At 38.4% G+C, this 71,009-nt stretch overlaps 6 protein-coding genes across 11 annotated transcripts in view; 3 read left to right on the forward strand and 3 right to left on the reverse strand.

Annotated features, from left to right (window-relative positions):
- Positions 1-1,655: 1,655 nt before the first annotated feature.
- On the forward strand, positions 1,656-1,955 carry LOC114262428 (small ribosomal subunit protein uS17c-like). Its single transcript, XM_028202782.2, has one exon. It carries the CDS (start codon positions 1,656-1,658, stop codon positions 1,953-1,955), a length of 300 nt encoding a protein of 99 aa, XP_028058583.2.
- A 17,650-nt stretch (positions 1,956-19,605) lies between these two features.
- Positions 19,606-28,928, forward strand: LOC114262406 (stomatal closure-related actin-binding protein 1). 2 transcript variants are annotated; one of them, XM_028202765.2, is made up of 13 exons: positions 19,606-19,851; positions 20,201-20,495; positions 20,826-20,954; positions 22,161-22,253; positions 23,436-23,576; positions 23,732-23,800; positions 23,987-24,070; positions 25,208-25,388; positions 26,521-26,637; positions 26,822-26,880; positions 27,618-27,752; positions 28,355-28,504; positions 28,617-28,928. In XM_028202765.2, exons 2-13 carry the CDS (start codon positions 20,214-20,216, stop codon positions 28,659-28,661), a joined length of 1,485 nt encoding a protein of 494 aa, XP_028058566.1. In that variant the 5' UTR covers positions 19,606-19,851; positions 20,201-20,213; the 3' UTR covers positions 28,662-28,928. The 2 variants fall into 2 exon arrangements, with proteins under 2 accessions (XP_028058566.1, XP_028058565.1); XM_028202764.2 differs by having other exon boundaries at positions 19,614-19,851; positions 20,196-20,495.
- Positions 28,929-34,024: 5,096 nt separating this feature from the next.
- On the forward strand, positions 34,025-39,784 carry LOC114262408 (transferases/nucleotidyltransferase). Of its 2 annotated transcripts, none has more exons than XR_014345623.1 (13): positions 34,025-34,311; positions 34,425-34,520; positions 34,645-34,722; positions 36,720-36,800; positions 36,875-37,094; positions 37,181-37,239; positions 37,875-37,924; positions 38,021-38,108; positions 38,208-38,468; positions 38,550-38,671; positions 38,864-38,968; positions 39,118-39,234; positions 39,323-39,784. XR_014345623.1 is itself a non-coding variant. In XM_028202767.2 (13 exons), the coding sequence occupies exons 1-13, from the start codon at positions 34,246-34,248 to the stop codon at positions 39,404-39,406; spliced, it is 1,398 nt and encodes a 465-aa protein (XP_028058568.2). In that variant the 5' UTR covers positions 34,025-34,245; the 3' UTR covers positions 39,407-39,784. The 2 variants fall into 2 exon arrangements, 1 of the variants encoding a protein (XP_028058568.2); XM_028202767.2 differs by having other exon boundaries at positions 38,579-38,671.
- Positions 39,785-40,364: 580 nt separating this feature from the next.
- CPNIFS (chloroplastic NIFS-like cysteine desulfurase) lies at positions 40,365-47,136 on the reverse strand. 2 transcript variants are annotated; one of them, XR_014345622.1, is made up of 11 exons: positions 46,733-47,132; positions 45,021-45,154; positions 44,750-44,909; positions 43,793-43,979; positions 43,341-43,486; positions 43,191-43,263; positions 42,939-43,002; positions 42,631-42,704; positions 41,612-41,711; positions 41,101-41,259; positions 40,365-40,758 (listed from the first exon to the last, which is right to left on the reverse strand). XR_014345622.1 is itself a non-coding variant. In XM_028202766.2 (10 exons), the coding sequence occupies exons 1-10, from the start codon at positions 47,021-47,023 to the stop codon at positions 40,588-40,590; spliced, it is 1,485 nt and encodes a 494-aa protein (XP_028058567.2). In that variant the 5' UTR covers positions 47,024-47,136; the 3' UTR covers positions 40,365-40,587. The 2 variants fall into 2 exon arrangements, 1 of the variants encoding a protein (XP_028058567.2); XM_028202766.2 differs by lacking the exon at positions 42,631-42,704 and having other exon boundaries at positions 46,733-47,136.
- Positions 47,137-61,257: 14,121 nt separating this feature from the next.
- LOC145803753 (uncharacterized) lies at positions 61,258-62,208 on the reverse strand. Its single transcript, XM_082897089.1, has 2 exons — positions 61,948-62,208; positions 61,258-61,794 (listed from the first exon to the last, which is right to left on the reverse strand). The coding sequence occupies exons 1-2, from the start codon at positions 62,206-62,208 to the stop codon at positions 61,258-61,260; spliced, it is 798 nt and encodes a 265-aa protein (XP_082753215.1).
- Positions 62,209-68,461: 6,253 nt separating this feature from the next.
- The window catches only part of DGS1 (dgd1 suppressor 1), a 16,207-nt gene continuing 13,659 nt past the window's right edge, over positions 68,462-71,009 (reverse strand). For all 3 annotated transcript variants that reach the window (XR_014345624.1, XM_082897503.1, XM_028202768.2), the window contains 2 exons: positions 70,885-70,985; positions 68,462-68,907 (listed from right to left, as the gene is read on the reverse strand). Coding sequence is in view for 2 of the 3 variants with exons in the window: in XM_082897503.1 (XP_082753629.1) it covers positions 68,790-68,907; positions 70,885-70,985 (219 nt within the window). In the remaining variant the exon portion in view is untranslated. The remainder of the gene's footprint in view (positions 68,908-70,884; positions 70,986-71,009) is intronic.

Raw genomic sequence — 71,009 nt, forward strand, 5'->3', positions numbered from 1 at the left:
CCATCCAAAATGCAAAAAATAATAATAATAACTAGTTATTTTTTCTTTAAAAAAAAAAAAAAAGATACGGGTTGCGAGTGAGTCGGGTTCGACCCGAACCCGATCTTTTGCCAATTTCTTGACCTGCACCCGCCCGCCCGCCTACCTACATCGAAACCGCCCAAAGCACTGCGGGTAGGGTAGGGTCGGGCGGTTTGTGCGGGCGAGTGGGTTTGTTGCCCAGCCCTAAATTGTCCGGTTCCGTTATAATTACTCTTATATCACAGTCATCACACGCAGGGTGTTTGGCTTTCTGACTATTTTCATCCCTTTTCTATTCAAACCACTTCAGTGCGGCTCCGTATCAGTAGTACTAATGATGCTCGATTCCTGAACTGAATTCTTAATACCGACGCTCTCCGACAACTTCCCCTTGTCCTCGGCCGTTCCGGCCCTTGTAGCAGTTCCTGCTTCTGGCTCTTCCAGCTTTGGTTGAAATCCCCCATCTACATCAGGTTCATCACTGAGCCACCCAAAGTTGTCTGTCGATCCGTTCAGATCGAACTAGTTAAGATGCACATCTCCCGAATCTTGCTCATCGAAGAACTGCAGATTGTTGATGTCTGCCTCCAGATCGGCTAGGTCATCTAATCCCTGGCTCGAGCCATCCTTCCGGACCACACTCACCTCCATCCCTGTTAGCAACTCCACCTCTGGTTTAGACTAATTGGTTGGCACTAGGGATGTTCAAGCAACCGAATCATCTGACTAATCCAACCCGAACCAACTGACCCGAATGCATGACGGACGGTTTCAAGCTTAGTTTCGGTCGAAGGCGGGCCTGGTTTCAAAATTAATTTTGATTTTCGATCGGATTTCGGTTCTACATAATAAAAAATAATTAAAACTGAACCGACCGTATATTATTAATAAATTAATGATACAGAATTCTGATGATGGTTCTATATGTATTTCTCTAATTGATTTGACAAATCACACACACAACTTCCAACACCCTTATCGAATCTCTCTCTATCTCAAAGAACTCAAAAGACAGACCATGATGATGATCTCACCAACCCCCTTTTCCCCTCTCTCTGTCTCTCTTTGTTTCACAGTGATAGATTTCAAACCATCATCTTGTATCTCAAAAAATCAAACGGCAGATGATGATGGTCTCTCTCACAATCACAAATTTCAAACCATATTGTATCTCAAAAAACTCAAACAGCAGGTGGATGATGATGAGCACCCACCTACCCTTTCCTCTCTCTCTCTCTATATATATCCCTCTCAAGCTCTCACTTTCTTCAGAAATATCCCAAGTTCTCTCTCTCTTTCACGAATTCTCTCCCTATTTCTCTTTGAAACCCTAATGCATCCATAGTTTCTCTAATGGTCTCACCCATAAATCTGAACTAAATCTTTAATTTCAAACCCTAAATACTTTATATGTTAAACATCAACTATGAAAACCCTCTTTGATTCAAGGCTATTGATGAACAAAACCATGTAACTTCGAAGTATTGAGGTTTCAAAGTTCTCTACTCAACGATCAACCAAACCCCAGGTACAATTTTATGAAAATTTTGTAATTTTTTTTGTTAATGGTTCATCACTGTTTTAATAATGTTTACTCAAACCTTCCCCTCACTTTCCTCCCCCCTATCCGAGCCATGAAAACGCATCAAGGCCGAGTCGTCTGCGCCACCAACGATAAGACCGTGGCGGTTGAGGTGGTACGACTCGCTTCGCACCCAAAGTACAAGCAACAGGTCAGGAAGAAGAAGAAGTTCCAAGCTCACGACCCAGACAACAAGTTCAAAGTGGGCGACTATGTCCAACTCGAGAAGGGTAGACCCATTAGCAAAACCAAGACTTTTATTGCTATTCCGATCACTGCGAGGAATGTGCCCAAGCCGAAGGAGGTCATGCCGCCGGAGCTTGGGCTTCCATTAGAGTCTCAGCAAACCTAAAAGTGAGCTTTGTTTTGTATGTCATTGGTCTTTGATTATCTAGGTCTGCTTCAATTTTCTGTTTTCTTCAATAATTTGTACTATTTTTGGATTGATTTTACATAGGTTATTATGCCAAACTATTTTTTTATTTTTGGATGAATGAAATATTTTAGTTTGGGCTGTTTATGCTTAGATTTATTTTACAAGTTATTTATATTTATTCATAATGGGCTGTTTGGACTGATTTTAAATAAATTATTAAGTTTTTTTTTTTAATGGGTTTATCTGTAGAAAGGGCTGTTTGGGTCATTTTCCAAAGCAAAACATAACTAAATTATAAAATTGGGTTGTTTGAATGTTAAATGGGTTAAAAATAATATTTATTCATAAAGGCCCAAAATTGAAGGCCCAACCCGCCCAACCAATCCAAACCCGACCGTTAAACCAAAAATCATCTACGGGCAGTTTCGCCAACAAATCCGGTCGGAATCGGTTGATTTTTCACCCACCCGCACTATTCTGGTTCAGTAGTGGATAGAGGTTCAACCCAACCCGAACCGACCCTTGTACACCCCTAGTTGGCACAATGTAACGGTATGGGCTGTATTCCTCATCGACCAAGTCCACGGAGCCCTCAGGCACTGAACTAACATGCGCATTCTTCCACAAGGCCACCCTGCCTTCATCTACCATGTTCACCACCATAGGTTTGGGTTGAGATGTGGGCGTGTTCATCATGCACCAATCTATGCTTTTCAAGATGAACAGCGTCGGCTTAGGTAGGTGAGAGGGGGTGATGTATATACTGGGGTCGTTGTGACATTGGATTTTTCAGGAGGCGCTATCACTTTATTGTCAATGAGATCTTGAATCTCATGACGCAATCTGAAGCACCAGTCGGTATAATGACCATGCTGTTGGTGAAAGGTGTAGTACTTAGCCTAGTTGTGTTTAGGAGTGAGAGGATCAGACAATAGGCATTGTTCTAACGGTTTCAGATGCCCTTTTATTATCAGGACCCTCAAGGCCACAGATAGAGACATGTAGAGTGGAGTGAAAACCTTCTAGCCTCGGGCCTGATGGATGGAAGTTTGGGGAGTTATATTGGCCGTGCCGGTGAAAGGGTTGGCAGTTTTCGATGTGGTGGTGACCATACCCACATCAGAAGGCCTTGCAACTGCACTACTACTTGTAGTTGCATTGGAACTGCGTGTGAAAGCCTTTTTAGGCTGCTCTTTCTCGTGATCTATCAAACCCTGTTTCATTGTATCCTCTATTTGCACCCCTATTTCATGGAGGTCGGCAAATGTAGACAAAGGTAAGACTATCATCTTCTGTAATAGTCTTGGTTGTAGGTTACGGACCACCATTCTGATCTGGTCCTTTTTAGCCAATAGGATGGTCATCATGGAGGCCTTGGCCCTCCACCGGGTTACAAAGTCCGAGAAGCCCTCATTCGGCTCCTGGCGAGTTGTTTCGAGATCACAAGTTGTGACCTCAATCTAAGTGTTGTAGGAGTACTGCGCTATGATGGCCTCAGCCATTTCCTCCCAATTCCTCTTTATAGAGTGTTCAAGTTTGGCATACCAAATGGACGCGATACCCAATAGGGTTCGGCCGAAGAGGGATAACTTCCGCAGTCTAAATAGGCACATTGGCCGTAGAATGTCTGAGAATAGTCGTAAGTGGAGCATGGGATCACCCGAGCCATCAAAGGGGTCTATGTGCAGCATTTTAAACCTATTTGGCAACGTCACTGCCGAATCTGTATAGCCGTCCTCAATATCCGGGATCGAATTCACACCTTGAGCTCGTTTGAAGAGCTTCTTGAGCTTACTTACTTTCAACGCAATAGGGTCAACCTCAAACTCAAACAGTGCCTTTGTTAAGTAAGCCAATGTTTTGGAAGTCTGGGATGGGATGGGGTCCGCCTGAATGCCCGCATTCTCCTGGACATTGATTATAACCCCGGGTGCCGGGACTCCTCCTAGGGGTGCTTGTGATGTTGTGGTCATTGCAGGTTGTGGTTGCCGTTGTTGAAGCCTTTCTATTACCTCCGCTTGGGGGCTACAACCTCGGCTTGGCGAGCTATGGTCTCAGCTTGTCGGGCAGCATCCAGCTGCATGTTCTCAATAGTCTGTTAGAGTTGGCAGAGCATTTCTTCCATGTTGACTAAGGGATACTGATCTATCGGAACTGGTGCGTACTCTATTTCCGAAGTATAAGTAGATAACTGGGCCTGACTGAGCACAGACGAAGTAGACAATGACTGCTGAATTGGTGACTGACGAACCAGTGAGTTATGCCTGACTCTCCTTCATCTTGTAACCGGGGGTAGTGAAACAAACACTGGTTGTCCTCTTATAAGAGCCCCAGATCAGTAAAGTCGCCTTACTCTGGTCCAGAGCGCTTGGGGGGTAACAATCTCGTCTAAAGCAATCGTGAAAGACTAGCTTGTAAAAAGAAAATAAAGCAAAAGAAACGAAAATCAGAAACCGCACAGCACCTCGGCTCAGACTAAAACAACACGCAGTTGCGATCATAAGCTGAACAACTGTACTCAAACACTAATTTCTGCCGCAAAACTGATACCCTCAAACTGATACCCAAACTTGCAACTGATACATACACTCCTGCAGAGTTTCACTCTAAAAGCACGTAACAATTAGGTAAGAGCCAAAACACCCCTACAATGGGGTAAGGTTATCCTATCCTAATTTCGTCAGGAACTAGGGATTCACTACGCAAACAAGCGGTTTCAAACAATTCCTGCATTCGAGTAAGCATCATGTCCTAGTTTGGAACAGTCTCTATGGCTTCCGATATGCAACTAGGTCGATTAGTCAAAAGGGTACCTCGGCAAGACCACTTAATATACCTCTCACTCCTAACACCAAGAAGTGAAATGAGGATCAAACAGTATAGCGATAGTCCAGATCCAAGGGTTGTGTTCCCATCATGGCAGAGCCCACAACCGACCAGCCTTTTGGCAAGCTTTTCCAAGCAAGCCTTCAGCAAACCGCTCAGGAATAGCAGATGGAAAACACTGTGACTTAGGTGCACCGATGCAAATGCAATGTAAAGAAATGCATAAGTGTAAATAAAATAACATATCATGAGTTCAAGTCAAGTTCTCTAAATCTCCAACAGAGCCGCCGGAAACTATGGACTCACCTTTTTCTGTACCCCGCCTTTCGGAAAGGGTTTGAAAAGAAAGCCCCACAGTTCGGACTCCCGCGGTTTTGAATCTAGTCTAACAAGTGCAATGTGAAACTGATAAACACCAAAGAGTCTAAATCCGGCAAACCTTTTTGAAAAATCGATTTTAAATCAAATAATGCCAAAATTGGACTGCTTTTTTAGATACAGAGTCGCCACCTAAATATTTTATTTTTGAGAAATTTAAGAAACCCTGACTCGTGCCAAAGGCTACGTATCCGTCATCACTAAAGTTGCCTTGGCTCGGGAACTTAGGTACGAGAGGGAAAGGTCTTGAAATGAGCACCCCCGCTTATCCGATCAAATATCGGCCTCTACTAATCATGATATGCATTTTTATAAACACTATGCGTTCTTATTCAGGTTATTAAACTAGCTTTACTATGTGACGCACACATGCAAGTATAGACTAGTCTGCTCAAATTGGAACAACTCAACTCATGTTTGTTTTCGAAAATGATTTGAATTTGCCACTCGCAAGTGGGCTTAAAGATGCGAATTTGCCACCAAACATAGTGGGCTTAAAACATGATTTTGCCACAACAAAGTGGGCTTAAAAACACACATTCGTTGAATTGTTTCAATTCAAACAACAAACCTTCATCCACAGGCATTCATGCAGTTTATCAAGTATGCTAAAGTGTAAAAGCTTACCTAGTACTCCGAGCTAAAACAGAAACTAGTTAAAAAAATGCATGATCCTAACTTTACAAGATGCCTAATGCAACACACGCAATAATGCAATTAATAGGCTCGGCTACTAATATGGCATAGGAATCAATTTGAACAACATGCTATTAAAACACGTATTCAAAAAAGTATTGAAATTGTAATGTGGTTTGAATGATGCGCCGAACCTTGGTGTATGCAATACGAGATGAATGGATGCAAGCATGCGGTATGCTAATCGAAACATGCCCCTAATCTAACTATCGAAAACGATTAAATAAAAGGGAGAAAGACGTGAGGTTAGAAGACATACACACACGCACGCACACTTATTACAGCATTACACCCTCGCGAAGGAGGGTCCGAATGAATAAACGCTAACTAACTAGCTAATCAAGCTAAGCTAAGCTAAATATTACAAAACTTGAAAAAATAGCTAAACTAATTAACTAATTTATTACAACACTATTCATTATACTAATGAAACAATTAAAACAATCAAACGCATTCGATGTGAACGCCAAGGAAGATGGATGGAGGTTGCATGCTCATCGCCTGAAAGCTGCTCTGTCTGCCCCAGACTACCTCTGTTTCACCTTCAACCACTGCCTCTATTTCTGTAAAATTGCACTACTGGCCACACGCCAATGACCAGTCGTGGATTACTGATGGCTGGCCGGGCCCACAGAGGGCCGGTCGTGCATTGATTTGGTACAAACTCTGTTTCTGTGCTCTGAGGTGAAATCAGTGCAGATAGAGCATTTTCAAGCTCTTCTTGTCCTTCCACCCTTCTCTGTCATAGGAGGGCCTCAAGAGAATAATGGAATCATTCCTAAAGACGTCAATGAGTAATTGATTGCTTGATGCTTTAGGACATGATTTTGGACAAAATCAATAAATGTAATACAAATGGACCACCCCTACCTTTTTGTCATGAAATGAACTCAAAGAATGGAAGTTAAGACACCTCAAGGACATAAAAAACACCGTGAATTGATGCATGATGGCATTTGACATGAGAAGCTTGGCATAACATCCGACCAAGTTCAAGCTTTTTAAGCCATTTTCTTTAAGTGTGTTGAATCATATTTTAAACCAATTTTATTAGGCCTTGTTATTCATTAGTCTATTTGTCCAAATATGATGTTAAGAGTCCTCTAAACAAGAAATAACGCCAAACGAGAGGTCTCTCTAAAACATGAGAGAAAAGCTCCACCGTTGACAATGAATCCCCTAAGAGATTAAGCCATTAAGTGTACGCCATTCTTACATGTTTCGAGCAACCTCGATTGGTTGAAATCATTCTCAAATACAAATGATAGATAGTTGATTGATTAGTTAGAATGAGACTCTTAACATGGAAATAAAGCAAAGCAAAGCTTAGAACAATACAATATAAGCCACGAATGCAATTTATGAGACAACACATGAACTAACCAAAGCATGGAACAATTTTAAAGGCCATGGCAACCCTAAAATAGCCCCTAAAAGGCTAAAAACAGTGCTGAAATTACACTACAAAAACAAAAAAAAAAAGAATAAGCAAAAAAAGAGAATTAAAGCTAGAAAGCAAGCCTAATGAGGGGGTGGCTAACCCCCACACTTTTAGACCTCAAAACCACATACTTTAGCCTTTCAAAACTCTAAAAAAAAATCAGTATGAATACCAAGGAAAGAGAGTAAAAAGGAGAAGAGTTTAGATTATAAAATAAAGGTGTAAAAAGAGCAAACTCAACTCCAACACCTCAAACAAACTCAGAAATAATCAAAACAGCAAGGATGATGGAGTAAAGAACAAAAAAATAAGAGCAAGGAAAGAGAAAGCAAGCTTATACCTTTCAAGAAGGTAGCTTGCTTTTAGAGTTTCAAACTCAAATTCAATGCACTCTCAAGCTTGAATTACACTTCCTCAAGATCAACCAAGGCTTTAGGATGATCAAACAAGGCTGTGTATGGTGTGTAGTAGTGGTGTAAGGAAACTAGGTTAGCTCAAAGGATGCCTTGCAATGGAAGAAGGAGGAGTCAAGACTCTCAAGGGTGTATATCTCTCTTCTAGATATTTGTTCAACCCTCAAAACAATCCCAGAGCTTTATAGAATTCGAGCTGAAAAGGTGACAAATATCTTCAAAAATGGACAACTGGCAGCCTCCCGCCCAGAACAGTGTTTATCGCCATCGAAGGCCGGCCGGCCATTCATAGCCACGACCGGCCATCACCAATGCACGGCTGGGCCTTGATGGCCTCCCCTGTTTTTTGGTTCAACCTCAGCTCATGAAGGGAAAAGGTTCAAAAATAAGGCTCACAAGTTTCCATAAGGTAAATGTTGAAGATATGAGGTTATTTCGGAAGCCTAATTGATTCCAAATCGCTGCGAATTCACAATTCAATTTTCATCATCGATTGCACCGAACCGAGCATCTGAGTCTCGCGGGCAGTCAAAAGTGAGGTGTCTACATAGGTAAACAAAGCAATAATAAACATAGGCCAATAATTCTTTTCACTATGTTTAGATCATTCAATCACGGCCATTCATTTCTATTTCATGTATTCATGGTCAAATTTAGTTTCCACAGTAACAGACATTAGTTTACACACTCACACATGTAGATGAGATGCCCCTAATGCTTACTAGGACACCCTATAGCTTATATGGACTCGTGTGTGCGTTATAATCATATGCTCTGATACCACTCTGTCACGATCCAAACCCGCCCCTATGTGTTTAATGCCATAATCGGCCAATAATCCTTGGATTACCAAAGGCCTCTAAACAGAATAATGTATAATTAGGGACTACGGAAGCAAATATAGAAACATACATAGTCCATTAAGCTGTGAAAACATATATGGGACATGAATTTTTTAAACTTTATACACATATACGTGACGTCATAATACAGTAGTCTTCGTCACATTCATTACAGATATAGCCAAAAGGAACTTAGCCCAATATACAGATAACAAAAAACTTGTTCTACACCCAAAGGAAGACAAGGTCTTAAACTCAAGCCATTTAAACTTGACTCGCTCATAAAAGGGAACCTCATCGGAGGCACAATGGCTGGCTGACAAAACTGATACGCCAGGACCTCAATTTTGAGTCTGGTCACGCACCTGGCCACCTACATACATAATATAAATAGTGAGCAGAAGCCTAGTGAATAATAACAAAGTAAAGGGTTTAAATGAATGATGTCCATCACAAACATAACTTCAAATCTCTTATTGAACAGAAGCATATCTATATTCGTATCAGAAACATAATCATAAATATATTCATATCATGAGTGGTGTATCCGTTAGCATCAAACATATCTCTTTGGTCAAGCTTATTAAGTTCCACATTGGAACCTCCGGTACCAGGTAACATATTTCATACATGAGCCACGGTATTGTTTCCCCCGAGCGAGGGCCTGTGTCATAGTATTATTTCCCCCGGGTGAGGGCCTTGGCCACGGTATTGTCTCCCCCGGACAAGGGCCTTATGACCATAAGCCACATTATTATGTCCTCTGGACGAGGGCCTCTGCTAAGGATACCACATAAACATTTCAAAGAAGTGGATCATCGTTCATGTAATCACATAATAGCTTTTTGTATCATTCAAAAACAGTTCATATCATATCATAATGTTTGGAAAGTATTTCATATCAAACATAACTTTACTAAGTTATTACTCACAGATAGCTTCACAGATAGCTTGGCAGCAAACCAATGGATCAACCGCTCACGACGCATGACCTACACCAATCATAATAGATACATATACTGAAACACACGCTTGGATTGTACATAACTCATTTCATTTTGTTCTTAGTGTGTTTCTAGCCTTCACTCTCATTATTGTGTTTTAATCTTGGCCTAGAAATGCCTAGGATGCAATAAGGATACCAAAATGCACCTAGAAACACTTAACCAAACTTGCTAAAAATAGGCATCCAGCTCGAACGCAACTTTCTTCGCTCGAACGAACATGTAAACATGTGAGGGGCCGCTCGAGCACAACTTCCTTCGCTCGAGCGGTCTGCAAACTTTGAAAAATTACTAGTTGTGTGATTTTCACACTTGACGGACGCTCGACGGTCACTCGAGCATGAGACTCAGGTCCTCGCTCGAGCGTAACTCTTGTTGCTCGAGCAGTCTGCAAAAACATGAAACTTCTGGGAGCTTGCATTTCACGCCGAGCAAACTTCTGGTCACTCAAGCAGAAATGCAAGATCACAGAGTGGTCGCTCGAGGGGAGAATCCGTCGTTCGAACGGAGAGCAGAATTCTGGAATTTTCAAATTGCTCTTCTCAGCTCAAAACTCAAATTCGAAGCTGTGAAACATGGTCTTTTGGGCCAAAAACTTGAGGAAACTATAGGAAATACTTGTAAATGGAGAAACCATGGTAAATTCAAAATCATTTCACAAAATCAAGGCCCAAAAGCTTGCCAATTGTCCAAAACAAAACCAAAATCTTTGAAAACATAACATCACATATCATGCATGTAAAGATGCAAGTTCCAAGCTTTCAAAACATAATCCATTGAGGTGTCTAACTCAAAAACATGTTGACTTCTTAGAAGAAGATCAAGATAAGGACATGCAAGAGTCTCAAAACAACCTCAAATTGTGCTCAAATGAACATGCATGCATGGTATGATCTATGTTCCTTCCTTCTAGCTCACTTCTCACAGTAAACCACTCAATTCTCTAGAATTCATAAATTCACCAACTCAAGAACAAGATCAAAGGCTTGAATTCTTACCTTAGCTTGTCAATGTGAGAACTAGAAGCTTGATTCTTATTGTTCTAAGTCTAGCCCCTTTAATTTCTAGCAAATTCTTTGGTTGAGCTCAATCTCTCCTATCTCTCCCTCTCTCATGTTGGTCTCTTGAAGGCTCAAAGATGATGAGAAAAAGGTGGCTTAAGTGGTGTGTATAGGCCTTATATAGGCTTAATTAGTAGCTTAATTAAATTAGTGCTTAAGCTAATCAATTGGACATTAATTAATCTAATTTAATCCCTCCGAATCGAATTTCAATTGAACCCCGCCATAATGTTCTAAAAATTTCAAATAACACATAAACCAAGTCAATTTCGTAATCGAATGCCGATAAGGCCTTCAATTCACAGGACAAAACAAAAATCCAAACAGATATTTCTACATAAGACAGATATGAGCACAAATAGTGCAACACATGCAATTTCCTCAGAATTTCACCTTAATTACTTATTAGGTATAATTAATCATGGTTAGCAAACTAATCACAAGTCGGGGTTGTTACATTTTTGGTACAAAAACATGAAAAGGCATTACATGACATGGAAACATAGGTAATTTGAGACCAATTGTCCAAAATCATGATCTAATTCTCAAATCATTTCACATTCTTCTTGGTATGGCCAAAGTTTATGCATTCAAACTTCATACAAACTTCATATCTTCATGAATCATGTATGCATGTTAATTATTGACTCAAATCCTACTTCAAATATCACAAATGATGCTCAAAATCATGAAGCTCAATAAAATTATGCATGCATGTGAATTTTGATACTCAATCCTTCATGATTGTGCACATTCATGGTAATTCTTTACATGCATGGAGATATTAACTTTAATTTCATCAAACACTACTCAAATTTGTTCTTGATCACCAACTCTCTTGGAATTCACATAATTACAAGTTTAAACCCATGAATTAAGGGTTGATAACTCACCTAAAGGCTCTAATTTTTCCAAATATAGTTAAGCCTTGAGTTAATTCTCCTCAATCCTCCAAGCTTGAGCTAAATCCTTCAAATTGTGGTGTCTCTCTCTCTCTACAATCGGCTCACTCTCTCTCTCCAGAGTGTAATCTCAGCCAAGTTGGAAGAAAATGAGCTCAAAGAATAAACTTAAGTGTATATAGGCCTATATATAGGGTTGCCTAATCAAATTGATTAAGGCTAAGTAATTGTGCTTTAATTCAATCATATTGAATCTAATTATTTTGATCCGAATCAATTTTTAATTAAATCTCACTATAGGCTCTAAAAATCATACTAATAGTAAAAATGCAGCCAATTTTAGTTTTTGTTGCCTCTACGGCCTTCAATTAAATTTTATAGCAGAAAATCAAATAGATTTTCCTACGGTAAACATATGCAAATTGAGAAACACATATAATCATATAATTAGCATTCAAAATCATATTAAGCTCATAATTATAAGCATAATTAAGATCAATTAACATAACATAGAGCAGGGTTATCACAATTTCTCTCTTCTCTTTATTGGTCCACGTGGGACGCTTGACCGAACTGTTACTTGTAAACTGCTAACTCTACTTTGGCCGCTTCAATCCTAACCGATTTATCATAGCCGACTAATCGTGATCCCACGCACCATCTCTGTCTCAACAACTGTAGCCCGAACCATTTACAATGCAACACTTGTATCTTTTAAAACTTTTGGGAAGTGTATCTAAATCCTTTATTTTAATTTGGGAATCTTTAGTATTGTTGTATTTTGGTTTTGGAGGAGTGAAAACCGATTTAAACTTATTGGGATTGTTCGTTCACGCTTGTTTATGTTAAAAAGTTGTTTGGAAACTTAAAAATCTTGTTTTGAGGTCGACACCGATCTTGGTGGTGTCGACACTTGCTTTTTGTTGTTGGCCTCAAGGGTCGACACCAGTCTGGGAAGGGTTGACCCTTGTCCTGCATTTGCTTGCTGAAATTTGGTGTCAACACCAGTCTGGGAAGGGTCGACACCTTGTCTGTTGCACACTTTGTTTTTCTACCTAAAGGATCGACACCTCTGTCTGAAGGGTTGACACCTGCGTATAAAATTTAGCTTTTTGGGTGGTTTGGGCCTTACTTTTTGGGAGTTTTTGACTTGTTCTTTTCATTTGATTTTGGGGCTATTTTTCTATTATTACCTTGCTACTATAAATAGGCTCCAAACACTTATTCATTTTATTTTTCCCCCTCTTTTCCTTCTCTACATCGTGACATCTCTCTTCTCTCTCTAAAACTTCACTTTTTCACCCAAGATCTTTAGATCTACTCACCTATAGTGATCTTTTCACCTTGGTCCTTTGAGAAAGATTGTAGATCTCGTCAAGGGCTTTCTTTTGATCCAAATAGTTCGTGGTTTCATCGCCGGTGATTTTTTGATTGTTTTCTCTTCGCTTCAAGAAGTTGGGATTTCTTTGCTCTTTTCCAATACCTCGTCTATAAATAGATATACGGTAGATTTTATTGCATAAAAATCATATTCATTATGGATTTTCTTGAAAACCATGAAAGGGGATCTAAGGTTTGATATTTGTGATTGGAGTTGTTAAGTTTTTTGTTGTTTGGGTTAATTGGGAAATGATTTATTATGTTTGTGAAGAGAGAAAGGAAAGCCCTAATTTAATATTATTGATTTAATGGATTTGAAATGGAGGAAATTGAATAATCTTTGTATTTTGCTAATATGGGTTGTATAATTGCGTTTATATCAAAAGAAAATAAAAAGAGAAGTAACCACGATATTGGTATTGTTTTAGACTAATCATGTGAAATTGAGTTGAGTTATGGTTTTTATACCAATGGAATTGGTTTTGTAGAATAAGAGAATGGATTTGGTTTTGGTTTTGGTTTTGTAAAATGACGAGAATGAATTTTTGAAAAATAGTTGGAGTTGTGTGGATTAGAAAATAAAGAAAAGTGGTCTTTTTGAAAGAAAATGAAATCATCACCCTTTGTAAATTGATAATGAACTTGAGGTCGGATTTTGGAACCTTTACATATTATCACTTTTATTGGACTGAAAGTCTTGCGAGAATTGGATTGTTGTCTTACGAGTATTTAATACATTTACTTAGAGGTTTTGTCCTTGGTCACCGGTGGAGGATGGCATTATGGTGTTGAATAATATCATGTATGTATTACACTTGTGTTATTATGCATTCTAGTATGTTGAGATGGTTGGGAATGTGCTTGTGCTTCGAATGAGAGGTACCATTACTTTCCAGCTAGTGCCTGAAGAATTGGCGGCGCTTAGAATGAGAGGTACTAGTACTTTACAACTAGCGCCTGGAGAACTTGGCAGAGGTACCATTACTTTCCAGCCAGTGTCTGGTAAATTGGCATTTCGTTATGGAAAGGTGTATCCTTGGCTTGGAATTTTGTTATGGAAAGATGTATCCTTGGTTTACCGTGCTTAGGGCAGGTAAAGCACAACTTATTTATTATTATTGTCTTAGTGTATCTGTGTATGCTATGGGTTATGATGGTTATGGTTTTGGAAGGCCGAGTTGCCTTATTCGTTGAGTAGATAATTGTTAGTTACTTTTTGTTTTCCTTTTGTACTAGAGGTATATGTGTACCGACATGAATATGTTGGAAGTGGACGTAAGTACTGTATTGAGATTGTGAATAATGTGAAGGACATCGGACACTTGTGAACATGTTTCAAAAAGGCAAACCAGGTGTAAGTCCGGAAGGTGAGAGAAAACATAATGGGCTTGTGAAATTGTTTTTTTTTTAGAAATTTGTTATTGTCATATGAATTTTGGGGGAAAAAATGTAATAAGAAGAAGGAAAAGTAAATTGCTTATGTTGTTGAACGAAATGAATGATTTGGAGAAAAGTTCCTATATGAGTATATTTCTGTATAAACTATCACATTATGTATATGATATGATTTAAAGCATTTATAATCATAACTATCTATATGTTGTTATTGTTTAGAATCATATTGGGATCCCTACTGGACTTTATGTTCATCCCACGTTGCTAATCTTTTTTCAGGTGAACGTCGAGAAGGGTTTCAAGATCGAGGATCTTCTTTATGTGTTGGCCACGGGGCCTTGTATTTGTAGGCGGAATGCCATTGATGTAAAAGGGTTAAACCCTTTCTTTTAATTTAAAAGATGTAAGCCTACGGGTAATTTATTTATTTTTATTTCATGTTGCATTCATTTCATATTCAAATAAGAGAACCTTTAATAATAGTACTCGTTATTGTATTAAATTTCTACGCATGACCTCTGAAATTGTGTTATAATGAAGGATTTGGTAATGGTATCCGTTGATATAAAAAGTGGGGCGTGACATACAGTTCGATCGTCGCATGGCTCAGCTAACTCGAGTCCAAATGTTAGGGCAGTTCGGCTTGCTGACATGAGCCAGCTTGGCATGGCGCAACATTCAATGTGGGTCCAGCTTGGCCCAGCACATCCCAGGCAACCTTAACCCAGCTTAGCACTATACTCGGTGCTGACCCAGTTCAGCCCAACGGTGTGCCCCAGGCTCTCCCTACACGGCCCAACACCATATTCCGTGTTGGTATAGCTTGGCCCATAACTCGGTACAAATCCCCCTCTCAATTTTTTATTCTCTTTGCAACTCTATTCAACAACTGTTGTCATGTCCTTCTTACTAGTTCTACTACCATGTTGTCACTATTTCTCACATTTGCCAACTCTTTCTTCCACAGTCTTTTATCATCGTATAACCATTGTCACATTTTTCATCACTTTTGTCACTAAATCCCTTAGGCCTTCCGGTTGTTTTTGATAAACTTATTTAGTGTGCAAGTGCATCCTATGTTCGATAAAAGTGTAATGTGTGTACAAGTGTAAGTCTAACCTTATAATAATTATTCTTGCAAATCTACACAAGCATCCCACTAAAATGAAAAAAAAAAAAAAAAAACTACTTTACAAAATTAGTGAAACGAAACAAACATTCTCCATGTAGTTTATCACACAAGATAAGTGAACAACTATTGATAAAATGTAATATTTTTGTTTAAAAAATAATGCATCTAAATTTTTTTTCACAAAGCATCTTAAATTTTAATTATATGGTATTTAAGTATAGATAGCAAGAGACGCACTAAAAAATAGTTTATATTAAGTTTCATTTGGGATGTGAGTTGATTTTTTGATTTTTTTATTATGGGGTTAAAAAGTCTCGTTTATGATAGATTTTTTTAATTTTTTGACTTTTGTGAAAGAAAAAATGAAAAATGGTGCTATTAGCATCCCATAAATTATTTTGGACTCTCCATTTCTTTGGACCACCACTTATAAATTTTGAAACCCTTAAAATTTCTTTTTCCCTCCCAAATAATACCAAAATTATCATTATGAAAATATTTCACCTATTGAATGCACACCCTCCCACACCCCAAAAAAATTTCAATTCCAAAAAAATCCTAACAAAGCCCACGAAGAAAAAAAAGAAGAGACAATGTGATTATTGTTTCTGCTGCCTCATCCACCATTTGTCACAGTTGGTATGCTCTCTCTTTCTCTCTTTATATATATATACACATAATTTTTTAGTTTTCTCATAATAATTTCTTTCTTTCAGGAAAAAATTATAATAATTGGTTTAGTTTTCTCAGTAAAATAGGTCCGAACCTATGAATAATGTTCGGTTACCTGTTTCCGAACAAATAATAAGTGTTCGGCTACCGATTCCCGAACAAATAAACAATATTCGAACCCGTGTTCTCAAATTTTGGTTTAGTCCCAAAAAAATAACAAATATATTTTATTATTTTTGTCATTTTTTTCAAAAAACTTACTCTTATAAGGCCAATCTCCTCTAAGTTAAGAACATCAAAACTATGAAGCTCCTCAAAGTTTTTATTGTTGTACTCCTCTCATCTTATGGAGATGTGATTGCCAGACAAACTGCCACTCATTGTCATTGTCGGAGAAGTGTAGGTAATCAAATGGTTGCCACCGTTACCATTGGATTATTTTCGCCAAAGGGTTTTCAAGATTTTGAGGGTGGGTAGGTTTTGAATGTGAGATTTGGAGAAGATGGATGGGTGGTGATAGGGATAGGTGCTCTCATAAATCCTAATTCAAGATGTAGTAGGTGTGTAGATTTAATTGTAAGATGGGGTGTCTAAAAATTAATGATGTCATATGTAGTAATTTTATTTGAAGTTGTTATTATAATAAAAAAAAACTAAAAATTGAGAAGTTCAAAATAATTTATGAGGTGCTAATAAAAATATTAAGAATGAAATGATTACAAATTAAATATAATATTTTATTTTATTTTATTAAAATAACTTATTTTATTTTATATGACTATTTTAACTTAAACTTGCTTGCCAATCCTAGCCTAATATTTTGCATTGTGCCTACGTAGCATAACAAAATGAAGCACGCATTGACCCCTCTCACAATTTTTTGAAAGGATTGTATCGAATTTGATTTTGCAATAATAAACATTAGGTGTGTTTGGTTTGTGTTTGTAGAGTAGTTTTTGAAATAAAAAGTACGAAAACTTGTTTGGTTTGTCTTTTTTCAGAAATGGTTTTGAAAAAAAAAATTTGGGAAGAGTTTTAAAAAAAGTGATTGATTTGATGTGTATGAGAGAGAAAGTGATTTTGAAAAGTAGGTAACCAAACAAAATTTTGAGATTTTTTTTGAAAAAAATTATTTAATTTAATTACTCTTGAAAATTTGTTAATAAAAAAAATTTCTTAAAAATTTTTCTAAAAAACAAACTAAATAAGGCCTTTATTATTGATGAAAAATAGTGGGGTGTCCGACCTTTTTCAAAAGTCAATTTTTTATTTTTTTAACCTTTTTTTTTAAATCACTTAATTTTTATTTTTTTTTTCAAAAAAAAATAAAGCTTTTAACCTATTTGCTGTAATTTACCATTTTGGACCAATAAGAAATTGTATATTGGGAACAAATTCATTTTTGAATTCAAATGGTTACCGTGGCATCCTATGAGGTGGATGCCCACCCTATTCGGATTTTATTCACAGACATTATTTGAGTGCATGAATAATTCAATCATTTTAATATAAAAGTTCATAATGTTTGACCAATTATGTTTTGTATATTTTTTAGAGGGTGTTTGGGTTTTTTATTTTTTTGTTATTTTTTGATTTTTTAGAGAAAGTGATGTATAACTTGTAATAACTGTTTAATTTTTTGGGTAAATTACAAACACACTTCTGAGATTTACTTAAATTACAAATTACCCTTTATGATTTTAAAAATTACATTATGCCCCCTAAGGTTTCTATTTTCATAACAAATAGATCCTTTTATTTATAGATCATCAAATTAATTAACAATTTTTAATAATGTTAAAATTTTATTTCAATTAATAATTCAAATAATTTTATTATTGTATAGGTGAACAGTTAGAAATTTCACTTTTTCAATTAATTCTGTTAAATAAAAAATTCTGACAAAAAGGTATTTGTAATTTTCCAAAGCACAAGGGATAATTCGTATTTTAAGCAAGTCTCAGGGAGTGTATTTGTAATTTACCCTAATTTTTTTATGAAATTTCCGAACACACTAAAAACGTATGAACAATTTTGTTTTTCCTTAGAATATCTCCAATGCTTACTTTAATTTTTTTTATCAAATTTGAGTAAAGATTTTATGAAAAGTTTCATTTGATACCACGCGTTCCAATGTTAATTTTTCAAGTTTCATCAAACAATCAGTTGACTAGGGGGACAATCGTCAGGACAACCGAGAGAACAATCAACAATGGGCAAAGCAATGGACAACTTTGTAAGTAACTAGTTGTTTGGGAGGACAATTGGTCGGTAGTTAGGTGTACGGTGAAACGCAGTGGCTCTTTTCAAAAATTTGATGAATGCTAAAGCCTTCCTCAATTTGATGAAACTTTGGTTTTCCCCTTATTTGATATAGGTTTGATGCCAAAATTAAAAGAGAAAAAGTAAGCGTAATTTATTAAGGGGTTGTTTGGAATATCCTAAATAAGTGCACTTTTTGTCTTTTTGGACTAAAAAATTGAGGAAGAAAATATAGATGTTTGGATTAACTTTTTGACTTTTTATTAAAAAATGTGTAATAAAAAATTGTAAAAATTGATTTGTAGAGAAAAATTAGGATTGGGAGTTGTGCAGCCGTAATTGTTGACTTTTGGTGAGTAGTGTTAACTTTTTGACTTTTTGAGTAACTTTTTGACTTTTTGACTTTTTTACAATATGTCAAACTTGACCTAAATTTAAATTTGATTCAAGATTTAAGTAAGCGTTGGATACACTCTTACCTATCATAATAACTCTTACCTTAGTTATTATTCACTATTTAATAATTTTCAATTATTATTATACAACATCATATTTTAACATTATTTTCAACAGTTAAATAATTTTATAAAATTTTAAGGAGGATTGAGGCCTTATTTGAGAATATTGATTTTAATTTTTTTTTTTAAAAAGGTCAAAAAAATCACAATAAATTAATAAATTATTATTTCTATTTTTCTATATATTTTTTTCATAAAAGATTAAAAAATTACTTAAAAAATTAACTTCCAAACACACCTGCATTTGCCTTCACCAGCCCGAGTCAAGTTCGACTCTTAAGGGGGCGCGAAAAATCCTGGCTTTGCCAGGGGCTCTCTTTGAGATCTTGCGTTGTACTCTGGTCGACATTTGTCCGTGGTTGGGGCGGTTGATGAGCTCTGCTAGTGCCTCAGTGGTGGGTCCCCCACTTGGTGGGGGTTAATTCCTGGCTGACAACCGACTATCCCAGGGTCAGGGCCTACAGAGGCTGTGATGACACCACAGAACTCCTTTTTTCTCGATAAAAAAAAAAAAAAAAAACACCCCTGAAAATAAGAGATGATGAATAAAGTTGTTAAAATTTATTGTTAAAAAAAAAAAAAGAATAAAGTTGTTAAAATTTAATATATTTTTTTTGTTTATATTATAAAATAATTAAATTTGATAATGACATTGCTAACAAACAAACACAGACTAGAGGCCTTAAAAAACAAATAAATAAATTAAAACAGAGTCAAAAAAAAGAAGAGGTTGTTGGTTGGCTTTTCTTTGCTTTCTTCACACTTTTCAAAAAGCAAGCAAACCCAACAACGACACTTCTCTCTCATCTCATCTTCTTCTCCTTTCCCTTTCCCCTCTATCTCTCTCTCACTCACTCAGCATGCCCACATCTGATTCAAGAATCTGAGACCAAAATCTCCATTGTTTATGTTGTTCTGTTTCCTCTACATTATTATTCACTACATGATCTGTGAGTCCAATCTTACCCTTTTTTTGTCTCTATTGTTGTTTTTATCTCTATCTTCTTTTCCTGTTTCTCTTATCATATACATTGTACATCTAGGGTTTCAGTTCTATTCTCCCTACATTCTATTTGAATGCACAACTATCTTGTTTATGGTCTCTCTTATGGTTCTCTATATGGGTCATCTATGATTATTAGTTTCAAAAAAGGTGGTTCAATTTTCAGATTAGTAGTAATTTGGGTTAAGAAGTCACTTTACTATACACATTTGGTAATTTATAGTTTTGTACTATATTTGTGATAGTTGTCTCATCAATGGTGGGTTAAATTTCTGATTTTGTTTGTGATAGAGTAGATAAATTGGTATTATGACAAGGGTAGGACGTGATTTCGGTGATTCAATGAAGAAGGAGGTTGTTCATCCGGTTTCGGCTGATGTGATCTTTGCTTCTAGCCGGTTTCCAAATTACAAAATCGGATTTAATCACCAGATTGTGGAGGTGAAAGAGGATGCCAAGGTACTAACCATGAAGGAGGTTGTTGCTAGAGAGACTGCTCAGTTGCTGGAACGGCAGAAACGCCTCTCAGTTCGCGACCTTGCCAGTAAATTTGAGAAGGGTTTGGCTGCTGCTGCTAAGTTGTCTGATGAGGTTTGGCTTTGTCAAGTTTGTGTATTTATTTTAAAGTTTTAACAGTTGGTTTTATCTATACATTTTCAGAAACCAATACATCAAATGGTTTGTTTACCTAGTCTGCAAAACGGGTTTGCCAATCGATTAGTGGTATTAGGCTCTGCTAAGCGATTGATTATGTAAAGGCAATAGGTTTATGTTCCTTACTAGTTTTCAGCCAACAATTAAAGCGGTTAACTTGATGCGGACCCAAACTTTTGTGATTGGTTAGACTTGAAAATATTTATTTTTAGTCGTAATGGAAGACAGTCTTTGTGATATTAAATGCTTCCCATTTGTGGAATACAGGCTAGACTCAGGGAGGCGGCGTCATTGGAGAAACATGTACTTCTAAAGAAGCTTAGAGATGCACTGGAAGCCTTAAAAGGCCGCGTGGCGGGTAAAAATAAGGATGATGTAGAGGAAGCCATTGCTATGGTTAGTTTTATCCTATTTTCCAATTATTTATTGCTTTGCCCCACAGAAAAGTTGGCCATTGAATGACTTCATACTCGTAAAACAAAAAATTCGTTCGTAACACTGCTGTTCCATTGGACTGTATAATTTATTTGAGAAGGGATTAAATATTACCCTTTAAGCTTACTAAAGCATTCAGTTATTCTGGAGCATTGCATGTTACTCAGTTTTGTGATTGACATACGTGCAAAGTACTTCTAGCACGCAATATGATTCTTTGAGATGAAAAGGATTTAATAAAACATTTCTATAATTATAGTACTGAGTGGAATGGGTGCAACACCTGATGCAATGGGAAGCTGATCTAACTATTTAAAAATGAGGGACATAGAAAAAGGGGTTGGTGAAGGCCTCTAACAAAGTCGCACAACTTAGAGGATGACTGGAGAAAATAACTCAAACAGACAATCAAAGAGTGCAAAATCTTCTCTTACACTGATGGAAAGGCCATCACAGTTTTAATATGACATTTTTGGTTTTGCCATTGGGGTAGGTATTGAATGGCACATAAAAATAGAAAGAATTTGATATGTTCTCGGGATAGACAGTTGGCCCCAATCAGGTTGAGATGGCTGAATTCAGACAGTTATTCCGATATCAAGATTCAACTACATTTAAAGCTGTTAAACTTAAGACATGAAAGGGTTAATAGTTTTTATAACTTTACCTGTTATCAAAGGGAACATATTCCTATTTCATTCATGACCACATAAATGATGTATTCACCTACCTTTTTAGGGGTTAGGGGTGCCAAGGTTGTTTCGGCAACCTCCACCTTTCTTCCAAATGGGGATAAATCAATTTACTGAACATGTCGTAATCTTTTATGATATATTTTACATGTCATTTAATAGATTAGCTATAAGCCTATGCCTTATGCATAATTAGATGGTTTGCTCAGGATATTTTGTTTTGTTCTTGTCTCTTTTGCTTTCTTTTGGGCATTTGTTTGTTTATCTATTTTTTTAGTATGTTTTGTTCAGTAAATGAGGAAAATATTGATTATTTTCCGTATGAATTGTTATATTTTACTTTATATCATATATTTTCCTTTAAAATTGCTGCGAGGGTAACGGTAGTTAAGGTTTGAGTTCATGATTGTCTTTAATGTTCCTTTGTTCTCTCCAATTGGGCAACTTGTGATTCTGGTTATATTATATCCTTCAGGTTGAAGCTTTAGCAGTTCAGTTGACTGAGAGGGAAGGAGAGCTAATTCAGGAAAAGGCAGAAGTGAAAAAGCTTGCTAATTTTCTAAAGCAGGTACAATGAAAAAGTTTGGTATTGTTTTGTGGTTGGGCATTTGATCTATAGAATCTATACTTTTGGTACATGGAGGCATCTGTGATCCAGTTGTAGAAGAAAGCATCTAAATTGTTCTAAAATACCTTTAGGGAAAGCATATGCTGATGTGTCTATGTATATACGGTATATGGAATTTTATCATTCCTTCTTAATAAAATCATGCCTTTGAAGGATAGACTTAGAAGAATATTCTTGCAATATACTAGTTATATTTTGCTTGCTTGTTTTGGTATGTATTTAGCAGTAGGAATAATTGGAAATACTTTAATATCTTTATAACTTGCTGTTTCATGTTCTTCATGGGCACTTCACATGTTTGAAATTGTCCATGTGCATTTTTATTTTCACATTAAATGTGGCTTTTAAAAGGAGAGATAAGATTCATAGATGAGGGTGGGGCTTGAAGTAGCCTGTCCAAGGGTAGAACCTTTTGTTGTATAGCCTCCTGCTTTCCATAGACAACCCTGGTTACTAGATGTGGTTCAACCACGTTTTGGGTACCCACAATACCACCCTTGTGGCCCCAAATTGAGAAGCACATACACATCTTAGATGGAGATATCACACATTGACCCTAATTGAACGTGTTTTGATATATCTTTGACATGTTCACAAGTTACAAGTAGAATTTATAACTATGGTCACATCAAAACTGCCAATTCTCCAAATTGTCACAGTAGTCACTTAAAATGAAGTAGGGTTGAATTGTTTTATTTTTTTGCCTCCAAGCCTTCCTTCTTGAAGCATGGTTAATGAAATGAATAATGTTCTTCATTTCGTGCATGCATTCTCCATATATATGAATGGTGCAACATTATTGGTGTCTTTTCCTTAGTACATCTATATCCTATCTTCTTCACTAAAACAAACATAAATTGCTTCACTCAAAATGTCTGAAGTCCATGTTAACCTTCATTCTATTTAGTATTTAAGATTCTACTTGATAGTTTCTTCCTTAATAGCTTTTAATTACTAATGATTACTTATTTTAAGTGGCTATTGTTTTTGGGCTCTTTCTGTTTATTGTTATTTTTCTCTCTCCTGCACACAACTCTTGTCATGCATCAAACACATCCTTTGTGTGTGTGTGTGTGTGTGTGTGTGTGTGTGTGTGTGTTTAATTTTAAAATACATATGTAGGCTTCAGAAGATGCTAAGAAACTTGTTGATGAAGAAAGAGCTTTTGCTCGGGCTGAAATTGAGAATGCCAGAGCAGCGGTTCAGAGAGTGGAAGAGGCTCTTCAGGAACAAGAACGGATTTCCCGAGCTTCAGGGAAACAGGTAATCCACTTTGTTAGAGAAGATAACTGCATGGACAACCAGTTATTTTTTATCCGAACTTTTCTTCTCATTTGGTGCTCTTGTCCCAGAAGCTACTTTGCATTATATCAATGTCTTTATTTCTTTAACACAGACGTTTTGTGCTAAATATTTAGGATTTGGAAGAATTAATGAGGGAGGTTCAAGAGGCTAGACGTATCAAAATGTTGCATCAGCCTAGCAAGGTATAAACATGAATATGTTATACTTTTTTTCTTTCCTTTTCTTTTCTTCATCTTCTTCTTTCTCTCTCTCCCGTTGATCAGTAAGCTTGTCTAGGTTCATATTTATCTATCCTTTATAATTCAAAATTTTGTTTTTATTTTTGAATAATGTTACTTTTTGTAAGTGAATTAAACATAAGTTTGTAGGTGATGGACATGGAGCATGAGCTTCGAGCATTGAGAGTTCAGCTTTCTGAGAAATCTAAACATTCTCTTCAGCTTCAGAAAGAGGTTTGTTTTGCTATTTTTTCGGTCTCTCTTTTGTCTACTTTTAATGACTTCTTTCTACGTAGGTATTGCTTATATTTTGGGATCCTGTAGGATGCTATTGACAAAAAATGGGAGGGTAAACCTTGAACCTTATCTATTTCTTCTTTTAAGCAGCGCAGACTGTGGAGTACTGGTTCACTCTGGAACCTGTTTACTCTGTGCAAAAATCTGATTTTTCAATTGTGTAAATTACAACTACACCACCTAAGGCTTATTTAAACTAGATTTGACTCCCTGCGGTTTTGGTGAATACATCCTGCCTTCTGAGGTTTCAAATCACATTATAATTCTTCCGTCTATTAGTCAATTGTGAGGTCAACTAATAGAATTAGAGACTATGTCATCAATTTTATTTTCCAAAATACTAATTTTACCCATAGATACTATCTTTCCCCTCCTCTTTTCTCTTCTCTCCCTCTCTTCATCATATGTTACCATGAATCTGCATACCATGCTAAGCATTTCTGATGGCTCATGCCTATATTTGACCCATATATTCCCCCGTTGATTTGAGAAAAAACGCTTTTAGGGTTTGTCTTCTAATAATACTTAATTACCCACAATACAACTCTCACAACCTATTTTAATGGGTCAAATATATTTCGGTTCCCCCATCCAAAAACAAAACAGAAAAAAAGATTTGAAAACATTTTTTAATGTTTGTAATTCATATTTTCTGCATTTTTTTTAGCCATATTGGATGATGTAGATACGTGGGGATTGTGAGTACTAAAGTAATGTTAAGCATATAAGCGTAAGGGTATCCTCACCTTTTGAGCTAGCTTTTGGGGTTGAGTTCTACCAAATATTGTGTAACATGGTATTAGAGATAGAGAACTCAAGTCTGGGTAGAGGGTGCATGCCCTTAACTTGCATGCCGCAGGTGCTATTGAGTGACCATGCTGGGCGTGAGGGAGGATGTGAAGTGAAGTCCCACATTGCTTGCCTAAGTACTAAATTAATGTTAAGCATAGAAGCGTGAGGGCTCCCTCACCTCTTGAACTAGCTGTTAGGGTTGAGTTCTACCCAATACTGTGTAACAAGGATATGGATGTTCTGTGATAAAAATCATGCACTATTTTTTGTGACTATTTTCAGCTGGCGATGAGTGAGAGGGTTGAGGAAAACATGATTCACTTATATGAATTAGATGGTCCTGAAACTTTGGGTTCATATTTGAGGATCCAAGCTTGCTCTGATAGTGCTCCAGAACTTCTGGGATGTTCAATTCAGTGGTATCGTTTAACAGCTGACAGAGGCAAAAAAGAGCTTATTTCAGGTATGCATGCAAAATGCGGTAACTCTTACATGTCACCATATTTTGGAAAACATTTAATTAGAAGAAGTTCTACTATTTGGATGTTTTGCATTTTGCCAACATAATTGATCTTTCCAAGAATATTGTGCCCTGTGATAATTAATTTTGTTTACTTGTATTATGTTCCCTTTCTGTAGATGAAGAAAGAGAACTATGGAGTTTAAATTATAAATTTTATTTCCAAATAAATATAAGTGGGCTTTTGGTTTCATTTATCTTACCAAGCTGTCTGTATGATTGTATTGTGTGTAATTTGTGGTACTCTATGCTGTTGGTGACAGAAAGGAGAGAATGCAATCTTTCTGTTAGGGGTATGCCTACTTCTTTGCAAAGATAATAACTTTAGAAAGCAAACATATTTCATTATTTTCAAACATTAGATGTTTTGGTTGGTGCAAATTTGAAATATGTTCTTTATAAGGCTAAAAAAAGATAGTCAAGGTTAGCAGCCTCTATCTAGTAAATATCTATGCAAATTAAGCATTTTGATCCAAGATAACTGAGGCCTTTCTACCAAACGCCATTAGAGGACTGAATTTCATGAATGGACTTGTGGAGTCCTATATGGAAGGTTGATGAGGAATGCAGTTGTGGAGGTGTAGGTAATATGATACAATTGCAGGCTAAAGTAGTCATTTTAGGGCTAATTTTGTCAACTCAAACTGCAGAATATATTTGATCCGTGGTTCTTACTGAACATAAATATTTGTTCACTGTGTTTGATATTTCTTTAAACTTGAAATATATCAATTTTGGCTGCTTTGAGTGGCTGAATTCACCTTGAAGTCATGATTTATTTATTTATTTATTTTTGAATTTTAAGTTTGGTGATGATGGTTTTAATATACTTAAGGTAATCCTATTATGTATAGATTTGACATTAAACACCTGTTCGTCAATGGAAGAATTTCAATGTTTATTGTTCCTTTACGCGAGACATCCCAAACTGAGAATACAAAATTTCTTTTCCTTTTGAATGTTTTGAGATGTTAGACAACAGACAGGAAAGTTACTGAACCTTTCTAACTTCATTATTCGTTTATATACCATACTTTAACCTTTAGTATTATTGATTTGACTTCCAATATGCCAGGAGCCACCAAATCAGTGTACGCTCCAGAGCCCTTTGATGTTGGTCGAATTTTGCAAGCTGAAATAATTCTAGATGGTCAGAAAATCACATTGACAACCGCTGGTCCCATTGATCCCGGTTTGGTCTTGATCCTGTATTCCCAACAGTATATATGTGAATTTAAATTATCAACTTGTGCCAGTTCTATGTATTACTTTTTTGAAAATTATTAATTAAAAAAATTCAGTCACTAGGTCATTGTGCAAATTATGTCTATGTTTGTAGACTTGGAATGACTGATGCAATGATCCATTGTAAACAGCTGCAGGATTGGGAAACTATGTGGAATCGTTGGTGCGAAGACATGACACTGAATTCAATGTATGTTGTCCTTGTATTAATTAAAAAATTTGCGTGTCTACATTTTGTGCATTCCACCAAGTCAAGCCTGCCTAACCATTCGAGTCTTCAAGAGCACCCGTTTTGACATTTTCAGGCATTAAGCTTTAACGACAAGAATATCTCCCCAAAGGAAGTCCCTCATACCAAATGCCAAATTTTGTGAAATGCTGATTCTCTTCTTCTTTTTTTTCCCTTAATTTTCTTTCTTATTTAATTTAATTATAAAAAATTAAAAAAAAATAAAAAATTATTAGCTTTTGTCTCTGGTATTATTTTGCTTGGCTGAATTTATCCCAAAGTCCAATGTTAATTTCAAAGTTCAAATTCTGTCTGTAGAAGATGAAATGTAATGGATCATGTAGGGCATATTAAACTAGTCCTCTTACATTTAATGCTATGTTTGGAACTTAGATTTGCGGAGGAAAAAGGAAATTAAAGGAGAAACATAGGAAAATACAATGAAATGAAAAAAGCTGATTTTTTCCCCCTGTTTTTGGTTGGGTTTGTAAATGAGAAGAAAATGGATTTGTATGTTAGAAAAAATCCATTTGTTTTGGTTAGTTACCCCTAAAAAAATGAAAATTTACAAGTAATTTCATTTCTCTTTTATTTTCCTTTACCTTGACAAATACAAGATCCAAACATAGCCTTAGTGTTAGCACGCTACGAGTTATATCATTGTTTGATTGTGGAATGGCTTTGGTGTTGCTTTCCAGGTAGTTATTGCCCAGATGAATGGTGTAGATCATCCGTCGAAGTCTATCCATGTACTTCATGTGGGAAAAATGAGGATGAAACTTTGTAAAGGCAATGCAACAGTGGCTAAAGAATACTATTCCACTTCAATGCAGGTATTATAGCATTGTGTTTTTAATTGAGTTTATTGGCAAAAGAAGGTTAAAAAAATAAAAAATAAAACACTGGTTTGGCTTCTGTCTTTAAGCCCTTTTTAGTTTGGTCATTCTGTTGGTTAGGCATTGAATCTGGAAAGATTCATTTTCCTAAATAGCATGGAAACAATACCAGATGCACATTCTCCTTTTTACCTTTCTGCTTGAGAGATCGTTATTCAATGAAAAAAATGCTCCTTGAGCACCAATCCTCTTGGGGATTATGTTCTTGGGACACTGGAACAGATTGAGACCTCCCCTTTACGTTATGTTTGGTTGAGTTTTCAGAATATGTTTTCTGAATTTTTTTTCAAAAACTAGTTTGGTGAGAAAATAAAAAAACACTTATTACTTTCATATAGCTTTCTCTTTTTTGGGGCTGAAATAATTTTTGAAAATTCTTTTTTTTTTTCTTGATATTTATTTTTGTGAAACTAGTTTTTACTTTCTCTAAAAATCGCAGAAAACAAGTTTTGAAAATGTTAATATTTTAAATGTCGTTGGGCCTTGATGAAAACAAACCATGTCTATATCATTTCTGAAATTGTTTATTCGACTGTTAGTTATGTGGAGTTAGAGGTGGCGGGAACGCTGCAGCTCAGGCGTTCTTTTGGCAAGCAAAAGCAGGGCTTTCCTTTGTGTTAGCATTTGAATCAGAGAGAGAAAGAAATGCAGCCCTTATGCTTGCCCGGAGATTTGCATTCGACTGTAATGTGAGTCCCAAATTTTCTGTACTCGTGATTTATTTGAAATATATTTTACGTATAATTACTCATTTATGCTTTCCCGAGAAGTTCTTAGTTGCGCAAATGCTTAAAATGACAGATCATGCTTGCCGGGCCAGATGACAGAGCTCCTCTGGGAACCTGACAGATCTATGTTCTACTGAAATGTAATTATATTGATTTTATAGTGTATCATCTATCTATAGTTTTGTAAAATGTGGCATTTGTGTGATTGTAATATGGGCTTCAATCACTTTTTGGATTTTTTGTTTTGTTTGTTTTTAATTTCTTTCCTCTCTTCTCCAACACAAAAGTTGGCATTCTTCTATTTGGCTATTATTTTGCTGATTGTAACAAGTTTTCACCCTTTATGTTTGAAGTATTTATTTATGTGCATTCATTGGTCTGCCAATCTGGAAAATTATGCCGAATTGATAGTTGCCTACAGCATTGTGTACCCAACAATCCCTCGCTCACGATGAGGCTCCTATAATTGAAACTCATGACAACGTGGCTTTGATACCCCACTTATTGCACTGAGCTCCATCATTTTTCTTAAAATCAATGGGTTCACTTGTATCTTTTTAGAACATTCAATGTCATGTCCGCATGATTGTAGGGAACGGCATTGTGTACCTAACAATTCCCTGTTAAGCAGAATGTGTAATTTCACTCCTCTTTTAGTTTTGTTTAATTGTCAAGTAGATCATTCATAAAGAATGGAAAATTATGAATTGAAATATTATTCGACGAGTTATTTTAGACGCAGAATTTGATCAAACTGTTTAAAAATTATGACATAAAAAACCACTTTCATCAAATTGTATTCAAATCCAGCAATCTGGGGATGGGGGGGATGGCTGTTGTGCTGAGATGCAATTTCGCAAATCGATATTGAGAAATAGCCCTAATTCCAACTGGTTATGGTGAACTTGATTTCATCTGGGTGATGGGTTGTTCAATTTTCTCCTTTCTAGTTTCAGAAGGGTTTTATGAGTTGACTGGATCGAAACTATTAGTGTAATTGCTGTCTGGATTTTAAAACCTGGTTATATGATACAGGGCTGGCTTTCCTTCGGTCTCAACTCGGATTGGAAGGTACTGTTGGGTCTATGGGGACTTATTACGGGATTCGTTTTGATAATCTGAATCGTTTAATATGTAGAACTTGTTAAGTACTATATGCCTGTAAATAATTCGAACCGTTGAATATGTAAAACTTGTTAACTACTATATGCTTATAAAAAATTACGTTGATTGTTACATGATTAAATCAATTTTGTATAAAAAAATGGAGAGTGAAAAAATAAACGGTTGGTAGAAAATTGATATGATGAGATAGGTATCGATATCCGATCAACGTGATTTTTTACAAGCATATAGTACACGACGAGTTCTACATATTAAACGATTTGGATTATCGAAACGGAACTCGTGATAGGTTTTCACAGACCCAACAACACCATTCAGTCTGATATGAGACTGGAGGGAATCCAGTGCCTATGATAAAATAATAAGATATTATAGGTATTTAAATCTTGTTCGCACGTTTTTTTAGTGAAAATTATACTAATTTCTCTTATGGGTTGAAATATATATAATAAATTAGTAAATTTAAAACAAATGGTATACGGAAACATACACAAGTAAAAATAAAATATTTATTTTAATGTAAAAAAGAGAGAATATTTCAAAGTGTTATAAAAAATTAAATCTTAATAAATTTATAGAGGTTATTGTATTTTTTGAAAAATTTTAGTGTAATTTAAACTCATTTTTATTTTTATAACTTGCCAATGGTTTATTATTATTCAGGGTAAATGCAAAAAAAAGATTACACAATAATAGTAAATTTTATGACTATTAATAATTAAAATAGTAATACTATGTGTGGGGATATATTTTTGAATACCAACACGTGGCAAAGTGACGCCAGCGTGTCAGCCAAGGTGCCACGTGTCCAGGTCATAACGCCGAGGTGATCTCAGTCAAGCCGAGGTTGTCTCTGAAGATATCGAAATCCGAGATAAGTGGATAAAGAACAAGAGTCCTAGAATGAGAGGGGACTTCAGTTTGGGTAAAGATAAGACTCTTAGAGAGTTTATCCTAATCATACTGGGAGTCCAAGGTTAGCAGTAATCCTAAGTCCATTAAAGCTAGGCTTCTATTGGGACTAGGATTGTGTTGGCTATAAAAGGGAGGCACCCCCATGAGTCTAAGGTATGCAATTTATATTCTGTCTAGTGAGATTAGCACTATTGATTATCTTTGAAAGATATACTGACTTGATCGTCGGAGTGCCCCCGGGTGGACGAACCACCACTGGAATCTTCTCTTTCTGTTACAGGTTAGTTAGGTGTCATCTATTCTGCCAGTATTCTCCAGCTGAATACTGAGTTGAGCAGTGTGATCGGAAAATCACTCACACAATTTGGCGCCGTCTGTGGGAAAGAAAGGAGAATAGATGGCCAACGACGGACAGAAAGAGAAGGTTAGGGACGACACCCCTACTGAGAATGGAAAACATATTGACCTTGATGTCGAAGAAGACAACTGCAACGAAAAGACTCGTAATAAGAATCACGGAGGAAAGGACGTCGGCCAGGAGGGCGGCATACCGAAGAAATCGGACCGGAGCGAGTATTATAACGAGTACGACCTCCAGCCACTGTTCTCACTACAAGATATGCCGATTCTAGCGGCTAAGAAAGACATCCAAAAAAAGGGGGCAGAAAATGATTCCTGCAGTCCCTCAGCATGGCGAGACCAAGGGACATTCTCACCGGCCTTCATGGGAGGTTGGCCATGGAGAATCCCAGAAGACAAGATCTCGGCCTAGATGATTAGGTTCGAGAAAAGAAGAGCTCAGTCTAAAGTGAGCAGATCCCATATTCTAGAAGGCAAGATCTCCGCCCAGATGAAGAGAAAAACACAACCTGAGTTAAAGACTTTTTTCCACAAAGGAGTAGGTGGAAACTATGTAGAGGACTGGAGAATGATGCTTGGGAGTTGGAATTTTCAAGCCGATGTCATGTTTAACACTTGTTGAAACTTGAAAAAAGTTTACAAGTTAAAATTAAACCGAGATTATGTTAACACTTGTTGAAATTCTGAGAGAATTTACAAGTTTAAGTTAAACTGAGATTATATTTAACACTTGTTGAAACTTGAGAATTTACAAGTTAAAGTTAAAGCGAGATTATGTTTAACACTTGTTGAACTTGAGAAAAGTTTACAAGTTGAAGTTAAACCAAGATTATGTTTAACACTTGTTGAAATTATGAGAGAATTTATAAGTTGAAGTTAAAACCGAGATTATGTTTAACACTTGTTGAAATTCTGAGAGAATTTACAAGTTGAAGTTAAATCGAGATTATGTTTAACACTTGTTGAAATTCTGAAAGAATTTATCAGTTGAAGTTAAACCGAGAAAGAAGATTGATTTAACACTTGTTGAAATTTTGAGAAAATTTACAAGTTGAAGTTAAATCCAAGGTTATAGCAGTATCTATACACGTGCCGAGGTGACTATGTTACCAAGACTTGAAAGATAATGGAAGATAGAAGTCTTAAGAAGTAAAAGCAACACTTGTGAAAATATTTGTTACAATGTTTTCAAGTGTTAAACCGAGACCGAGATAAACAAGGTTGGAAGTTTTGTCTAAGGTATGTTAACCTGGGAAGATTGCACAATTAAGGTGTATGTTGAAAACATACAAAATTGTATTCTAAGTATGGAATCATACAAGACATTAAGAAGAGGGCAAACATTCAAAACACTTGAAAGAAGAAGTTAAAAAAAATGCATTTAGATAAGGAAATAAGGCACTTCAGCCTGACATTGAAGAATAAATTGTTTGAGTAACAAAAAAGTACAAGGTACAAAGACAGTACATGTTCAGTACATGGTGAAATTCAAGATACAGGTTAAATGATCAAAAGACATGAACGAGTAAAGCAATGAAGCCAAAGTAAAGTTCGCCGGGATCAGACGGTGGCCGTAAGCAAGGAAGTGCAGTAGAAGCCTCGCCCAATGGGAGAGTGAAACTGGTTGCAGAAAGCTTCGCAAAAGCAGCAATAGAGGATTTAAAAGAGAAAGTTTAAACAAAAACAAAGATGCAGAAGTGAAAAGACAGAGAGAGTGAAGAGACTTTGATCAAATATGTAGGCGCAAGACGACTTATAAGCGCGTCCGGGGTACGATCCAGGAAGAAGAAAACATGTGGCTTAGCGGTTGAGTTGTTATGTGTGACAGCTCATACGCGTAAAGGAGCTCTTGGAATTCTTGGTCTTTAAGAAGATATGTCGGCCTAACGATGATGATCTCGGATTAAACCGATGAATTAGCATGAGGTACTGATATAGGTTCCATCACCTCAGAATGCCGAGGTAATAGAACCTAGGGGGCAGTTGTGGGGATATATTTTTGAATACCAACACGTGGCAAGGTGACGCCGACGTGTCAGTCGAGGTGCCACGTGTCCAGGTCATGACGCCGAGGTGATCTCGGTCAAGCCGAGGTTATCTCCGAAGATATCGAAATCCGAGATAAGCGAATAAAGAACAAGAGTCCTAGAATGAGAGGAGACTTCAGTTTGAGTAAAGATAAAACTCTTAGAGAGTTTATCCTAATCATACTGGGAGTTCAAGGTTAGCAGTAATCCTAAGTCCATTAGAGTTAGGCTTCTATTGGGACTTGGATTGTGTTGGCTATAAAAGGGAGATACCCCCATAGGTCTAAGGTACGCAATTTATATTCTGTCTAGTGAGATTAGCACTATTGATTATCTTTGAGAGATATACTGACTTGATCGTCGGAGTGCCTCCGGGTGGACAAACCACCGCCAGAATCTTCTCTTTCTGTTACAGGTTAGGCAGGTGTCATCTATTCTGCCAGTGTTCTCCAGCTGAATACTGAGTTGGACAATGTGATCGGAAAATCACTCACACACTATGGTATCGGACATATTTTTCTAAATTTTACTCAGAAACATCAATCTATGATTCAAATTTATTTCACACTTAGAAATTACTTTTTTTTAAGCTTCTTTTTGTCTTTAGTAATTTGTTTTTTGATTTTTTTTTCTTTAAATAACAGACTGAATAAAAAAAAAAAATTGACATGATTTTTTTTAAAAAGCCATTAAAGACAAAAAAAAATTTAAAAAAAGAGATGATTTGTTTTTTTTTGACCCAAAATAGGCGTTAGATCAACAATCTTCGCCATACAAACATGCTACCCCAAAAAATCTGGTAGATTGTCATGATTGATTGAGACCCTCTCTCTTCACCATTCTCATCATTTTCATATACACGTGGCGGGTGGTGATTAGAAGAGAAAGAAAAATTAAAAAAAGAAAAAGAAAAATTGACCAATCATATTAAGAGGGGTAAGGGGATGGGAGAAAAGAGGTCTTGAACATTATTGAATCTGACAACGTCAATTTTTTAAATTAAAATTAATTATTATTTATTACTTTTTATATGTATGTTTAAATATTTTAAATATTTTTTTTTTAGAACACTCAATTCTCCCCGTGGTTAAACTTTTTTTTTGTTTTTTTGGAACTGTCCCATGGTTTAACTTCTCTCCTTCTAAATTCACAGCAACAGACAGAATCCCCTGAAAAGTGAAAGCTCTCTCTCTCTCTAAAGCACGCACTCTCAGTCACCGTTGGTAGGCGGAGCGGCAGCGGCGGTGGAGGTTGGGGGTTCTAGGGTTTGGGAGGATGGATTTTCAGGTGGTAGTACTAGCCGGAGGCACTTCAAAGGAACTCATCCCTCTCGTTTCAAAGGTTCTTCTTCCCCCAAACCAAACCCTATTTCTCTCTCTCTCTCTCTCTCTCTCTCTCTCTGATAATAATTTCATTTCATTTTTATAAAATCAAATTCAAAACAACAATTGCAGGAGGTTCCGAAAGCCCTTCTTCCTGTGGCGAATCGCCCTGTTCTATCTTATGTTCTAGAGCTTTTGGAGCAGAGTAATCTCAAGGATCTCATTGTTGTACGTCTCTATCAATTGTGCCCTAATTTCAAATTAATAAAAACAATTCTTTTTGTAAATGTTATGTTTATTTTTGCGTGTATGGAAATTAGGGTTGTTGATTTTGTTGGTGCATGCTGCATAGGTAGTTGAAGGGGAAGATGCTGCTCTTCGAGTTGGTGGTTGGATATCCAGTGCTTATGTTGATCGTCTACATGTTGAGGTAATTAATAATCTTATGTTAGTCCTATTTATCAACAAAGGAAGAAAAAAAAAAAATTAATCTTATGTTAGTCCTAACACTAACAGTTGTGTGTGTTGTGTTGGGTGAGTGCTATGATGGGTAGTGTCATGATAGCATGGATAGTCGGAGAGGTGTTATGTTGTGAGAGGAAAACCAAGGATATAATGGGTTTAGGCGGTACACTATGTTATACACGGACTCGGTTGCAGGTGCAAGTGCATGGATAAGCATCAAAGCTTCCCAAACCTAAATCTTGTGGTATTGGTATATGCATTCAAAAGTTGGGGATGGGGACATGTCTTAAACACATACATATTGCATATTGTATAATCTTCTTAGATAGGATATTGTAAATTATTTACAAATGTATTTCACATTAAATAAGATTTAAGTAAATTTTAGAATTTACATCTTCCATTCATGTGACAAGCTAGAAATATTTTTTTACTTGCAAATGTTATTGTTTTCTTATTCAACATTGTACAAATTAGAGATCCAATTGTTTAAATGAGTACGGATGTTAGACACATCCTACACCCTTACTTTTGTCATATCCGGTGGACATGGGTACAATGGAGGAAGTAGAATTCATGTAATATGATGCCTTGGACTTAACTGGGGATATGGATTTCTAGCGAGCCAACTAGATGAAATGGATCCATGTAGCTGGCCTCAAGTAATTGGGATACATATTTGTTGAGTTGAGTTGTTAAATGTAATTTGTTTACATGATGAGCATAATTAAGTTTACTACCTAAGGCCGCTAGAAGTCAGTGTGGTCAATGGTGCACAAGACATAAACGTGTTATAGTGATGTAGTTGGTCAAAAAGAAAAGAAATGTCAATTGATTTTCTTCATATATCTGGAAAGCATTCTCGTAACAATTTCAGCACTCATATTTTTTTTGTTGAAAGGGGCTGCAGTGATCAGGGTAGCCCATAAATTTGGTATTAACGTATGCCCCCTAACATATAGGTGGACAGATTATTTTGACTGAGATTAAAATGCTGGTGAATTTATGGTTTGTGTAGAGGACAAAAGATAGTTTAGATGAAATTTCTGTGAGTTTGTCTTTGTGTGGAAAATTACATGAAAATATGCTTGAAATTAGTGGCAGGCTGGCAGCCTAGTGTCTACTTAATTTTCTAATGATAGAATTGATTGAATTACAATTTGGTACTTGGGTTGGGGCTAAATCATTCCTTTATAGGAAATACAAAATTCTTGAAGTACAATAATAAACACTGTTCTCAGTGATATGAGACAATTATTGAATTAGTAATTGGTATGCGTGAGTTTGGGTTATGCATTGGAGACACAAAATCATGAAGGGCAAGATAATAGTCATTCACACAGCTTAAATAAGGGAGCTTTTTATATGTATTTATATCATACTGCATCTAAATTATTCTGATTATTACATTTGATTGGTGTGGGTATTCTACAAAATAATTGGAGAACTGAATGTCTGATGAAAATCCTTAGTCTCAAGGAACAATAGAGTACTTGTGCTTCTATTATCTCAAGTATTCAACGGTTTAGCACCTTTCAGTACCGTGCTATATACTCTTGCAAAATCATCTCTTCATTGTTTGTGCTATTTTTTGTTTTTTTTTTTAAATAATTTTTATTTTAAATGAATGGGGTGGGACTACTGTAACCCATGCAGATTATGGGGGTTTAAATCTATAATTGTTGGCATCTTTTGCTCAAGACCAGAGAGGAAGGTTATCATTCAGGGAGGAGAGTTGAGCTGTTATTTTTTCTTTTTCTTATTTATTTATTTATTTATTATATATACGTGTAAAGAATATGCTGTGAATTTGCCGTTGTGCAACACTTGTAAAATAATGAAAATTATTGTCTTGCATGTATAGCATCTTGCCATTAGGATAATCTAGGCAAGCAACTGTGTTATATTCAAAATTTCCACCAGTTGAAAAATGGAGCTTGAGTGAAGTTTCAAAATTTGCAGGTAGCTGCAGTACCCGAGGATGTTGGCACAGCTGGTGCTCTTCGGGCCATTGGTCACCACCTGACTGCACATGATATCTTGGTTGGAGTTCTCAACTTTTGTGGCATTATGGTTCTGTTAGAATTTATGGCTATTAATTCTTTATGCTTCTGCAGGTTGTGAGTGGTGATCTTGTTTGTGATGTTCCCCCGGGGGCAGTGGCTGCTGCTCATAGGCGACATGATGCCGTAGTGACCGCAATGCTTTGCTCTGCTCGTGTCAGTGGACCATCAGAGTCTGGTTCTGCTGGTGGAAAGGACAAAGCCAAGAAACCAGGACGCTATAATATTATAGGGCTGGATCCCACACAACAATTTCTTTTGTTCATAGCAGCTGGTTAGATCTCTATACATATTTATATATCCATATTGTGATCTTAATAAAAAAACAAACATTTATGTATCATGTAATGTGAATCCTAGGAGTTGAAGTTGAGAAAGATATTAGAGTTCAGAAGAGCATTCTCCGTGCAGTGGGGCAGGTCTGTAAATCTCCTTTGTTAGAAAAATATTCTTCAGTGCTTAGTGCAATGACTGAGATGAGTTTCTTCATTTATTTATTGGTTGTTGTCCCTTGTTACTTGTTTATTTTTTAAATTAATTCCTCGCCGTCTATGCTTATGGGGCCACCTTTTTTTTTTTTTCCCGGGGGGGGGGGGGGGGGGGGAATGTCTGCGGTCAAAGATGTTACGTAACTTACGGGTGACCTTCATATTAATCGTCTTTGTACCCAAGCAAAAGGAAAAAAAGAATTTAATTGTTGTCACATGCTGAGTGCATTCTTCTCTTTTCCCTAAATTTTCTTGCCTCCTCATTTTCATCTCCTTCATTAAAACAGCTATTTCTTATCTTTCTCTGCTGGCATACAAAATAATTTTATTCTGTACCAGAAAAGAAAAAAGAAAATCATTTGTCAGTTTGATCTATTGCTCTTGTGGGCCTGCGTAACTTATTAGAAATTTCAGTCACCAGTTTGATTTATTGCTCACGGGGAAGCACACATGATATCTAATAATGTGTAATAACTCTTTGTTCCTTGTTTTGTTGCCTTTTTTAAGACCTTTTCGACTTGGTAGTTGGTTCTTACTGGGGGCTCTGTTTTTCATTGCTTGTGTAGATGGAAATCCGCGCTGATTTGATGGATGCTCATTTGTATGCATTCAAGAGGTTTGAGGTTTTGTTCTTTTCTTCAAAGTGATCTTTTAATTCATTCATTCTAAAATCTATCTATTATTTACTCAAGTTTGCTTGTTTCTTTAAAAGGTCTGTTCTGCAAGAAATACTTGATCAAAAAGAAACTTTTCAAAGCTTAAGGCAGGATGTACTTCCTTATCTTGTCAGGAGCCAGCTGGTTAGTTGAATAGGATGCTTACATGATTTTTGCATATACTATCTTCATTTGGGTTTTTTCCCCCCTTTATTTTATAATTCTTGTCCTATGAAAAATCAGAGGTCTGAATTATCATTGCATGGGGCGCAATCAGAAGAAAATGGGAATGACAAAGTTGCTTCCCAGGACAACAAAGTATCCCTGTCTCAACTTCTGACTAATTCTTCTACCCCAAGTTTCCACGAACTCTATGCTGTGGGTCCTAATGGGTCTGCCCCTGTTCCAAGAAAAACCCATAAATGCTGTGTTTATATTGCCAGCAAGAACAAGTTTTGTGCACGCTTGAATTCCATTCAAGCTTTCAGTGACATAAATCGAGATGTGAGTTCTAACAGTCAAAGCTTTTGGGACTTCTGATTATTATTATTTTTTAATTTCAATTCACATTTATTCTAGTAATAGGTGCCGACTGTTATTAATACGTGTATCAGGTTATTGGGGATGCAAGTCACCTGTCAGGATATTCGTTCTCTGCTCATAACAACATCATCCATCCTTCTGCGGTGCTTGGGTCAAAAACTACAGTGAGTTAACATTCTGTAACATTTTTTTCAGAATCCCGAGTTATGAGTATTTGATTTACCAGTTTAATCAATAGTGGTAGCCGTAGGTTGTTTAAGGAATGTTTTGCAGCAGGTATGATTCATTTCAATGATGGTTTATTAATTATGTGGTAATTCTCTTGGTTTGTTTATTAAGCTGTTTGATTGTTTTAGGTGGGACCACAATGCATGCTGGGGGAAGGTTCGCAAATGGGTGACAAATGCAGTGTAAAACGATCTGTTATTGGCCGTCACTGCCGGATAGGTTCCAATGTAAAGGTGTGATGGATCTTTCATAAAAAACCAATTATATAATTGCAAAGGCATTTAATCCACTATCTGATTAAAGAGCTACAAATGTTGTGACATTGCTCGACAATATTTTAATTGGAGGTAATTGCAAAGTCTTTTATCCGTTGTATCTGCAGGTTGTCAGTTCAGTAATTATGAACCATGTCTCCATCGGGGATGGTTGTTCAATCCAAGGCTCTGTTATCTGCAGTAATGTACAGCTCCAAGACCGTGTTGTTCTGAAAGACTGTCAGGTTCTCACTCTTTTTCTCTGCCGGGTTTCAAGGGATGTGTGTGTTCATAGTTGTGTTTCTTATAGTTTGTTGTGTGCTTCGTTTTCAGGTTGGAGCAGGTTTTGTGGTGAGTGCTGGCAGTGAGTACAAGGGGGAATCCTTGGCGAGGAAAGAGAAATGCCAACCACAATGACCACTAATCTTTTTTAGCCCTCTGAAATATTCCCAGATTTTGAAATTAATTGTGTTGCTTGTTGAATCTGCCCCCTGTATTCTAATTGCTTAGAGGGATAGATTTACATCCATTTTTGTCCGTTATTTACCTTGCCGTAATTGGTAGTTATAATTTCTCTAGGAGGTTGATTAGGAGGGAATTTTACGTTCGCGTGCACAACCAATAGCAGAGAATCTAATAAGTACATGACCCTAAAGGTAAGAAAATTATGGGAAAATGACGAGATGTCATTGGATGGCACACGGTCACGTGATTTTCTTAAACTATGTGATAATATGTGGTTGATTAGGGTGTTTGTCTGTCTTCACAGCATAATGTTAAGTCTTCTTTTAGCAATGAGATTGGAAGTGGTGTGGTATGGAAAAAGGCTCACAAAAAATCGTGATCACCATAATTATGGACTTCTCACATTAGAAGTTAGTGATTGAGATTTCTTATGATCCGGCTGTGCTGGTGTGGTATATTTTACTAGACTGAATTATTTGTATACATGCATATTGTTGAAATAAAAAAGGCCTATAAATGATGTTTATGAAATGTTCAATTTTTTTTGAGATGATTGGAAGGCATTTTGTCTAAAAGATGATATATACTAGGCTTCTTACAAATGAGAAATTTCACACCCATATACTTTTCTGATGTTTAAACAAATGAGGAATTTCACCCATATATTTTTTACTAAAGTTTAAAGTTGATAATTAACTTGTTTATTTGAACTATTGTTGTCTCGCTTATTTTTGTTTTTGTTTTGGAAGTGTAATCAAAAACAAAATTTCAAAAATTGGTACAATTTTTGAAATAATATAGGAAACACTGATAAGATGCACCAAAACAAAAAGCTGGTTTAAAGCTTCTTAGAATTTGGAAAATGAACAAAAATGAAATTGGAGAGGATCAGAACAATTTAAATGTCGACTTGCAGCAATCCAAAAGTTTAGGTTATTTCTGTCTTCTGCTTTTCTAAATTTTGCAACACTTTCTTCTCTCTCCCAAGATAAACACTTTTTACATATAACCTTGTCAGGTCATTAAATTTCAGATGAAGTCAATTGACAATATTAATCAATCACTGACAAGAACACAGCTGCCATTGTGCAATACATCTGGAAAAAAAATAAATAATAAAAGACGAATTTAGGCTATTTGAAGGACGAAAAGAAGCTAATTGTGTCCATGAGTGCTCGGATGAAATCATCAACATCCTCTTTTGTGTTGTAGAAGTGGAGGCTAGCTCGTGCACTCGCATTGACTCGTAAATCACGATGCAGGGGTTGTGCACAGTGATGGCCTGATCTTATTGCTACTCCATGCTGAAAACAAATTACACTAATTACATATCATTTTCCAATTCAACTTCATAATTTTTTGTGATTTTTCCCTCATTTTCTTGAAACCAACACATTTAACAAGGAGCCCCTAAAGGCATACCAAAAAAAAAATTGTTGGAAACCCCACATTTGATGACTTTTTTAATACCATTATTAACCCCAAGTCAAATTAACAAGGACACCCATTCTCACCCACCACCTCTGGCAGCCACCTAAACCCTTCTCCACCCTCCCCACCTGCCACCCTCTCTCTCTCAATCTCTTGAAGAGTTAAAAAGCACAAAACTACAACAGCAGAAGGCCATATTTATGTTCTACACATACCTGTTGGTCCAGAAATGTTGCAATATCTGTTGGGTGAATATCTTCAATGTTGAATGAACAAAGAGCAGCACGCTGGACATTTTGGGAAGGTACCGGCCCATATATGTGAATATTAGGAACTGAACGTAGGCTTGCATATAGGTAATTTGCCAGCTCTACCTGGATAAACAAATCAGAACAAAAAGAACCAGGTTATGAGTACATACATAAGAACCAGGGTTGGAGTGCATATATTTGAGGTGTAGCATACCCAGCTTAAAAGAAGGGGGGGGGAAAAAAAAAAAAGAGAGTAACTTTATAGAAATATTCCACTACTAAGGCTTGCATCACATTACAACTTACAGAAATACAGATACAAGGTCAATGAAGGTCAATGATTCTACAACTTATTCCCACTTCAGCACAGGGCAAATATCTGTTCCTACTGGCAACTAGAATGATGTCTTACAATGCTTGAAACAGAGGACTTGATCTATATAATAGAATGCAAAACAGTGGAAACTGCACTAACCTCATAATCATGAATCATTTGCATGCCAATTCCAGACAGATAATCGATTGCTGCTCCTAACCCAATTGCTTCCCCAATTGCAGGTGTTCCAGCCTCAAATCTGACCCAATCAAATGGTGGGGGTTTAACGAAACTAAAGCTTCAACATCTTGCATATTTATTTAAGTAATAAGATCATTACTAGAAGGAAAGCGTCCAAAAAAATAAAGAACTAAAAGAAATACCAACTTACAAACACCTATACACTGCATAACCAGAATACTTGGCCTTCCAATTAATTAAATTGGTATTGAATTCAAGATACTGACAACTCGGAATGATTGAAAGCGGGGATAGAAATAATATAACATGGGATGCTTTATTCACCCAAGAAAAAAAAAAAAAAAGGGATGCTCTATATTTAAGATTTGTATGCCAGCATGGATGAAGATAGAAAACTAGATTTCTAATCGTAACTAAATATTCAATTTTTAATTTGTAGAGAAGAAATTGAAGCAAAATAGCTATTAAACGATAACTTTGGTTTACTAGAGACATTGACATATTGTTTTTTTAGCTAGGTAGAAGAAACAAAATCCTTTTCCTTAGGACTAATTATTTCAAATAGAAATAGAGAATGAAGGAACTAAAAAGATTGTTACACCAGCAATTTCAAGCAATCCAGAATGATTGAAAGCAGGGATAGAAATGGAATAACATGGGATGCTCTATTTTTAAGACCTGTACGTCAACCATTTCAAACAACAGAAGAAGAAATGCAAAACTTCACATGAAAATGTGTCATGTAATGATTAGCATAAAGGAAAATGTCATGATGAAGTTCAAAAACGAAGAAGGATCTAATACAGTAAAAAAAGAGAAGAAAACATCAAGGTTTGGGACAAGTCGATCGCTAAATTTTCCCTGGAGGGAACTCATGACTAATGTCCTTTTCAGTGTCTTTATATATCCCTATTTAAACATTGATCCAATATTATAACCACCAGATATTGACTAGTTTCAATGGTGCTGAGTCCCACCATTTTCCATCTGATTCATAGGTGTTTCCCCTTTTGCAGTCTGAAGTTTGTTTCCAATCATTGGCAAACCACACCTGCTTTGAAATCAATTTTTCTCAGAAATAGCAATTCTTCAGAAATATGTACTTCTCCGGTTCAAACAATCTAGTCATGCTGGTCATCCAAGTAGCAATGTTTGCAAATATTATAATCACCAAAATATACTTGCACCTAATGCAAGGGAAGGACAGTAAATATAATTACATTTCCCCCCTGCATGTGCAATTAACCAGATTAAATTTCAGTCAAGCAATAAATAAGCTGCTAACCTGGATGGAGGTTCAGCATAAGTGGAATGGTCTAAAAATACATCAGAAATCATTTCGCCGCCACCTGTGTTTAAGAAATATTGGGGGGAGGGAAAAAAATAGACAAAAGAAACTCTTTCAGAGAAAACTCATGTGTCGATGAGTTCAGTATGCTCATAGATATAGACTTGATGAATTTGCAAGCACAGGTTATACTTCACACAAGAGAAGCTGTTCTTCTAAATTCATTAATTTCAAAGGGGAAAGGCTTACCTAAGAAAGGAGGCATGACAGACAACAGCTCACTTTTACCATATAAGAATCCAATGCCTGTAGGCCCACACATCTGAAGCATGTTTATTCCTCAACTCCAAATACACACTAAAAAGTCTTAAATACTAGTCCAAATGAAAATAAACTAACCTTGTGAGAGGAAGCAACAAGAAAATCAGCGTTGAGGCTCTGTACATCAACCACCATGTGAGGAACACTTTGACAAGCATCTACCAGCACTTTTGCCCCAACATCATGTGCCCAACCCACAATCTCCTTAATTGGTAGAACAGAAGCTACAGCAAAGTGAACAAGGAATTAATAAATGTGGTTATGACATCACACAAATTGATGATCTTCAACTGATTTCAAAAATATAAAACCGATGTTGCAAAATCTTCCACAGAAATAACAGCCAGTTCATCTCAGATTATGTTTATGCAATAAGAATGTGTTTTACATGCCATGACCTACATAGCCGGTTGATTTTCAAACACCGCACTCAAATATGGATACCACCTCTGTTGACATGCCTTGAATAAACTAGTCTATGAGTAAATAAAAAGAAAATAAAAATAAAAAGTGTTGTGGACTTCAAGTACCTAGCATGTTCGAGACATGATGTACAACCACAATTTTTGTCTTCCTTGAAATAATCTCCCTTAATTTTTCTGTATCTGGAACTTCATCTCCAGTTAAACCCGCATACTTTAAAATGGCACCAGTCTTTTGAGCCACAACTTGCCAAGGAACAATAGCACTGTGATGCTCTGCAATTGTGAGTATAACCTACAAGATATTTTTGTGATAAATAACTAATACTTTGAGCAGGATATGCAGTTTTTTTAACCAGTCTAAGATGAAAGCCCTCGAATTAGGTTGGAATAAAGGGGCTCACAAAATTACATATAGAACAAAAAGAAGTGGAGTTGAAATGAGCAAAACCTTCATCAAGAGATATGAAGTTCCAACTCCTACTCACATAAAAAAGAAGTATCACTTTCTACTCCTCCTGATTCCATGACATTGCTACATCCAAATTCTTTTGTCGTTTCTAATTAAAAAACTATTTGAGAAGATTTTAAAAGTGGATGCAGTTTCATCAATCCAGTTCATTTTACAAAACTAGCAGAAAGTAGAATTAAGAATTTGGACTAAAATGGTATATGAATTCGTGTTTGTAAAACATGATTCAGCTTAGGAAGAAACTAGTTAAGTGATGCAGAATAAGTGAGGGGAACACCAGTGAGTCCAAAATTAATATATGGCAGCAGCAAAAGGCCCTAGTTTTAGGGATGAAATTAATAGTTTACGTGGCTATAAAGATGGTAAAAATATATAGGATTTTAGTGTTTCCATAAAGTAACAAATGGGTATGGATTTGAACATGGAGAGACGGGATTTGACTATTACGTAGCACTGTGAATGGTACCCAATAACAATAAGCAAAGCTATTAAAATTTGTAGTCGTTCAAATTGAAATAAAATAAAATGACATACAATGAATTCAAAATTATAACATTGGGCCAAAAATACTAATGCAGCAAAAGAGAGCATACCTCATCTTCTGGTTTTAAATTTGAAAGGCCCCAGGAATAAGCTACTAGGTTGATAGCTTCAGTAGCATTTTTTGTGAAAACAATCTCTCTAGACTCAGATGCATTGATGAAAGTTGCCACCTTTTTTCTTGCCAATTCATATTCATCCGTTGCTTTCACACTACAATAAAAATAAAAATAAAAATAACATAATAATTTTGCATATTTTACAACAAAAACAATCATGAAGACTTTGTTGCTTTTAACTATTATATAAATTAGTGTTCAAAACCTCAGGAAATGAATCCCACGGTGCACATTTGAATTGTATGTTTCATAATAGTTTTGTATAGCCTTCAAAACAGCAGTGGGCTTCTGAGAAGTTGCAGCATTGTCAAGATAGACAAGTTTTGAGCCATTTACCTCCTGCGAAATCATGTTGATACTTATAAAACAATATCACACATTACAATATGTAAACTTCTTTTGAGAAGTAACAACATAACCTATCTAACAATTGGAACTATATTTAATACAAAAATGATAGTCTAGATCGCATCCCTTCATGATATGATTTATCTTTTTATTATTAGACACCTCCTTTCATGATATAATATTTCTTGTTGCACTCATTTAATTAGGTGTGTCTATTCTTAGTATCTATACAAATAGGTTTGACGTATTTCTACAACCAATGATTATAAACACACCTATTTGAATAGACACAATTCTAATCGCTGAATTGCAAGCTGATCCTATGGTCCAGAACACTCCATCCAAATTGTACCCATGTGAACCACAAGACACTCCACATAATCAAGGTCTTAATGTAATCCTAAAACAGTAAAAGTGTTGCCCAATCAAACCATAGTTTCATACGATTACATACACATGATACACACATTATACAGTTGAGAGGAGTGTCAGTCTTCATTAACCCATTCCATTTCCACCTTCTAACAGATTTGGAACAAACGTATAGACGATTCCTGGGCTTCCTACTATAACACAATATATCAAATAAAAATTTAATTTTGAAAATTTTCTAACACAATATTTAGGCACATAGAGAATGCTTGGGCACTGCTTGGACCCACATGGGGTGCAACATAGGCAAGCACATGGGTAAATTCAATTTTCCTTAGGCAACATAGTGGTGTATAAAAAGACATTATAACAAGATGTACACCCTCAGAAGGTTATCAATCTCCCCACTTAAAAGGGATGACATCCTCGTGACTTGTTGACCATGTGAGCTCCAACTATTTCCCAAGTGTTGTGAAGTCCCCCTCCAATTGCCAACTAACTTCACCATCACCAAGTCCCATCCAATTGACCAATAATTCTCAGACTTTTTCCAACCATGAGAGGTTCTCATGCCACCAGCTACATGATGGTTTCAACACTCCTATTTCCTACCTTATTTGTGATATTTTTTTCAAAGAAGACTCATTATGAGACGAATCACTCTTGTCCGAGAAGTGGGCTTTAGATGGAAGACCCAAGGGACATTATCCACAATGGTGTAACAATCTTATAAGCTGCTCTTCCAGCCCGCTTTGGCAATCCTCACCGGGTAAATCCAAACGGTGCGATGACAATGCTATTAGCTTGTTTTGGGTAAGATGAACAAATAAATTTATATATTGGTGTAATCATTGCTTGTTCAGTATGTGAATAATCTAATAGCCAAAAAAAAATAAAAATCACTAAACTCCTTTAGATTATCACTCTATGCAAGTACGAACACACTTTCACAAAAATTTTAAACATAAATTATCCTAAACAAAGAAAAGAGAAAACTAAAATAAAACAATAAAAAAAATTATAAAAAAAATGAAGAAGTAGAAGATATAGTAGTAAAGAAATAAACAAAGAAAAATTAGAAAAACAAAATTGAAAAAAAAAAATCCGAAATGAAGTCAAAGTTAGTGAAATGAAAGTTGAATCCTATTTTCTGGGCAACCAAACGGAAGATAGAAAACAGAAATCAAAAGTACGTACCTGGTGAAGAATAGGAAAATCAGGTCGGGTGATGTGTCCGAGCGAAACGGGACCAAGTTTCGGATCTTCTTCGCGAACGATTGAAGAAGAAGCTTTAGCAGATACAACAGAAGAAGAAGAAGAAGAAGAAGAAGAAGAAAATCTGCGAAAGCCAAAACGGAGAGTAGTTGTGGAGGTCCGATTGGGGAGAGTGAGATTAGGGTTTATGATTTTGAAAGAAGGGAATTTGACACCAACACCTTCTGCCGCCGCCGCCGCAGCCACGGTGACCGTCGCCGTCGTAATCATCATCGGCGGAATTGTGTAGCGACGAGAAAGATAAAATCAGAAGAAGAAACGGAGCTAAGTAGAGAAGGTAGGGTGTGATTTGTGTGAAGCCAGAATGAGATAGAACCCACTGTTGCATATAGGATTTTTCTTTTCTTTTTTTAATTATTTAATGATTTTTTGTCAAAATAATTTGATATAAGGACATCTCCAACGGTTCAGTATTTTTTTTATTAAATTTGAGTAAAAAATGACAATTTTCTCAATTTAATATGAGTTGTTCCAACGGGTGTACTGTACCTTGCATCAAAAGACAGGGATGTTCGGCAGGACGACCGGTCGGTCGACTGGACAAGCTTTTTTTCTCCATCAGCAAACTCTTATCACTACTTCATATGTTACTCTTGGTGGTCGACGGTCGACCACCCAGTGTAAAATTTTTACAATTTTTTGGTTTAAAGCGGTCATCTGGTGGGACATCCGGCCGGACGTCCAGCCGATCGTCCGATAGGTCCAACTCAACGACTATGCACAATGAATTGGTGCAAGGGGCAAGTCATCCTCAATTTGGTGAAACGTTTATGTTTTCTCAATTTGATATTGTTTTGGTGCAACTGTTGGAACACAAAAAGTAAATTCTTTTCATCAAATTTGAATTTGATGTTGGATTTGGCGAACGGATGGAGATGGTCTAATCTATCTATCAATTTATATATATTAAGGAAAATAAAATTTACGCTAAATTTCAAAACTCTGCATTAATTTTGTTAATTTTTGATTATTTTTTAAAAAGATAAAAATATTAAAGGTGAAACATTAATAAATCTCAAAATGAGATTTTGTGAACGGTTTAATCCTTCATTTTTTCTTATCAATCCAAAAGTCTCATTAAAGTGAAAAATACATAAAAGAGTAGTCACTTACATGTTTGAGTTTAATTTTTGAAAGACAAAAGTGAGTTTCTCCAAATGTAAAATTACATATTTGGACAATCTGCACTATAGAGGTTTTGAATTTTCTCTCATTTTGAAACAAATCTCACATTACAAATAAGAACGTAACACTCCAATATAACATACTAAAAAACTCCTTAGTATATTTTTCTCAAACGTAACAACGTAATACTTCAAACTTTTCCCAAACGTATAACACTCTAATGTAATATACAAAAAAACTCCTTTGTATACTTTTCTCAAATGTAACTGTACGAGGAGCAAATATCCGGTGTTGTCCGTACTCCCCGTGTCCAAGCTTTACTTCACTCCGATTAACCTGCGAACACAACGATGGTGAGCTACCCGGCGGTGTGTTGTCAAAAAATCCCTCCGATGAGCAAGTTAGTACACTTCTAGAGAGAGAGAAGACAAAGTGGTCTTTTAGCTCTCACCAGTCTCCCCACTGTAGACACCCCATTTTTGACCGACCTTAAGACTCAGACGTCACCGATTGAGCGCTAGGTGATGTTGCATAATATGCTCGTTCAGAAGTTTCAGAGTCGCGGCTGCGAGCCCCGCCTCCAGACTTCCGAACCCTTTTTTGTGCCTTGTCTCGGTTTGCGAGCCAGACTCGGTTTTCTCTGTTTCTTTTCCCGAGGGAAGGGAGAGGTCCCGTAGACCATCTCTCAATGTCCAAAGGCTACATTTGGTGGCCGTAGGCCATTTTGCCCATTTCGGAGTCCGGTTCCCGGTTTTCGGAGCCGTCAAGCCGTGTGCCTCGGTTCGGGACCGCTTAACCATCTCCTATTGCTCTGATTTTTGGAATACATCTTATTTCATCCCTTTTGAGGGACACTGGGGTCTGAGAAACCCACTTCGAGGTCGAATACCATTTTCGGTGCTTAACAGCCCATTTTCGGGACCCCGAACTGCGTGTTTTGGCCCCGGAACGTTCGTTTTACAACGGTTTTCGTTCATTTTTGGCAGGTACCTCTGTTTTATCACAGGGAAGGTCACTGAAGGGTGGGAGGCCAGCAATTGTTGCAGCAACCAGTTATCTCTCTTCCGGAGCCTCCCGGCGCCCGTTTTTCGCACTTCCGGGCTAATGTTGAATACCTTGGAGCTAGTGTTGCCAACTTTCAACCACATATCTGTGATCTACACATCTGAGAGGCCCCTAAAATTTCATGGCCGGCCATTAAGGTCACCTGACCCTTTTGACCCCTTTCTTCCGAGCTAATGTTGAACCCCTTGGACCCTTTTTCTTGAACTTTGAACCACATATCTGTGATGTACACACATGAGAGGCCCCTAAAAGTTCATGGCCGGCCAGTAAGTCAACTTGACCCTTTTGACCCCCTCTTTCCGAGCCATTGTTGAACCCCTTGGGCCCACTTTCTTGGAATTTCAACTACATGGTTGTGTTGTACACACATAGGACTACCTCCCCAATAGCTGGTCGGCCAGAAAATCACCTTGACCATTTTGACCCCTAGCCGGCCGGCTAGGGGGTGTGGCCGGCCGGCCACCTCCAGCAAAAGTGTGAGGCCGGCCTGCTTCCTTGCACTGTGCCCTTTCCAGCTGTGGGGCAATATCCCCCAGATATTTTCTGTATCCGGGGGATATTTTGTGGGGGAGTTTTGCCCTCCTTCTCCCCCACCTTTACACCCCATTTTGAACCTTTATAACCAGCTGGTGGCCTTCTTTGTAAGGGTTAGAAAAATTATTCTTCAAAGCTCCATAGCCAACTCCATCTTCTTCCCTCTCAATTCTTCAAAAAACCCTAAATCCCTAACCTTCATTCCTTCTACACCACCAAGCTCTACCACCACCACATCACTTCCAGCAGCAAGGAAGGTTTCTAGAAGGCAAAAGAAGCTGCAAATCCATCCAAGAAGCAACAAAAGCTTGAATCTTCAAGGGTAAGTTACACTTTTAACCTTTTGACCCTTTTCCTTGATCTATTTCTAAGCCCCACTTCTTTTTGGTTTCAAGCTCCGGCCCTAACTGAAAAGGGCCATATTTTGAGCCCATCTTCACTTCTCATTAAGGGCTCAACCTTGTTTGAGCCCTCCATAATATACTTGCTTCATTGATCATCTTGTATGTCATGATTTTGCATGCTATCTTTGGCCCATGAGCAATCTATTTTTGAGCATGTTATAAACTGATATAAGGCTTATTTTGAGCCCCTCTTCAACATTGGAGAAGGGCTCAACATTGTTTGGTGTTTCCATGTGTCACTTGTAGTTATATCCCCTATTTGGCCCCATTTTTGCATAAATTGATAGCCCTCTTTGCTTCTGTTTTTGGCTCTTGGTCCGAACTAAAAGTGGCCTTATTTTGGCCTATACTTCATGTTTCATTCACACTTTTTTTCTGTTTGGTGATTATTTTATATACTTCATGTTATAGCACCTTTTGAGCCTTGTTTTGCATCACATTTTTAGCATGTTTGTATACTGATTTGAGGTCTTCCATATACTGTAAATGTTCATGTTTTTGGTCCATCTTCAGTGTTGTAGAAGGAAATTTTTCAGTTTGAGTTTTGCTTATACCACTTGCCTCATTACCCCTCTTTTGGCCCCTATTCTTGCATGCTATTTTTCCCTTACTTATACTTGCTGTTTGGCCATGTTTATAACTGTGAAAGTACGTCTTTTGGGACTGTCTAGCTTCTGTCTTTGCATTGCATGTCCATATTGTGCATGTTTGGCATAGCTATAGGCCATTTCGGGTGCCTTATGTTGCATTTCGGGGCATTTCCTTGCATTTCATGTCATTTCGCTTCATTTCGGGACTGTTTTCCCCCATATTTTGTTGCTGAAATTCCATTAGCATGCTTGCATATCATTTTTTCCATTTCATTGCATTTTGGCATCGCCTCGGTTTGCGTGCCCGTGTGCACGCATTTCGAGGCACTTCATTTTCTACTATCGGCATCCGATGTGAGTGTGGCTGAGGCTCTCTCATGTTGGTATAAGCCCATTTGTCATTTCCATGTCATTCGCATCATTTTAGCATCGCCTCGGTTTGCGTGCCCGTGTGCACGCATTTCGAGGCACTTCATTTTCTGCCATCGGCATCCGATGTGAGTGTGGCTGAGGCTCTCTCATGTTGGTATAAGCCCATTTGTCATTTCCATGTCATTTTCATATCATTCTATCATCGCCTCGGTTTGCGTGCCCGTGTGCACGCATTTCGAGGCACTTCATTTTCTGCCATCGGCATCCGATGTGAGTGTGGCTGAGGCTCTCTCATGTTGGTATAAGCCCATTTGTCATTTCCATGTCATTTTCATATCATTCTATCATCGCCTCGGTTTGCGTGCCTGTGTGCACGCATTTCGAGGCACTTCATTTTCTGCCATCGGCATCTTATGTGAGTGTGGCTGAGGCTCTCTCATGTTAGTATAAGTCCTTGTTGCATTTTTCATGACATTCGCATCGCTTTCACATCGCCTCGGTTTGCGTGCCAGTGTGCACGCATTTCGAGGCACTTCATTTTTATCCGACGGCATCCCATGTGAGTGTGGCTGAGGCTCACTCATGTTGGTATAAGCCCATTTGTCATTCTCATATCATTTCATCATATTCTAGTATTGCCTCGGTTTGCGTGCCCGCGTGCACGTACTTCGAGACACATATCATTGCCTCGGTTTGCGTACCCGCGTGCACGTACTTCGAGACACATATCATTGCCTCAGTTTGCGTGCCCGCGTGTACGTACTTCGAGACACATATCATTGCCTCGATTTGCGTGCCCGCATGCACGTACTTCGAGACACATATCATTGCCTCGGTTTGCATGCCTGCGTGCACGTACTTCGAGACACATATCATTGCCTCGGTTTGCGTGCCTGCGTGCACGTACTTCGAGACACATATCATCGCCTCGGTTTGCGTGCCCGTGTTCACGCACTCCGAGGTATTTCATCTTCATAGCATTCTGCATTTTCTCGATTTGCGTGCCTGCGTGCACGCATTTCGAGGCATCTCATTTCATAGCATAATATATACTAGGTTGTATCTTAATTGCATTTCATGCATATCATGCATATTGCATCGTGTCCGGAATAGGAGTTAGCTCGGGCACGGGAAACGAGGTACATTTCGTACTCCGAGTGACGGAATGTGTCTCAATTCACCAGTCACCGACACTCCGGATTATCCATGATGGAGTTAGGTTTTAGCTGTAGTTTCATGTGCATTCATCCTATATTGAGTTGTGCATTTCGACTCCTCGGCCATCATGCCTCGGTATGCGTGATTGGTGGCACGAGGATCGAGACATGCATATATTTGTGCAAATACATTGCTATGCCCCTTTCCTGCTCTCTGTTGCAGCAAAACCAGGAATCAGCAACTTTCCGGGACTTGGCACGCTTTTCAAGAATAACAGGTGTAAACAGAGGCTAATTGGGGCATTCCGGTGGATTTCCGCGCAAGACAATCCGGACATGCATCATCCACCAGAAGCAAGGCAGTCCCTGGCTTGCACGCCAGTTTATTTGCTTTCTAGTTAATTCATTAATTAATTAGAATTCTGTAATATTTTGGATTGTAATATTCTTTTATTTGGGGACTGTAATATTTGGACTATATTATTTATTTGGACCCTCCGAGTGAGGGCACAACTGTAATAAGTGTGGGTGAGTGTGATGTATGTCTTCCAACCCCACGTCTTTCTCCCTTTTATTTATCCGCTTTTGATGGTTAGATTAGGGCATATTTTAATTAGCATACAGTATGACAGCATGTTTGCATTATTCATCTGTATTGCATGCATCGGGCTCGACGCATCATACTAACTGCATTGTACTTTCAATTCCAAGTTGAATACATGTTAGTTGTAGCATTTCATATGCCATCTTAGAATAGCCGAGCCTACTATAGTTGCATTTTGCATGTGTTGCATTAAGCATTTTTGTATACTTAGGATCATGCATGATTTCTAATGTAGTTTCTGTTTTTGGCTTGGAGTACTCGGTAAGCTTTATGCTTTAGCATCCTTGCATGCGTGTGAATGAATGCCATGATAGCATGCTTACCATGAGGCTATGTGCTTATCTGATATATCTGCCTGAATGCCTGTGGGTGAAGGTTGGGTTATCTAAATTGGAATGAATCATCAAAATGTTTCAAGCCTACCTACGGGTAGCAAACCATTTTCAAAAACAAACATGAAATGTTTTGTTCCAATTCGGGCGACCCGGTCTATACTTATATGCTGTGAGCATCATATAGTAACCTAGGCTAATAACCGGAATAAGAACTCACAATGTTTTCAAAATTTGATATCATGGTTAGTAGAGGCCGGTCTATGACCGGGCGAGCGGGGGTGCTCACGAAGTGACCTTCCCCAATCGTACCCAAGTTCCCGAGCCGAGGCAACTTTGGTGATGACGGACACGTGGCCTTTTGGCACCGAGTCAGGGTTTCCTAAATTTCCCAAAATAAAATATTTAGGTGGCGACTCTGTATCTGGCAAAGCAGTCCATGTTTGGCACTTCTTTCAAAAATCAGTTTTCCTAAAACGATTTGCCGGATTTGGACTCTTTGGTTCAGATTTAGAACCGTGACTACGAAAAGTCGAGTCCGAGCTGTAGCGAGGTCCCCCGCGGGCTTGTTACACCCACATATGGAGGCCCTGCCTTGTTTATATAGTTTCTGCGCGCGCTTTTGCGCCCATTTCTCTAGGGACGGATGGACCTACTCCCCTCTCACATTTCTCCACGTCTCAGAGCCAAAACAGCTAATCACCACCTAACGAAACTGTCAGACCGAATTAAAGCATATGAACCGCGGAACCTCCTTCCAGCAGTACCGGGGTGCCGCATAAAACCCCCAACCGAACTACTCCCAACGTGACATCATGGCTTACCGAAATAATCGTTCTAATTGACCGATTACTTTCACTCAGTCCTGGCCGTTCTCCTTCCCGGTTGGTCTGATCCTCAGAAGTTTTAATCCGCCTAACACGTCGGAGTGCACATGTTCAACCAAGATATCAGTCCAAGGTCACTCAAGCTAGATCGCGCCGAGATTTCGACCGGAGCGCGCAATGAACGCACGAGCTTAGCTCGGCCTGAATCAGCTTGGCCCAACTTAGCTCGGCCCAACGCCAAATTAGGAAATCTCCCTCTCAATTGCCCCTTAATCCCGTCTGCGCCAGAGTGACCGAGATTACCTTCTCCGACCGAGATCACCAATCTGCTCGGTCGCCATCCTCAACTTATTCGCCGTGCTAACTTTCTTGCTTGGCTTCATCACTTGCTCGGTCGACGTTTCGACTCATGCCTGTCTTTTCAGTACTGACACCAGTCTCATCACATACATGTGTCCTTCGCTCATTGGCCTCACGCAGCCAACCAAGCCGTCACACGCCATCGCCTCGAATTCAAATTTTTGGCGCCCTCTCTTCTTCCATATACCTCTTACCTGAGCCAACCATTCGTCTTTATTATTCACCGTATACGCCATAGGCTATTCAGAGCGTAATCACACTAAAATCTTGCCCCTTGCGTTATCTGCCATTCTCAAGCGTTTTCCTGGGGAAGTTGAGCTCACCATCGCCATTGCAAAGCATCTCATTGTTCGGGGGGCATCGATCTATGCATCAACCCATAAGTTCTTCTCTCTCTCATCCCCCTTTTTGTTTCTTTTGGTATTTATTTAATTCTTCGAACCCCAACTCTCACATTCACATTTGGAGGGAGTCAAAAATTCCCACTTCACACCATAAAGGGAATAGGATTAGGGTTTTTCATCGTTCTAAGGCCCTAGGGTCCCCAGTCTTCACTTGTTCATCATAGGAGACGATGAATAGGAGAGGATCTGGATTCGACTGGGCTTGGAATAACTTTTTAATTTGAAAAAACTAGTAAACCGGGCAAATTCGTTGTTTGCGGAGTGATGGTAAATCGGGACAGCGGATACCCGGTCGTGTGACCGGGCTAACATCTGGCATGCTTACACCACTAGGATAACTAATACGGTGAGCTGTCGAGAACGCTTGATACGACCGAGCTACAATCAAGCTCACCTGCGTGACTGTGTTTCTACTTACACTTGATTTTTAACTGCAGAGTCCTAGGTGACCAGGCACACCAACACAAGAGCTCTCAAAAGCTGAGCAACCATCATTCAAAACTTTGCCTTTAACACACAGCCGTACTGAAACAAGCCGACCTCAAATGGGGCGATACCGCTTCCTCGTTAACATGCCGGGTGCACTTGTTGTGTTTCGAGACAAGTATGGTGTCCCTAAAGATGTCCACCTCGAGCTCGGTGCAGAAGACATTTCTCCCTTGGGCAAACTGGATCAATGCCTTTTCACTATGCTGTCAATTGTTGAGGGAGGTCTTCGCTTCCCGGTCCAACCATTAATATGTGAATTCCTTTGGCGTATCGGGCTAGCACCAACGCAAGTTTTAACAAACACTTATAGAATAATAAACGGGGTTACCGAACTGAATAACTAGCTTGGCTTGAACCTAGGTCTGGCCAAGATTTTACACCAATATACCCTCGGCCACACGGCCGACGGGTTTAATTATTATTTGAAAATCAGACTAGGCAAAGAGAAGTTGGTGACCGGCACACTGGATAAAGACATGCACAACGATGACTTCTTCTAGGTGTCCGGTAACTACGAGACAACTGATGTGCCTGGTTAGTACAACAGTAAGAACTTCGGTTCAACATGTAAGCTGTGTTCCCTGACTGGCCAAGTTATTTTGCTTTACTATTCTGTATTAATCGTTTTCTTCTCGTAGCCATCGATGCCTTGCAAGTGAACTACTTTAACCCGAACAAAGCTGTCATCCGAGCAATGCTGCGGTACCGTCACTGAGATTGTCATGACCGTCTCGGTTACGTGCCGAGTTACCGGTACTCGGCCCCCCGCAGAAGTAGGGTTACTGACTTCCTGTGAGCACTATCTCTACCACCAGACCCAACGCTTTGGGACGTGCTAATCCGGTTAACCGAGGAAGAAGAAATGGCGAAACGCACTCGAATTAAGAATCTCATCGCCGCCACGTCCACCAAGGAGCCAAACATCCCCCCTACTGCCCCTATTTCCGGTCAAACCCTTGGGACCGTGATAGCCTTGCCATCGACCACCGTAGCACCAGCCAGCAAAGAAATACGTAAAGCTGGAAAGAGGCCCCCGCTCTACCGATCCAACGGCCGAGCATGTTGCTGAGCTAAGCACTGAGCAACCGGCGGAGGGCTCTGAACCAACACCCCCATGGCAACCGCAATTCAAACACCGGGGTAAAGATATCCCGACCACTGCATTGGTCAAGGGGGACAAGGAGCACCTCCTGGCCTTCGATTTATCAAAGGCATTGTTTCTGCCAAGCGACATAACCGGCAGCGATCACATGTCCGACATCCGCCTAGTGAAATCTGCAATCAAGTCTATGACCAGGATAAGAGTTTGGCAAATTTTTCTTAGTATTACCAAGGTTATTTTCTTATTTGGACTAATTTTCCTCCGCTACCATGCAGGCCATCCAGAAACAACACCTTGTCATGGGCTGAATTCACAAACTCCGGCAGAAGGTGTCCGATTTCACCAACCTAGCCAAGCATCTGAAGATTGAGCTGGGGTGGTCTAAGTCCTCATTGGAGGTGGCCAACGCAGACAATGCAAGGTTGCTCGGCCAACTTGGTACCATCGAGTAGGAAAGAGATGCTCTGTGCACCGAGCTTGAAGAACTGAAAAAGGCTAGGCAGAAATATGTGGATGAAGCCAATGATCTCGGTTTCAAGGAGGCCGAGGACAATTATACCAAATAGGTAGGAGCCACCAAGGACATTTTTTTCAAGTCTGGTTGGAAGGTGACCTACGAAAAGCTCGGTCACGGCTTTGAAACCAAGGTGTTTGCCTCCCCTCCCCCTGTCTTTCTGCCAAGCTACATGGTACACTATGCCAATGAGGTCTTCAACTTATTACAAGAAGAGGTCGACGAGGGAGGTGGCGAGAGGACCGAAAAAGAGGCCGAGGAAAGATGCGGTTAATCGGAGTCCGAACTAAATGAGCCAGGGGACAAAAAAATGACTGTCGTGGTCGACTTGGAGGCTACTGCAAAGGGGGTTAGAGATGACTTCGCCGACCTCTCCCCCTTGGTCTAGTTAAGCTTTGTAAAGATTAATAACCGGGCTTGCTCCTCTTTTTTCTTTTTTCTTTTTTTCTGCGTACTTTTGTAACCGGGCTATAAGCCCCTCATTATGTACTTAAATTTTCAATCAATGAAAGTTTTTTTGGCGACTTATCTCGAATGCTTTTGCAGTGTATGTCATGTCTTCCTTGAAACCGTACAATGCATGTTGGACAAAGTACCCACTGATTGAACCAGGGAAATCATCTCGGTCTTAAGAAAGTGCAACATAACATCCAGTCTTTTCCATTGCAAATGATTTTTCGACTTGTGATCAAACAAAAGCATCTGAATTAAAACACTAGTTCATCAACTCTATTGACTGTGCTAAATCATCTCGGCTAAATCATCTTGGAGTTGGGTATTTCATAAACTTCGATGGCCGAACAAAATCATTTCGGCTTCAATCCTGGAGTTGGATAATTTGCCAACTCAATTGACCGAGCTAAATCATCTCGGCTAAAACAACAGAGTTGAAAAATTCACTAACTCAATTTGGCCGAGCAAAATCATCTTAGCTTCAATCCTAGAGTTGAACCATTCATCAATTCAATTAACCGAGCAAAATCATCTCAACTAAAACATCAAAGTTGAACAACTCACCAACTCAATTTGGCCGAGCAAAATCATCTCAGCTTCAATCCTAGAGTTGAACAATTCACCAACTCAATCGGCCGAGAAAAATTATCTCGGCTAAAACATGAGAGTTGAACAATTCACCAACTCAATTTGGCCAAGCAAAATCATTAGAGTTAAACAATTCACCAACTCAATCGGCCGAGAAAAATTATCTCGGCTGGGGGCAGTTGCCCCTTGTTTATTGCACAATCAAACAAATTGATCACGTATAGTAACTCTTTGCTATTACATTCATGAATTTACAAGGTGACAAGAAGAATTACATAGGTAAATCGAGGAAAATGCTCACCCTTCACAAAAAAATTACATTAAAAGATGGAAACTAAAAATAAAACAACCTTAGATTTGCTGCGTTCCACGGCTGTAGTATAGCTTTGCCATCCAAGTCTTCCAGATGATATGTCCCTTTGCCCGCCAGACTGGTGACCTTGTAACGCCTTTCCCAGTTTGCCTCTAGTTTTCCTTCGCCCAACACTAGGGTGTTGCCAATCACCTTCCACAAGATCCAGTCTCTAACTTTGAACGGTCTAGGGTGAATCGTCTTGTTATACTTCCGGGATAGTTTTTGTTGGTATGTTGTGACATAGATCAGGGCATTTTCTTGGCGCTCTTCTGCTAGGTCCAAGTCTAAGGCGATGGCTTCGGCGTTCAAGTCGAGCTCGAAATTTTCGTTGCGAACAGTGGGCATACCGATCTCCAACGGGGATGACTGTTTCTATGCCATATGCCAAAGCGAACGGTGTCTCCCCGGTTGAGCGTCTTGGTGTTATTCGGTAAGCCCAGAGAACATTTGACAGTTCCTCGGCCCACTTTCCTTTGGCTTTCTCTAATCTCTTCTTCAGCCCATCGAGAATGGTCTTACTTAATGCTTTAACTTGGCTGTTGGACTGAGGGTAGGCCGGGGTGGAATTATAGAATTCTATCTTTAGTTTCTCACAAAATCCTTTAAACAATTGTCCATCAAATTGAGTGCCGTTGTAGAAGATCAAAGCCTTGGGGACGCCAAACCGTGTTACCACATACTGCCAAACAAATTTCTTCACATCATTTTCTTTCATTGCCACCAAGGGCTTGGCTTCAACCCACTTTGTGAAGTAGTCCATCGCTGCTATAAAGAACTTGCGATTGCCCGGCGCGGTTGGGAGTGGTCCCATCATATCAAGCCCCCATATTGTGAAAGGCCAAGACTTGTGAGAGGAAAGAGCTCTCTAGCCGGCTGGTGAATTTGGTAGGCGAATTTCTGGTACTTTTCGCATTTTCTCACATATTTCTGTGTATCTGCCTGCATGCACGGCCGCCAGTAGCCTTGTGAAATAGCACGGTAGGCTAAAGATCTCTCGCCGATGTGGCTCCCACACATTTTTTCGTGGATCTCGTAAAGAAAAGCATCGACTCTATTTGGGTGAACGCATTTAAGGTATGGACCGGTGAAAGACTTCTTATACAAAACGCCAGATGGAGAGAGCCAAAATCGCTCAGACTTCACCCGGATTTTGTGTGCCTCTTTCTTGTCAGTTGGTAGGTTCCTTTCCTTGAGGAAAAAGATAATAGGGTCCATAAAAGAAATACCCAGCTCAGCACATAGAACTTCTGTCTGCTGTGAGTCTTCAATGTTGGGTCTTGGGAGGAACTCAATCAAGAGGGGGCTAGGGGTTGATTTGTCAGACATGGAAGCTAAACCGGCCAACTCATCTTCCCAGTCGTTATCTTCCCGACTAATTTGTTGAACTTTTATGGCTTGGAACTTCTTGATCTGCTCTCTCACCAGAGTTTGATATTTGGCCATTCTGTCGTATTTGGCTTCATATTCTCCAGACACTTGGTTTACAACGAGTTAGGAGTCCCTGTAGACCATTAGCTCGGATGCTCGCAAATGGAGCACGATTTTCAGTCCGGCTAATAGTGCTTCATACTCGGCCTCGTTGTTTGATGCTGGAAACCCAAGCGTGATAGAATGTTCGATGGTTAGTCCGTCTGGCAAGATTAACACTACGCCTAGCCCGGCTCCATACCGGTTTGAGGCACCATCCACAAAAAGTTTTCACATTTCGCCAATAAAATGTTTCCAGCATTCTGAGGGATCTTAGGATTTTTGAAGGTTTAAATGATCATGGTTGCTCGGCCGCTCTGTTATATCTGTTGCATGCGCGCTGTTAACGATTGCAACAAACAGGTCTTCCTCCTCCCTTGGTGATGCGGTGCTGGATCCAACAGGTTGATCTGTTATTCACAAATCCAACGTCGCATTGCCAGGCTGGACTAGACCATGGAGTGATGGGTTTGCAAACGAGCGTGCAACTTTTGCATCGCCATTAATTTTCGCCGTGCTTACCCTTAACAGCCTGGTTGTATCAGTAAGATCCACTGGGTAAACCGAATGAATTCCATGCAAGAATTCCACAACAAAGTCGGCCAATGCTTGAGCTTTGATAGCTGTTCGGGGTTGAAACTTGACATCGAACTGCCCCAACTCGACTGCCCATTTTAGAATTCGACTGGAGAAGTCTGTCTGCTCAAATAAGGCTTTCAAAGGGAACTCAGTCAGCACCATGATCGTGTGAGCGTGGAAATAATGTGCCAATTTCCTAGAGACCAACATTAACACCAAAGCAAGTTTTTCCAACGGCAAGTATCTGGACTCCACCGGGAGCAAGGTTTTGCTTACATAGAAGATCGGTAGATGTTGGGGGCCTTCTGCCCGGACGAGCACCACACTAACGGTATGTTGAGAAACAACTAGATAAAGGTAGAGTTCTTCGCTATGCTTCGGCGTGACCAAGAATGGAGCGGAAGATAGATATGTCTTTAGCTCGGCCAAGACTTTGTCACATTTTTTGTCCCATGAAAACTTGGAGTTCAATGCTTGGAAGAAAGGGCGACAGCGATCTGATGACCAGCTTATAAATCGGTTAAACACGGCTACCATACTGGCAAGATGTTGCACACCCTTCGCCGAGTTGGGTTGCTTCAATTCCTGTGTGGCTTTAATTTGGGAAAACTCCACCTCGATGCCTCGGTTGGTGACCAAGAAGCCCAGGAATTTCCTTGACCCCACGCCGAAAACATATTTAGACGCACTCAGACTCAGCTTGTGTTGTTTAAGAATGGCGAACATCTCTGCCAGGTTGGCCAAATGGTCGGCCTCACGTTTGCTTTTGACCACCATGTCATCGATGTAAGCCTCTATTGTGCGACCGAGCAGTGGGGCGAACATCTTGGTCACCATTCTTTGAAAGGTCACCCCGGTGTTTTTCAAGCCAAAAGGCATGGCTCTGTAGCAGAACAATCCCTTCGGTGTTATGAAAGATGTAATCTCCTGGTCAGGCTCATGCATGGCGATCTGGTGATAACCGCGGTATGCATCCAAGAAACTGAGTTGATTGTGCCCGACTGTAAGGTCTACCAGTTGGTCGATCCTGGGCAAAGGAAAACTGTCTTTAGGGCAAGCTCGGTTGACTGTCTTGTAGTTGACGCAGACTCGCCATTTTCCATTCTTCTTCAGTACCACGACCATGTTAGAAACCCAACGAGGGGTAGTGCACTTCTTGGATTGCCCTTGCTTCGAGTAAGTTTTTGACCTCCTTTACCACTATCTTGGCGTGATAAAAGACTGATCTCTGTGTTCTTTGAATGACAGGCCGAGCATTCGGAAAGACATTGAGTTTGTGGCAAATAAAGCTTGGATCGACGCTAGGCATGTCATAAGGCGTCCATGCAAACACTTTAATATTCGCCACCAAGAACTCTATCATCTCCAGCCGTTCTTGTGCGGTCAAGCTGGATCCCAACAGAAAGAACTTGTTTGGATTGTCTTTACTGATCTGCACCTCTACCAAATCTTCAACGGCCTTTTCTTTGGCCCTAGTGCCCACATCATCCAGGACACTTTGATCTTCTGGACCTTCGATCATTTGCACGAAGCCTTTGGCTGCTCGGCTCCCATTCACGGCCACGAAACACTGTTTGGCCATGACCTGATCGCCCCAAATCTCTTCAATCACCCCCGTAGCTGAGGGGAACCTCATAACTTGGTGGTAGGTCGATGCCAACGCCTGCATGGCGTGAAGCCATCCCCTGCCTAGGATCAAATTACATGTGGAGGACACCTTCAACACCCAAAACTCCACCTGCTTGACCACGGATTTGACTTTGACCAGTAGGATTATTTTTTCCATGGGCCACTCCAGTTGCGAGTTGAAACCAACCAGTGGCGAAGTTGCCAGAGCCAAATCTGTATCTCTTTGTTTGAGCTGCTTGAAGGCGTCGTAGTACATGATCTCGACCGCACTACCTTGGTCGATTAAAATGCGCTTAACGTCAAAGTCCTTGACACGAAAAGTGACCACCATAGCGTCATTGTGTGGCGTTTGAATGTGCTCAAGATCCCGGCTTGAGAAACTAAGCACATTTTTCTCCTCGGTCTTACCTCTTTTAACCATGGGCTGGACTGACAGGACTTCCCTCATATGTTCCGCTTTTTTTATCATCCCTCGGAGCTCGCATACCTACGCTAGCGCGATGATACCATGGATCACATTGACCACTCCTTAGGGGGGTGCTTCTAGGGCAGCCAAACCATTTGGCTCAGCCAGAGCATGATACGCAGCCATGACGCCCCCGTCGATGTCACGGTCCAAGTGACTAGCGGCGACCAACTCCTCCAAGTGTTGCTCTAAGGGCAAACAGTCCTCCGTATGGCACCCATGCTCACCATGAAAGGTGCAGCGATACCGCGGATTGAAGCCCTTCTGCGCATCGCCCAACTTGGCTGGAAATCTGACATACACCTCGTCGCGGATTTCACTAAGGATGCGGTAAATTGGGATCTTGAAAACCATGGTGATGCCTATTCGGGCGTTCAACTTTCTATTCACATCTGCCGCGGCATCATAGGGATAATCAACTCGGTCGTTGCGGCGACCTTTACCCCAGTTTCTATGATCCAGACCACAGTCTGATTCTCTTACATGGTCAATTGGACGGTTTGCCTCATGTCCGACCATGTGAACTTTTCCAACCACCCTTTTGTCTGTTGCCACCGAATTCGCCTTCATGGTAGCCGCGGTTGCATCATCCTCTACTTGGATGTGCTCGTTGATGCGTTGCATCAACAGCTTCATGGTAGTCGATTGGTTCGTGGTGAGCGAGTCCCTCAGTCTATATCCTACCGGGAGACCGCACTTGTATTGTTTGATTGCCAAGTTGGTCGGGCAATCAAGGATCTCGTTGAAGGTTTCCCAATATTTGGCGTTGTACGCTTTGAGGGAGTCACCCGACTCTATCTTGATACTCAGAAGGTGGTCAACCTACTTTGGCATTTTAGTATTAGTTTTGAATTGGGTCACGAATGCTTCCACCAATTGTTGTCACCTTTCGATACTTTTCTCCGGTAGCCTCTCAAACCATTTTAGGCCCAACTCGCCCAAACTGGACGAGAAAATAAGGCACATGAGAACGTCATTACGCCTGTATCCAGCCATAACTTGTCGGAAGTGGCTTACATGCATATATGGATCAGTTTTCCCGTCATAGAGCGTAAACTTGAGCTGGTGAAAGCCCGCAGGGAGTGGTGTGGTCTCTATCTCAAAGGAGAAGGGGGTGGCGCTCAATCGCGCCAAGTTTCTGTCTAAAGGGACCTGCATAGCAGGATGTGACGGCGGCATAACGACTTATTTACTAATGTGACCTTCGTGGGATAACCATTGTAGCGCTGGCACCCTCTGCGCCTCCCGTCGGCTCGTTCGTTCTTCCAAGACGTCCCTCAAGTCCTCCGAACGAGCGGAGTAGGAATATCTCAACGTCATCAATGGACGTGAGGGATGGTAACTGCTGTCTTGTGCGCAAGACTTCTCTGCTGGCGGGTCAGAGTCACCAATCCCATAACTTTTGGTGATAAAGAGGGAGGGCATGCGCCGCTGGTTCTGGCTGCCTTAACGACGGGATTAGGTGCGCTCACTGTGGTTACCCACTCTAGCAACACCCTTCCCTTTGACCTGCTGCTTTAGTGTCTCCATCTTTGCCACCATCCTTCGAATAATGGCATCTTGATCCCTCAGCTTATGCTCCAGGCGCTGAGCATGTGACTCTCTTCGCCGCTGGTGCCCGTCAGGGCTTCGTGGATGGCTAGTGCTCCTTGCGCGCTTGTCTCGCACATCTCTGGGGAGCTCTTTAGGAGTGGTCTCCAGACCAGCCATGGTAGGGATGGTGGGAAGACCATATCTTCTCCAAACGGACTCCGGAGTAATGCCATCGATGGCAGACAATGGGACATCGTCGTTGTTCGCCATCAAAGATGGTCGAAAGAGCTTGAAGGACAAGGTTTTGTCTGTCTGAGTATTCCCACAAACGGCGCCAATTGTACGGGGAGCAAATATCTGGTGATGTCCGTACTCCTCGTGTCCAAGCTTTACTTCACTCTGATTAACCTACGAACACAACGATGGTAAGCTACCCGGCGGTGTGTTGCCGAAAAATCCCTCCGACGAACAAGTTAGTACACTTCTAGAGAGAGAAGACAAAATGGTCTTTAGGGCTGTTCATGGAACCTGGACACTCGACAAACCCGTCCGGTTCGAACCAATCAGATGAGCTACGGACGATTTTATTTACAGAGATGGTCGGCTGCGGATGTTACTTCTCCATTTTTTTAATTTCACGGATGGTACACATTAAAATTCAATAAATCCGATCCGACCGATAAAATATTTAAAAAATATATTTACCCTCAACGTGTTTAGATTGGACTCATATTCTATATCCTAGAGAACTGTAAAGACAGCCTAGGAACTCAAATCCATTTAAGAAAATAAAAAAAATATGTATCCTAGGCAACTCTAAAGACAGCCTAGAGAACCCAAAACCCTTTAAACTATCTTTGTTTCTCTCTCTCTTCTCTCTCTTTCTCTAGTATAGTTCTTCACAAAATGATGGTGATGGTGGCTTTTCCCCCAACTCGTCTCGCAATGGTGAAGACGATGGTGGTGATCAAAATGGCAGTAGCAGTGGCGAACTCGCGACGGTAATGGCGCAAGCAGATTGATGGTGACGATGAGTTCCTTTTTTCAATGTATCATATCTCTTCTCTTTTAGATCCTTCTCTCTCCATGTGAATACTTTTCTTCATTCTCTGAGGTCTGTGTGTGTGATTTCATTATTTGTATTTGAAAATTCTGAATTAGTTTCTTAGATTTGATTGAGTGAATGGTAAAGTGTATGTGTTGTTTGAGCTCTCTGCAAAATCGTTAAAATCGACCGACAACACCGAATTAGTGTGCGGTCGAGTTCCAGCACACTGGACCGCACACTAGCGGTCGACATCGGATGAAAAAAGTATTGAACCGAAAGGGTCGGTTCGAGTGGTGGTTCAAACACTGAATCCGAGTCGACCGACCCGTGAACAACCCTAGTGGTATTTTAGCTCTCACCAGTCTCCCCACATATAAAGGTGCTGCCTTGTTTATATAGTTTTGCGCGCGCTTTTGTGCCCATTCCTCTCTGGACGCGTGGACCTGCTCCCCTCTCACATTTCCCTACGTGTCAACTCTAAAATAGCTAATCACCACCTAACGAAATTATCAAACCAAATTAAAACATATGAACCGCGAAACCTCCTTCCTATAGTGCCAAGGTGCCGCTGAAAACCCCCAACCGGGCTACTTCTAACGCGGCATCACGGCTCACCGAAACAACCGTTCTAATTGACCGGTTACTTTGACAACTTCACCGTGGCTCTTGCCGAGCCCCTCAGTCCTGGCCGTTCTCTTACCCGGATGGTCCGATCCTCAGAAGTTCTAATCCGTTTAACACGTCGAAGTGCACATGTTCAACCAAGATATCAATCCAAGGTCACTTAGCCTAGACCACGCCGAGATTTTGATCGGAGCACGCAATGAACGCCCGAGCTTAGCTCGACCTGACTCAGTTTGGCCCAACTTAGCTCGGCCCAAATGAGCTCAGCCCAACGCCAAATTAGGAAATCTCCCTCTCAGTAACATTCTAATTAATGTAATCTCAAGCGTGACACTTAATGTAACGCAGATAAAAATACTAAAAAACTACATAGTGTACTTTTTCCAAACGTAACACTCACGGTTTGAAATTATATATTTACCCAAAACTTACTAAGGAATTTTTATACTCATTTTGGAATAGTTTGAAGAATTTCACACCCTTTTGAAATGGTTTAAAGAATCTCATATCCTTTTTTTAGAGTGTTATATTAGTATATTATATTTGAAAAAAATATGCTAAGAAATTTTTTTTGTGTGTTACATTGGAGTGTTACACTAATGAGTTTTTTTGAAATGTTACATTGGAAAGTTACGTTTGAAAAAAGTATAATAAAGAATTTTTTTGGAGTATTACAGATTGAAATTATACATTTGCTCAAAATTTATTAAGGAATTTTTGTATTCCTTTTGCAATATTTGAAGAATCCCACATCCTTTTGGAATCTCTGAAGAATTTCATATTTCAAATCAGTCAAAATAAAAAAGATTCACGTATAAAAGTTTATCTTAAATTTGATTCTTATAGGTTGTATATCTTACATTTCTAGCACAAAAGAGAAAAATATATATATATATATATATAATAGAAATAAGAATATAATTGTAAATTCAATTTTAAAAATAATATATCAAATCTATCTTTTTCAAAATTAATGGAACTAATTAGTTTATAAGAGAACTCTTGAGACTAATCGTATCACCATTCCTTAATATGAGATTTACAAATAAAATTTTCAAACATTAATTGACTACTAAAATTTAAAATTTAAAATTTAAATCATAGTCAACAAATCATATTTTGAGTATATATGTAAAGGTTTTTGATAGTGTTGATATATCATATTTTGAAAATATATGAATATTTTAAGTAAATTATATTAAAAGGAAAATGAGATTTGAAATTGACATCATTTATCACTTTTTAATTTTTAATTTTTTTTTTGAGAATGAAAACATTTATCACTTTATCACTTGAGCAACACATTATATATGTGCATTCCTCGTTTGCAATGCACATACACATTGTGTGTGCATAGGGATTATTAATGGGACAATTTAGGTTTACCTAATCCACAATTATTGTGTCTAAATCTCATATTTTAATGAGCTTTTCAAGCTTTGACTAGTCAACGGATTAATACGGGTTGGACCTATTTAAAAAATTAAAATCGCATCCCACCCATAAACTCAAATCTTATGGGCCAAAATCAAATCAAATCGTGTTACACATTTTCCATTACACTTGTATTATGAAGTTTTACACGTTTTTCATTCACATATTTTTAATATTTTCATTAGTTATTTTTCTTGTTTACTTTCCTACATAATTCAAGTATTTTGTTTTTGTTTTGTTTTTTTTTTACCTTTTTACACCTCATATAATAAAAAAAACAACCAAGTAAATATGTAGAAAAGGAAAAAATTAAAACTTTAAACATGAGAAAAAAATCAAATTAAACATTAGACTTATCTATACGGATTTTTACGGGCCGGATTTATGGACGGACTCAAACTATAAATTTTTGTTTAAAACCCTAAATCATCTCTTATGAGTTGAGATAAACTGAACACTCAACTGGATTGAAAGTCATGGGCTGAGTTGGTCAAGTTGGATAATATCAGATTTTTTATTCACAGGCCATTTGGAGACCCCTATGTGTGCATATAGCTACTTTTCATACACACAATTCATGAAATAAAAATAAATTAAATTAGTTTAAGTAAATTTGTTGGTTAAGGGATATGATGCAAAAATAGAAATAAATTTTAAAAAGTAAATAACTAAAATGGAGAGATACATACTTTTAATTCAATATTTTATTGTTATTATTATTTGTTTGTTCCTTAATGATTAATGTTTAGCTAACAAGATTAATTACACTAGTATTTTGCCCTCTCAATTTTTTGGACAATTGGGTTGAAATTCATGCGATGAACGAAGATGATTCTAGAGTAGTTTCAAATATTCTTCATCATACATTCAAATCCGTCAATTATTATTATTATAAAAAAATTAAAAACAAAAAAAAACTGTACAGATATATTCTTAAGATGGAAGTGTCATAATTTTATAATTAAGAAATCTACTGGGTTAAAATAGAGGGGAGTTGAACGTGTAAATTAACCCTTATAATTAAGAAATCTACCAGGTTAAAATAGAGGAGTTGAACGTGTAATTTAACACTTATAGTAGGTTATGATTTTATATATTTTTCCTAAATATTTATTTTTAAAATTATATTTATCGTCACTTTTTTAAAGGACAAATATGATAAAATAAAAATAAACTATCAATAGGTCATAATTCCCATAAAATCTTATTGAAAATAAATTCTAATAAAATCGTTACCAAAAATATTTTTTTGTGACAATTTTTTACATGTCGTTAAAAATTGACAATTAATGACTTTTTTCTATCACAATTTTCATAATTATCACTAAAGTTTACAATTAATGACGTTTTTTTGCAACATTTTTCAAACTGTTTTTGAAAATCAAAAATTAGTGACATTTTTTATGATGATTTTTTTAAACTGTCACTAAAACTTATAATTAATGACATTTTTTATGATAATTTTCAAGCAGTTACTAAAAATTAACAATTAATGACGCTTTTTAATAATGTTTGATGAAAACACCAGGATCTATTGAATAATAAGTCCACATATTAGAACCTACACGTAAGTCTCATAAAATAATATGATTATGATTGTCAAATCAATTTAATTTTTTTTAATAAACGATCTAAACATTAGCCTCAATGGACCTCAACAACACACTCCAGCCTCCTGGGGTTTCATAAACTCAAAATATAAGTCAGCAGCAAAAAACAAAAACAAAAGTGTTTCCTCGCAGAGTTGCTTGAAAAAGAGCTTATTTTGTAACAAAAGGTACAGCTATTGCCTAAACCTTAAAAAGAGGTCAATAATTACCAGTCACAAAATTTTCACTCACCCATTGAAGAAGCAAATAGGGAGCTTCAAAAAACAGAAAAAGCAGAGGGGGGAAACCAACAAAGTACAGAAAAAGGCGAGCCACTAGTGCTTCGAGGAAGGAAGCAAGCAATCATACACCCGTTCCATTCGTGACGTGATGATCAGCTTATATGAAGTTTGTAGTCTTGGCTTCCCCAAATCAATAATATCCTGTCTCAAACTGTTACATTGTACATATTGTTAGCTCCTCTTCATAATGAGAGTGTCATGTGTGTGTAGAAATGAGGACATGCATTAAAATATACGGGTACCAAGAGTAAAGTACACTCAACCCTGAAGTTTTTGACAGTTCAAGGGCCACTACTACAATTTATGAAACAACAGCTATCTCTCTCTCTCTCTCACAAACCCACCATGGCTATGTCAGTTATGGTCTTGAGACAATAGTAGCTAAATTACTGGTTGGTAATTCTTTGTCTATAATTGCAATCAACTCAACATTGCCATCATTGCTACATAATTCATTAATTTCAAACAAAGCATTGCTTGACTTGAAACTATTAATACACCGACCACCCAAATTCACCCTCATTGACGTAACCACCACCCAGCCCAACCACCCAAATCCATCAAATGCCACAATGATCACCATCGAACACCCACCACACAAACTCACCATAAACCACCTTAGCACAACTGTCACCAATCCCACCACCCCAATTGGCCATCCACCGCAGTCACTCAACACAACAATTGAAACCCACCACCACCCATCATAAAAAAACCCACCACCTACTGCAGTCACTACCTGAGAACACTAGCCATCAAAATCCATTATCTACCACCGCCTTAACACCATTCTCATAATATTGATACATAAAACACATTACCCAATTTCTTCTCCTCCTTTAATGCAATTAACAACAATATATGAAAAGCTTGTGGAGGCCAACGGCAAGTTTGCACATAGTGGATTGATGTGGGTAAAGTGGGCTTTTAAGGGTTTATCAAATATGACGGTGATGGATGATCAAGATTGTTAATAGTTATTGATGGATAACTGGTAATATTGATAGAGAGTGCATCATTCATGAAAGAGAGAGATGTTGGAATGTGTCCCACATCGCCTGGAATTACCCCATCTATGCTGGTTATAAGGCTCCCGTTTCTCTCTCCTTAATACCTGGGTTTTAAAAAGAAGTGTGAGCTGAACTTTTCAATTTGGTATTAGAACTTGGTTGGGCTTGTTATTGGTGTGTCGTTTGTTTGGTTTCTGTAAGTTGTGGTCCAGGAGGGTGCGTTAGAATGTGTTCCACGTCGCCTGGTATTGCCCTACCTGTACTGGTTATAAGGCTCTAGTTCTCTTCTCCTTAATACCTGGGTTTTAAGGAGAAGTGTCGACTGAACTTTTCAATTAGAGAGAGAGAGAGAGAGAGGAAATTGTGTCACAAAGGATGGAGAGAAAAAAAATAGGAGGAAGATTAAAACGTGAAAAGATAGCGTGCTGTTAGGCCTTCATGGTCAATTAACAAAAAGGAGGATACAACCAACTGGGCTTAGCCTAGTTGGCCACCATGGGTTCAACTCTTCTTAAAGGGAGTTGAATTAGTGGGGCAAGCACTTAGGCCCCGTTTGTTTTCAAAGATAGAATGGAGGAGAATGATAATAAGGGGATTAATAGTGAGGGGATTGATAGTGAGGGGATTAATAGTAAGAAATTGTTAAATTATTTTTATATAAAATAATAAAATAAATAAAAAAATATAAAAATTAAACATTAATATTTTAAAAAAAATTCCCAATATAAAAAAATAAAAAAATTTCTAATCCCCTCGCTATTTTTCTAATACCATCTCTACCTCATCACTATGAATCCCCCTTCCAAGGGTATTAGTAATACCAAGGTATTAGTAGTCCCAATTCCCCTTCCTATAACCCCAAACAAACAGGGCCTTAGTGCTTTGGATTGGGTGGGGAGACTAACTCCCATAGTTCCTAATCCAATCACTAATCCAATCACTGATTTTCACCGATAATAATAATAATAATAAATAAATAAATAAAAAGAGGATTCCCTATATTGTCAACTAGGGGTGTCAATGTCATTCAAAAAATCATTAGAATAACCCTTGTAATTTGTCAGAAACCTTGAGCATATTACTGTAATTTAACCAAAAACTAACGAATCAAAACTAACCATAGCCATTCGCCGGTTGCCTTCGCATGCCACTCCACAGCATGGTATAGGCGATCCAGACTATACAAAACCAAGCCAAACATGCATTCCGCATCTTTTTCCTACAAGCAACAAAAGGGGCATTA

This window comes from Camellia sinensis, chromosome 12 (genome assembly GCF_055761805.1).
Source record: "Camellia sinensis isolate YWXY chromosome 12, ASM5576180v1, whole genome shotgun sequence".
NCBI classification, from domain to species: domain Eukaryota; kingdom Viridiplantae; phylum Streptophyta; class Magnoliopsida; order Ericales; family Theaceae; genus Camellia; species Camellia sinensis.

Bases quoted from the DNA above. Each gene is read 5' to 3' on its own strand.
- LOC114262428 (XM_028202782.2), top strand. From the start codon at position 1,656: ATGAAAACGCATCAAGGCCGAGTCGTCTGCGCCACCAACGATAAGACC.
- LOC114262406 (XM_028202765.2), top strand. From the start codon at position 20,214: ATGACAAGGGTAGGACGTGATTTCGGTGATTCAATGAAGAAGGAGGTT. The intron at 22,254-23,435 runs GTACAATGAAAA...ATACATATGTAG, and splicing joins TTGCTAATTTTCTAAAGCAG to GCTTCAGAAGATGCTAAGAA. The intron at 24,071-25,207 runs GTTTGTTTTGCT...GACTATTTTCAG, and splicing joins CTCTTCAGCTTCAGAAAGAG to CTGGCGATGAGTGAGAGGGT.
- LOC145803753 (XM_082897089.1), bottom strand. From the start codon at position 62,208: ATGAGGGAAGTCCTGTCAGTCCAGCCCATGGTTAAAAGAGGTAAGACC. The intron at 61,795-61,947 runs GTTGGTTTCAAC...CACGCCATGCAG, and splicing joins CTCTGGCAACTTCGCCACTG to GCGTTGGCATCGACCTACCA.
- CPNIFS (XM_028202766.2), bottom strand. From the start codon at position 47,023: ATGATGATTACGACGGCGACGGTCACCGTGGCTGCGGCGGCGGCGGCA. The intron at 43,264-43,340 runs GTTAGTTTATTT...AACATGCTTCAG, and splicing joins TTGTTGCTTCCTCTCACAAG to ATGTGTGGGCCTACAGGCAT. The intron at 43,003-43,190 runs GTAAGCCTTTCC...TCTTAAACACAG, and splicing joins TGTCATGCCTCCTTTCTTAG to GTGGCGGCGAAATGATTTCT.
- LOC114262408 (XM_028202767.2), top strand. From the start codon at position 34,246: ATGGATTTTCAGGTGGTAGTACTAGCCGGAGGCACTTCAAAGGAACTC. The intron at 38,109-38,207 runs GTTAGTTGAATA...ATGAAAAATCAG, and splicing joins ATCTTGTCAGGAGCCAGCTG to AGGTCTGAATTATCATTGCA. The intron at 38,969-39,117 runs GTGTGATGGATC...TTGTATCTGCAG, and splicing joins GGATAGGTTCCAATGTAAAG to GTTGTCAGTTCAGTAATTAT.